The sequence below is a fragment of the Phaseolus vulgaris genome, chromosome 2, assembly GCF_051622355.1.
Source record: "Phaseolus vulgaris cultivar YP4 chromosome 2, ASM5162235v1, whole genome shotgun sequence".
Lineage (NCBI taxonomy): Eukaryota > Viridiplantae > Streptophyta > Magnoliopsida > Fabales > Fabaceae > Phaseolus > Phaseolus vulgaris.
Genome location: NC_143499.1, coordinates 25,476,352 through 25,548,440, shown reverse-complemented (window position 1 = coordinate 25,548,440; position 72,089 = coordinate 25,476,352). Strand labels below are relative to the sequence as shown.

General features: G+C 33.5%; 4 protein-coding genes and 1 pseudogene across 5 annotated transcripts; 3 read left to right on the top strand and 2 right to left on the bottom strand.

Moving 5' to 3' along the window:
- The first annotated feature begins 11,261 nt into the window (after positions 1-11,261).
- On the top strand, positions 11,262-13,125 carry LOC137811069 (2-oxoglutarate-dependent dioxygenase DAO). Its single transcript, XM_068612649.1, has 3 exons — positions 11,262-11,692; positions 12,309-12,624; positions 12,717-13,125. The coding sequence occupies exons 1-3, from the start codon at positions 11,352-11,354 to the stop codon at positions 12,960-12,962; spliced, it is 903 nt and encodes a 300-aa protein (XP_068468750.1). The 5' UTR covers positions 11,262-11,351; the 3' UTR covers positions 12,963-13,125.
- Positions 13,126-15,427: 2,302 nt separating this feature from the next.
- On the bottom strand, positions 15,428-18,790 carry LOC137811067 (putative L-type lectin-domain containing receptor kinase S.5). The gene is made up of 2 exons (XM_068612647.2): positions 17,319-18,790; positions 15,428-16,542 (listed from the first exon to the last, which is right to left on the bottom strand). The coding sequence occupies exons 1-2, from the start codon at positions 18,583-18,585 to the stop codon at positions 15,728-15,730; spliced, it is 2,082 nt and encodes a 693-aa protein (XP_068468748.1). The 5' UTR covers positions 18,586-18,790; the 3' UTR covers positions 15,428-15,727.
- Positions 18,791-30,191: 11,401 nt separating this feature from the next.
- Positions 30,192-31,513, top strand: LOC137811066 (uncharacterized). Its single transcript, XM_090298429.1, has 2 exons — positions 30,192-30,332; positions 30,831-31,513. Exon 2 carries the CDS (start codon positions 30,847-30,849, stop codon positions 31,264-31,266), a length of 420 nt encoding a protein of 139 aa, XP_090154555.1. The 5' UTR covers positions 30,192-30,332; positions 30,831-30,846; the 3' UTR covers positions 31,267-31,513.
- Positions 31,514-32,058: 545 nt separating this feature from the next.
- On the bottom strand, positions 32,059-36,997 carry LOC137811065 (subtilisin-like serine-protease S). Of its 2 annotated transcripts, none has more exons than XR_016518557.1 (11): positions 36,150-36,997; positions 35,977-36,071; positions 35,772-35,869; positions 35,484-35,642; positions 34,890-35,001; positions 34,261-34,789; positions 34,074-34,180; positions 33,748-33,990; positions 33,535-33,649; positions 33,077-33,263; positions 32,059-32,794 (listed from the first exon to the last, which is right to left on the bottom strand). XR_016518557.1 is itself a non-coding variant. In XM_068612646.2 (11 exons), the coding sequence occupies exons 1-11, from the start codon at positions 36,243-36,245 to the stop codon at positions 32,232-32,234; spliced, it is 2,292 nt and encodes a 763-aa protein (XP_068468747.1). In that variant the 5' UTR covers positions 36,246-36,994; the 3' UTR covers positions 32,059-32,231. The 2 variants fall into 2 exon arrangements, 1 of the variants encoding a protein (XP_068468747.1); XM_068612646.2 differs by having other exon boundaries at positions 34,086-34,180; positions 36,150-36,994.
- A 6,426-nt stretch (positions 36,998-43,423) lies between these two features.
- Positions 43,424-65,157, top strand: LOC150029074 (uncharacterized; annotated as a pseudogene).
- Positions 65,158-72,089: the final 6,932 nt, after the last annotated feature.

Below are 72,089 nucleotides of genomic sequence, written 5' to 3'. Positions count from 1 at the left end.
TTCTCCTATGGTCCTCCTCACGGCCAAAGTCATTTGAAGAACCTCTTGATGAAGGTCTATGTGAATGATGCCCACCATTGATAGAGTGAGATGGCCTAGCTTGTTGCACCTCCATCTTTTGCAATTTTTCTTCCAAACGCCGAATGGTGCGTTGAGCTTCATGCAATTCACCAAGGACTGAAGCTTTGGAAGGAGAGTGCTGCTTGTAAGATTCACCACTTTAATAGCCAGCCATTTGCAAATGAAAACAGCAAACACAAAAAACAGCAAACAAGTTAAGAAACAAAGTTAGCAAAAATTAATTTGGCAACCAAATTGCCGAAGTGAAACTGGCCTGAAAAATCACTCTCAAAGAATTAATGTCCCTGCACCAAGCTGATCTTGAGGCCTTAGGAATCCTCAAATGAAAGATGTCAAAGCAAGGCACACCAATCTCAAAGCCAACCACAACAAAACCAATGAAGCAATAAAGACAAACAAGAAAAGGTATAAGCAATAAAAGACTATAACAAAAGGAATACTAGATGTATGACAAACTCAAAGAGTAATGAATAAAAGACAAGCAAGAAAATAAGGAACTCAATGAAAAAGTAGGCACACAAAAGAATACTTAAAGAAAAGCACTAGAGTGGATGAAGAAAACAAAAACAGAACTACTGGAAAATATTTTTATGCAAACTGTGCTTGATGTTCACTGATTTAACTGGAATGATATAGAGCGAACTGGATTATAAAATTTTAACCACAGAAACTTCAAGATCTTAGCTCAAAAATGGCACTGGAATTACGTAAAAACAGTAAGCCAATTAATTGAGATAAATTTTTCAAAATCACTGCTAGATTACCGTATTTTTTTCGGCAGAATTGTACACTTTTTGTATTTTATTTATCATTTTTTGTGTACTTTGAATTTTTGAGTACTTCTTTTTTCTACTCTTTTCTAACACTTTGAAGAACACAAATCCAGAATTTCAGAATTTTCCAGTGAGTAAATCAATTGCAATAAGGAAAAACAGTAAGCACGTTTTCAGAAAACAGAGGAATCCTAACAGGAATGAAAAACAGAATTAAGAACTAGCAAAAACATAATGGAAAATGATGTATAGAAACTTGTATAGGTCTAAAATACAAGTATGAACTCAATCTAAAACAGAAAATGCACAAAGGATCAAATATCAAACTCAGAAAAAAAATTATATGACACCAAAGCAAGAAACAAAAAAATTCAATAAAAGTACTACAAGAAGTGATGACAATTATGGAAAAAATGACTATGACAAAACTTGTATGGATTTAAAAAGGAAAATACACAAACATATGCACAATTAAGAAAACAGCAAGAAAACTCAAAAGTAAGCCTAAAACAGAAATGTAAACGGTAAGAATTAAAGAGCTCTTGAAATAAAGTGCAACACAACTCAAAATTAAACAAGAACACACCTAAACTCTAGATACCACATGATATTATTCCAATAGCACAATATGAATGATTCTTGACATTCTTAGGAATCATTTTGAGTTGGATATGAGATAGGCACTTTATGATAGAATTGGATCAAGGTTCTATGATCAAGAACTCACCAAGACTAGTACCAAAATCCAAACTCATATGGAAGTTCCATGTATTGTCAAATTGAACCGAACAAATTGAATGAAAAGGCAAAAGCACCGAACAAAATGCATAAGAACAGAAATGCACCGAACAATTAAGCTAGAAATGAAGAAGAAACAATGAGGAACAACAAATAGAAAAAGGAACCGAAGCAAAACAACATGAACACTAGAAAACCGAACTGAAAAGCAAAGGAAACAAGCTAAGACATGAACATAAAAAGAGAAGGAAGGAAAGAGAAGAGAAAGCTCATGAAGATGGAGGATTGGTTGGATAATCACGCCACTTAGAGGATGGAGACTCCAAGATGAGTGTGCTATGCCGCCACTTGAGGTAACCAAAGAACTCTCAAGATAAGACTAAGTGAGGAAGGCACAAAGCTCTCCAATTCTCTCTCAAATTGAGTAGAGTTTCACTAATACAAATTTCCAATCTGAAAAATACAAAGGCAGCACCTTAATTTATAGCCTAGAGGTGCTGAAATGCAAAGCTAATTAAATTCAAAATTCCCCCCCAAATTACATGAAAGTGGCGCCAATCCTAGAGCATGAGGAAGGTGTGACTTCCTCTCTTAGTTTGGCACCTCCCTATTACATCTACACCTCCCTACTAAACGCACACCCCCCTAAGACTCCTAATCTAAAAACCTAAAGATGCTTTTACAAAAGAGGTTTCTTATGTTTCCCTCTAAGCACCTTCAAACAGAGAAATTACAAAAAGAGAAAACAAACGTCCATTAGCTCCTAAAGCCTTGAACATGCTCCTTGTAAGCCTTTGAGGTGGGCTTTGAACTCCATGAGCGTCCTCCATTTGAGCCTCAACCTCTTCTTGCTCTTGATGATTGGCCTCCATGTCCACTTGAGCTTGATCTCCATCAAGGACTGTGCAATGTATATTGAACCAATTGCAGTGGATTATTCCAATGTCAAGTTCGGTAACGATGAAGAAAAAAGCTTCAGCGAAATCTAAGCTTCTTCCTCCGCAGTTAATGAAACAAGTAATATGTACACGCGGATGGAGCATGAACCCAGACAACGGCGTAAAGGTCCTGCACTACAAACACCTTGGACTAGTTATTCCCGTAAAAGAAAAAAGCATTCTTAATGGCATATGTCTGCTTAATTACATCATATCAGTGTTGTATGCACAGTGGAATACAAGAAGACCTAACCAATCATAATTAATTTTCATTGTTGTTGTCACTGGACATGGGCAGCAAGGACCTCATCCAACATTGCCATCAATTTAGGATCTGCATAGACATAAAAATATAAGTAAATTGGTGTTATGCTTAGGTCTTCATGTTTGATGACTAGAGAATGATTTATGCACCTATTTCTGGTGTTGACCTTTCCACAACATGTGTCGACCGGATTAAGTCCTCAGTCGGTGGACCAATGTCAGTTTTGAATACCTAAATGTATTTTACATGTACCAAGTTATTTGAAACTGTTGTTAATAATGTTGTCAACTATTTTGATTAGAGCAGTTTACCTTAACTATGTTGTTTATTGTGATGTTCACATAGTGTGCGATGCTGTTTGGACTGAAAACGCCGACCTATTCTTTAGAAATTTGTTCGTGAAATTTTGTTAAGTTAGATAAAAAAAACACGTGCATAAGGAGAACGACATGTTATCCAAAAATACCTTTTTCAAGATTAAGACAAACCCAATTTGAGTTTGAGGCCCAATTTCATTATCTTGCATGACTTTGTAATGAACATTGGCTTTACAAATTCCAGTTGGATCCTGCATTGCCATTTCTCCATTCAGATGCCTAGCATTTGTATAATTTTCGGATTTATATACATGTATACTTGCTAACCTCTAACCTTGATAGTTATTGTCATGTCTCCTAGGCCATTGGGTTCACATGCTTTGACAATACAAGTTATCAATGACAACACACGTGTACTTTTCAATGACCTCAATGTTGAAAGAGCATCCATTTTATGTTTCGCTAACAACCCTATAGAGAGACGCAAAGGTTCAGGGATAATATAAAAATATATGAGTATTTTTGCATTCGAAATGAGATTTTCCTCACTGTGAAATTGAATAAATTGTTCTGCCCAACGCCAGGGATTACTAGTGAAATCACGTTGGTGAGTTGCATCAACAATTTCGTTCATAAATTGTTGTGTGCCTTGTGGTTGTGTTGAATTCTGATTGAGTATAACAACTTGAACATTGCCAACCGGTCCTGAAATTAAGTGGGTGGATGTGTTTGTGTTGCAACGTTGTACAAATGCAGCAAGATCGCTTGTGTCAATATCTAGTCCGTCCCAATTTTCCATTCCTTTCACCTTTCAATTTGTAATAGAAGGAAAAAGACATGTTAAAACCAATGTTAGAAGAAATTCAAAAAATAAATGTTAGAGGAAACATCACCTTCACAGTCCTTTTCTGGACCCTCGGTTGAAGTACATAAATTTCAGTTTGCCCTCAACATTGTCATTACTTTGCATTTTGGTCATTTATATGGACTTCAAAATTCAATAATTTTACATAATTCATGGTTTGTAAATGGTTTAATTTTTAAATGCATTAAATAATGAATAATTTGTTTCAGTAGACATGACATTGCGCCGGGTGTCTGTAACTTGTAATGCACGGCTGCATTAAATTGGAGTTACATTGAGAGACTCTAAAGAACTCATCCATATTCAGTGCAGATGTGATGATATTCTTGGCTAAAGAGTCATATTGGGCATTTTTCTTCTCAGTTTCACTCCATTCAGACCAAGGCTTCTTTATTGTTTCATCTTTGACAACCTGCATAGGTATAAAAGGTCCACTGACCACTGCATCCCAGATTCCCATGTCAATAGATTCCATAAAGATCTTCATCCTGATTTTCCAGAAAGCATAGTTAACACCACCAAACATAGGAGGTCTATTAATAGATGCACCTTCAGCAAAAGGCATTTAAACTCAGACATCATACACACACTTGAGCAAAATACAAGCCCTAGCTCTTGATACCAATTGTTGGGTCTATTAGTGTCTAAGTTCAAAAGGGGAGGGGTGAATTGAGCTTATAAAATTTTCGCAAGAACACACAATTTTTCAGTATTCCAGAGGCAAAAAGAACAGATTGTTTTTACGTGAAACAGATTGATTCTTCATAGCAGTCTTGGCACAATTTGAATTTTGTTCAATGTAAAATTGTGTTCAACAAGAAATATAACAGAACCAGATCAGTTTAATATTGTGAGGATGAAGGATACAGATATGCTTAGAAATCAATCAAAAGCTACACAACACAAGATTTCAAGAAGTATGATCCTTTCTCAGGTTTTAATGAATGATCAGTTTGTTCACAATTCACTTAAACCATTATATGCAGCAACCTTGTTTATGATCAGAAAACTTCAACAAATCAGGAAGAACAGTTTTCACTTAACCCAGAATTAACAGATTCAATTTAAAAAGAACAGATTTAGTTCTTGACAGAATTAAGCAAAAACCAAAAAAGAGTGCAGGTATGAGAATACAAGATACACACGTTTTTATACTGGTTCACTCATACAGAGCTACATCCAGTCTCACCTTACCCCAAGGTGGAATTCACTAAAAACAGTACCAATCACTTACAAAACCAGCAGTTCTTGAACACTACAAGAACAACACACACAATGCTGAAAAACCCTATTTCAGCACACCTTGCACTCCAAGAAACCCTATCAAGGAGTGACTAACACTTACACCTTTACAAAACAGAATAAAGGAAAGATTACACCTGAAAAGAAGATGCAAGAACTCAAAACCAGTAGTTCAATTTGCTGCAGAACTGCACCAACACCTTCACCAAGATTCAAGGTTTCCTAGAACAAGCACACTTGAAAATCTCTTTGGAAAACCTTTCAAAAACTCTTTCAATCCTTCTTCTCACATGGAAATTGTTTGATCTCTGTCAAAAGCGTAATTCCTCAGCACTCTTTCATGTGAGAGAGACATTGTTTATATAGAAAACAGTTTCTAACTTCTTTTCAAAAAACAGTTTCTAACTTCTTTTCAAAAAACAGTTGAAAAGCAGTTAAGAAAACAACAGATTCAGTTTTGAACTTAACAAATTTATTTTGTAAAAACTGCCAACTCAGCTTAACAGAAATAACTGTCTGAGTGGTACCTTTGGTGCCCTAACTAACTTGTGAAAAACCTTTCAGCACACCAAAGAATAAACCTGTTCTTTCACAGTAAAACAGATTAAAGTATAACACACAGGCCAGCTCAGCTTAACTGAAATAACGAACTGAGCTTTCCCTTAGTGCCTTAACAGAAATTTAGAAAAGTCTTTTAACAGAGAAGAAATAAACAGATTCTTTCTCCATAAAACAGATTTATTTGTGTACTGTTTTAAAACTGTTAAAAACATTTTAAAAAGCTTTTCAAAAACTATTTAACGAAAGCCTTTTTAACAGAGAAGAAATAAACAGATTCTTTCTCCATAAAACAGATTTATTTGTGTACTGTTTTAAAACTGTTAAAAACATTTCAAAAAGCTTTTCAAAAACCATTTAACCACATCATGTGCTTGATCTAGACTTGGTTAGGCATCTAGGATAGGTTACACAGCAAAAGGCAATCATACACACTTACAAGCCTAATTACAAATGAATCTAAAAACCTATTACAATCTTCAAAGCACTCAAGCCATTTTCTTCATCAAACACACATCAAGCCTTGGTAGGGAAGAAGCTTCCTCCAGCTTCAACAGTATTATATCTCGCATAAGGAGTTTTTTTGAAGAAGGTGATGTAACTGTGGAAATGATATATTTTGTAATTTTGCAACTTGGGAATGATATTTCCTCAGAGGACTTTTGTAAGTTGTATATCTTGTTAGGTTTGTCGGAGTTTATTCTCCCTACTAGATTGAGTTTAGTTCATGATGGGTTGTTTAACCTTGTTGATGGGGGGGGGGGGGAGGGAAATATGCCGTATATCCATGTGGATGGTTGCGTTTACCTCTTATAGGTAATATGAAACATTTTTCTTATTGGTAAATGTTTGTAATAATTGTGCATGTGTTTGACCTTTTAATAAATGATTTTTTTTGTATTCATTGTTCATATATGGGCGATGGAACATTTGTTCTGTTATAAGCGTCAAGTACCTACGAGTGGGAATAAGTATCCCCAGTTAAAATCAAAGGGGTTTCCACTTACATTAAAACACCAGAATTTCAGGTAGTCTTTCACCAATGAATGGCCTGAACCTCCAATGAGGTCCCTGGGCTCCCATCTCAACCCCTTTTGCATCCAAAAAACCCAAAACTAATCACTCACTTGGAGGACCAAATGATAGTGCAAAAATTTCAATATAGGTCCCCAGTTAAAACCAAAGGGGTCCCCACTTAAATTAAAACACCAGAATTTCAAGTAGTCTTTCACCAATGAATGGCCTGAACCTCCAATGAGGTCCCTGGACTCCCATCTCAACCCCTTTTGCATCCAAAAAACCCAAAAGTAATCACTCACTTGGAGGACCAAATGACTGTGCAAAAAGTTCAACATAGGTCCCCAGTTAAAATCAAAGAGGTCCCCACTTAAATTAAAACACCAGAATTTCAGGTAGTTTTTCACCAATGAATGGCATAAACCTCCAATGAGGTCCCTGGACTCCCATATGAATCCTCTTTGCATCCAAAAAACTCAAAACTAATATGTCACTTGCAGGACCAAATGACTGTGCAAAAAGTTCAACATAGGTCCCCAGTTAAAATCAAAGGGGTCTTCACTTACATTAAAACACCAGAATTTCAGGCACCACCCAAAGTTGTTGAATATAGGAAAGAATATGTCATTGAAATATACGAAATAATATGTCATGCACATGTTAATGATCCTCATTTAACATTATTTGACGTTACATAGAAGTTCGACCTACATAACATTCAATACCGTCTAATTCTTTATTTTTTGATGGCCTTGAATAATAACTCCATCTTTTCTACATCCGAAAATAGATGAGGAAGTCAAATGTTAGACAATAAACATGGGCAACTTCCATTATAGTTTTTAAAGTGTGGTTCATTTCTTGTGTTGTACCTAGAGTCGTGGGTGGAAGTCTTACTACTGGATGACAAGCACGAACTAAGTCGTTAGTTGGTGGACATATATCAAAATTGAAAACCTACATGAATGACAATTTAATTTCAAGCATGTAATGTAATGTAAAGAAGACCATGATTATATGGAGTAGAGTTATATTACACTTATGTTGTTTGACTACATACATTGACAATGTTGTTAAGAGTTATATTAAGGTAGAAGTTCCTTCGATTTGGACTGAAAATATCAACCTAAAAAACACACAAAACTACTTGTATGAATGACATCACATATGGAATTGTAAAAGAAATGTATGTTTTTCGTGCATTTATACATTTTTTAAGACTAAGACACTAAGACAGAGCCAACTTCAATTAGAGAACCAAATTCTACATCCTTTAACACCTTCCCATCAACACTTGCACTTGCAGTCCCCATCGGATCCTGTAAAGCCAAAAATTTAATATACAACTTCTTATACAAAATGTATGAAAGACTACATAATACATATGTTACCTTAATTGTTATTAACATGTCTCCTAGACCAGTGTGCTTGCATGATTTGATAACACAACTTAGGAGTGGGAAAACATCTAACTCTTTCAAACTTCCCAGGAATGATATTTGTTCACAACCACGTCCATCAACTTGTCCTTCAATATAAAATTAAAACATCATTAGACATAAAATTTCGCGGTTCCATTCTAAAAAAATGTGATTGAATATTACCTTGGAATTGAAGGAATTTTTATGCCCATTTCCATGGGTTGGATGTAAAATCACGCTCATAAGTTTGTTGACCTATATGGTTTATAAATTCTTGAGTGTTTACTGGCTGGTCAGAGTTCCGACTAAGAATCATGGCTTGCGCATTACCAGTTGGTCCCGTAATGACATTAGTAGTGGAGTTGAAACGGCGCACATAACTATCAATGTCGTTGTCGTCGATATCAAGCCCTTCCCATGACTCCATTTGGAATGGATGTTTACTTAAAAATATTCAAATATGTCATGCGATATATGTATCAACGGTAGGCACATGTAATGTTTGAAGGAAGAGGGACTATGAGTGCATTGTGTCAAAAAGTAAATGTCATGTCTAATTAATTAAGATAAGATAAATGCAAAGAAAAAATATTTGTAAATCTTTTCTAGGTGAGGTGCAGTACGACTTTCTAAAAAGTAAAGGAAATATGGTTGTTTAAAGCATTTAAGGTGGAAGTATACTTTTGCTGCAAGTACACTTTTTGCAGGCAGTAGGTTGCATTCATAAATGCTGAATTTCCACTTAAATAATATATTGTTGCAATTGACGTAACCAATTTTTATTTCCCTTCACACATTAAAGACAAAAATCGTGCCCTTCATCAAACTACAACAATGTTCAGTTCCATTCAATTTTTTTTCAAACTGAAAAGTAAAGGTGGTTCATTCATTCATAGCAATCCTTCTTCTTCATTGCATTTACTACACACTGAACTTAGCACACAAGCATTGAAGGTATTGTTGCATTGAAGGATTCAAGGTACTCTTGCATTCAATTTATTTGTTCCTTTCTTATTTGTTGCATTCAATTCCACGATGCATTCAATTTATTTCTTCCTTTCTTACCCACATTTTTTGTCTCTTCATGGTGCCCCTATGACGCACGTTGTTGTTGTACATTAGTTATATACATGAATAGGGTTGTTGTTGTACCTTAGTTTCTCTCTTCATGACAATCCAAAACAGGGTTGTTGTTGTTGTACCTTAGTTATATAGATGAATAGGCTATTAGTAACTTTCTGCAAATTGTTAAATAATTTATAAATGACGAAACGAAATTCACCCACACTTCACTAGGGTTGAGCGATTTCACCAAAAGAAACCTTTTCGAACTCTGCCACACTCCGCCACATCATCCTCGCCTTCTTAGGATTCAACGTTTTTGCGCTGCACCTCTCAAGCTTCTTCTCATTTCCCACTGCACCTCTAAATAGGGTTTTTACAAAACAAAATCCCGTGCTATTTCATTTGACAAAAATGCCCCTTATCATGTCAGCTTCACAGCCACCTCAATAAGGTGTAATCTGTAGCAAAGAGGAAACGGGTGTTGAAAAATCATTTTCCTTTTAAAAAAGTGTTTTCCTTTTGAATTCCTTTTTCGCATATGCGAAGGATCCATCGAGAGAACATCGTGGGTTGAATTTGTTTCCTCATCTTAAAGGCATCAAATTTTGGTATTTTTTAATAAAATTACACATTCCAACATTAAAATCTACCACTAGTAAATAATATGTTTAGTATTTGCCTCACTCCATAGTTTTAAAATAATTTTGTTCAATTATATTTATCCAGAAACCCAAAATTATTTACTACACTACAAGAAAACAATCAATTAGCTTCCAAATACTTGCGTGGGCCAACTACGGACGCTAATATCGTTGGACAAATGGCGCAAAACCCACGCAAAATGACATTCGACGCAAAACGAATGCACTTATGAATTTATTATTTTTTTTAAAAATCCAGTTTTTGTTGGTCGCGACCCACGCATATGCGTCAGCTTGCGTCAACCACGACCCACACATGTTTATATTTTAGAATTTTAAAATTATTTATTTAAATTTATTTAATGTATAACATTATAAGAAATATTTTAATATTTAATTCTTCATTGTATTTATTTTAAAATTATTTCTTTAATATTATAATAAAATATTTAATTTATAAATTTGTAATATAAATTATTTAAATTAAATTTATTAAATTAATTAAGTGTTTAATTTAAAATTAATTGAGTAAAAGTAAAGATGTATTTAAATTATTTAAATGTTATATAAAATATTTTATTATTTTAAAGATTATTTATTTTAAATTTATTTGATTTATATATTGTCATATATAAATTAAACAATATAGATTATTATTTGTTATATATTTTAAAAATAACTTTTTGTTATATAAATGAAATGAATTATTTTTGTTGTATAAATTGAATTTAATTGTTTTGTATAAATTAAAGAATTTTTTTTATAAATTATATACAATTGTTTATACATTAAATTTATTTATTTGTTGTATAAATTTAAAATAAAATGAATTAAACTTTTGAAAGTTTTAATATAGTTTTTATTAAATTATATTTAAGCTACATATTTAAGAAAATTTGCATATGTCCCACATTAATAATATTAATAATAAGTATAATAAAAATCATAATATGACAAAAGAATTTGTCTGATATAGTGGTTAAAATTTCTTTGGTCAGTTGAGGACTTGGATCTTGCCCTTTGTGTCTAACATTAATAATAGTTATTATATATAACTGTAGATAATAATAAAAAATAAATAAAAAAGATGAAAATAATAATTATAATAAAATATGTTTCATTATATGTTTAATTCCTGGTTTTCTTGCAAGTAGTGATAGTAGTATGTAGAAAAAAAAGGAAAATTATTTACTATTCTTTAAAATTTGTTTAGAGTTGCTATGTAGAATTTCATTTTCGAAAATAAAAATTATTCTAATTTTTTTAAAATAAAGACAATTTTTGAAATTTAAAAAATATTGGGTCAAAGTTAAAAATGATTAGGTGGAAAAAAAAATCCCAAAATACTTAAAAGAAAAGTGTGAATAAATAGCCCTGTTGTCTCTTCATCCTGGTGACCTCCACTGGAACAGAAGAGCAAGGATAGTAGAATGGAAGAGAGCAATGTTCCAGTGGTTGATATGGAGAAGATTGATTGTGAGAAGGGGGAATGCGAGAAGCTGAGAAAGGCATGTGAAAGATGGGGTTGTTTCAGGATCATCAACCACTCAATTCCACCAACCCTAATGGCTGAGATGAAGAAGGTCAATGAAGCGTTGCATGATCTTCCTTTCGAGATCAAAAAACGCAACACAGAAGTCATTGCAGGTAGTGGTTACATGGCTCCAACTGCAGTTAACCCTTTCTACGAGGCCCTAAGCCTCTATGATTTCACTTCTTCACAATCTCTGCACAATTTCTGCTATCAACTTCATGTCTCTCCCCACCACAGGTTACTCTTTTCTCCATCTTTTCTCCTTCTTTTCTCTCCTTTTTCTCTCTATTATTTACTGCTTTAGCTTTGTTTACATAATATTTTTTACATTTCTTTCTCTATATATCTTTTCCATTATGCCTTATGTTTATCTCATAATTCTCTTTCTTTTTTATTTTTCTATCACTGTAAAAGGAATAAAACATTTTTTTTTGTATAAAATGAATTTTAAATAAAATATAAAAATATATTTAAATCCGGTCTTTACAGCTTCATAAATATATAATATTGAAGATCAAGATTACACGTTTATAAATTATATGAATTAAAAATAATTTAAAAAAAAAAATACAAACGAAGGTTTGTGCCACATTGATTTAGGAGGCAGTTGAATGAATATGTAAAAGTAGTATTTAAATATAAAAATAGTTAATGGTTTTGTAAGTTATCTTAATAAATTTGATAGTTAAAGTTGTCAAGTAATGAAACTTCATTCAACAAATATTTATAAAACTCAGCCACATTGTTTTATATATTTTGTATTGTTTACAATTGTTATTTTGACCCCATTGGCACGTTGGAGAGGACAATTTCTCATTGGCTTTTTTTGAAGTGTGAGTGTTGATTTTGACAGGGAAATTATAGAGAGATATGGGGAAGCAATTCATGGTTTGGCAGTGAAGATAGGACAAAAGATTGCTGAATCTCTAGGAGTTGTTGTTGATGATTTGAAGGACTGGCCATGTCAGTTCAGAATTAACAAATATAACTTCACCCCAGAAGCAGTAGGGTCCGGTGGAGTTCAAATACACACAGATTCAAGCTTCTTAACCATTCTTCAAGATGATGAAAATGTTGGTGGTCTTGAAGTGCTCAACCCTTCTGCCTTATTTCTGCCAGTTCCTCCTTTCCCTGGGAGCCTCCTAGTGAATCTTGGAGACATTGCTCGTGTAAGTAATAGCAACCAACCAGAGATTAATTTCTGAGGCTTGTTATGCTGTTATGGATAAACTTGAGCATGCAATTGTATGCAAATATGCAGGTGTGGAGCAATGGAAGGTTTTGCAATTTGGTACATCGTGTGCAGTGCAAGGAAGCCACCAAACGTTTTTCAATTGCTACATTTATGTTGGCACCAAGAAATAGGAATGTTGAGGCCCCAGAGGAACTGGTGGACCATGATCACCCTCGTCTGTATCGGCCTTTTATTTATAAAGATTATAGGAAGCTGAGAGTTAGCAATAAGATGGTGAGTGGTGAAGCCCTGGAGTTATTACGCTTGGCCTAGTCATAGGAACTAGGATATAGAGGTTGAAGGCAACAGGGTTTAAGAAAGTTGATGCCCCACTTTTTCAGAAATTTATGTATTTGATCGGCAACTGGGGGAAATGCACGTACTGAAACTAAGTTACTGCTAAATAATTTAATGGAACTTGTTGGGAAGTTTGGCATTTGTGCTGAAATTTAATATAGTATTATTAGACTTTATAACTTATTTTAATAATCATTTAATTGAAGAGACATATGTAAAAGGAAATCTTTGAGTGATTAGAAAGTGGTATTATAATTACAAATATATAGTTACATAAATTCTAAATATTCCTGTTATTATATTAAGTAATAATACTTTAAGTTTAATTTAATTTTAAGACTTGTAACGTGATGTTAATAGTAATTTATATATTATGATTTTTTTTATATTAAAGCAGTGTATTTTTTTCAAAAATTATAATTTTGGGTCAATTTTTTTTATGAAAATGTATAAGTTATATCTAATAGATACAATTTTAGAGTAGAAGTCATACTTTATAACATGATTTTAGAGTAGAAATGAGATATGACTTTTACATATATCTCTTAAATTGTATTTAGAAGGTACAACTTATTTATTTTTAATTTTTTTTACTTAAAATTGTAATTTTTGAAAAAAAAACTATTTTAATGTAAAAAATAATTTTAACTTTAATTTATGTGGGATTTTCAAACCATTTTTGTTTTCAATAAATAGTTATTCCACCCGTCTTTAATGTTTCTAGTAAACAGTCATTTTTGTGATATGATAAATAGTTATTTTTGTGATATAGATGTGTTTAGAAAAAGGAAAGTAGATAAAGAGAATAAAAATTTGAATGATAATTACTTATTTTACATTGGGATAATAAGGTTTGGAAAGAGAGTAGGAAGAAGATGAAGATGGTTTTATTTTGACAAACAAGGTTATTTAGGTTGACTTTCCTTGTCCTATTAAAAGAAGAAAGTGATGTGGAAATTGGGTGACAGAAGGGATTCCTTTTTTGAGTTTTCCGTGAACAGTGAAAAAGGTAATAATTTGGCTTTAATCACAGACCGATAGGTTGTGGGTTGGAATTATTTGTTTCATCTTATATATTGATAACCTAGACACATACGCAACAAATAACATTTTCCATCTTTTAGGACATAAGATTCTCTTCATTATATATATTTTTTAAATTTCACACATCAATATTTTTTCAAGCTCAGCCACTGAATGTACACGTACAATTTACACTATTTTGAGCAGATGGCTTCCATGATTTGAAATTAATTTTGCTACTATAATTTTTTATCAAAATGCAACAAATGGGCACAATACATCAAAGTAACTAAGTAAAAATGTCCTTGAATAAAAAAAAGGCGTGGATTAAGATATATTTTGAAATTTCATTTTTAAAATATATTTTAAGATTTTATTTTCTGAATTTTTATTTGGATTTTTTTATTTTATTTTATAACTAATGAGATTTTAATTTTATTCTAAAATTTCATTTTCAGAATATAAAAATCTATTTCGGAATTGTTTTTTCAAAATGTATTTTTTTATTCTAAATTTTTAATTCTAAAATAATGAGAAATTATGGAAATTTAAAACTGCAGGCAGTTCGTGCAGGAAGAATTGGCCTTAGATATATTAGCCAGAAGCCCAAAATAATTGTACATTTTGCTGATTGAGAAGCTCCCCACTTTCACTGTAGATTCTTGGTCAGAGTAATATCAACCACTGAATAGGATATTATATGTGTAAAGAGTTTCAAAATAAGTTATTTAAAGAGAAATTTGATCTACGTGTGGTCTTAAGAGATATTCCAAAGCAGGTTATTTAAAGAAGGCAGACAAGGAATTCCTTGCATGAAATTATAAAACCATATATACTTAATAAAAATAGATCTACTTACACTTCTTTTAAAATGACTAGTCATTGTAGGATATATATATATATTAGTGTCGATATTTATGACACTTTTAATTAAAAAAATATTTGTTAGATTTCTAAACTTTTTTATACAGTTTAAATATAATTTAAAAAGTATAAATATAATAATTTTTTAAAAATTTAAATTTATTGAATAAATATTTTTATATCTATAAGAATAAGATAAATTTTTTTAAACCAGTCAAAAAATTATCTTTCTGTTTCAAAAAATTAAAATATACTTATTTATATAAATATTTATTATCAATTTATATAATTTAAAATTATATAATATATCAATAGCTTATCTATAATACGTAAATATTTATTATCAATTTATATAATTTATAATTATATAATATATCAAATCTATGTTACATCTGAAACTTCGGAAGATTTTGCAATTCGACAAGATTTTGCAATTCGACACACCGTGTGTGCAATAATTATTTGGTGAGTTGTCTTATTTAATTAAATACAAAAGGCAAGTGGAGAAAAAGTTTTGCTTATGTTTAACAATACGTCAATTTTAAGTATAAAAATGAAAAAAATAACATACAGATAATATATATTATTTCATCAAAATTTACAAACCCCGATCTCATTCCTTTCCAATCAAAATTAGAAACTACAAGAGAATCTATACTTTATCACTTAAAAATCAAATCAAATTAAGATTAAAAAAAAGGAAAAGTCTGAAGAAATTTTTCTTCATTTTTTTTTCAGAGGAAGAAAAGTTAACTAAGTGGAAGGGCTGACCAACATACAGATCACGAAAAACCAAAGAGAAAAGGTTGTCTTCAAAGAGGGGATGGAATTGGATTGCATGCATATATGGTGATTTAGACGAGAGAACCACTATCTGAGAAATCAACATGTGTAGAATGTGTGGTACTGTTCATGGGTGTGTACTCTGTTGTTGTGGTTTGTGTGAGCTCACTTGCAAGGCTTGATAGGTCCATGGCTGGCCACACAAAAGCTGGCTTGAAAGGGGGAACATGAGGCACAGGCACTGAACCAGATATGATCTGCACAATTGTTTGCATCTTTGGTCTCTCACTGGCAATGGGGTGAGAACATGCTAGTCCTAATTTCAGAGCCCTCTCTGCCTCTTCAGCCACACAGTCATTCCCAAGTCTTGGATCCACTGCATCAAGTATCCTTTGCTCACGATGCAGGAACCATATCCAATCCACCAAGCACTCATACCCCTCATTCTTGGTCCATGGTCTTTGACCACACACCACCTCAAGGACCACTGCTCCAAACCCATAAACATCCGATTCCCTTGTGGCCCTCCCCGTGTGGAAGCACTCAGGTGCAATGTACCCCATGGTGCCATGCACTCCTTCCAACTCTGCATAAGATGTTTTATCATTCTCCAATGCACGAGCCAGACCGAAGTCACCTAAACGAGCATTGAAGTCTGAGTCCAGCATGATGTTGCTGGCCTTAAGGTCTCTGTGGACCACTTTCTGATCATACTCGTTGTGCAGGTAGTTCAATGCAGAAGCCACCCCTGCTATGATCTTGTACCTTAAAGGCCAACTTAGTGGGCTAGTGCTTCTCCCTTCCTCACAGAAAATGTGGTTGTCCAAACTTCCATTGGGCATGTAATCGTACACTAACAGCAACACCCCATTTCTGTGACACCACCCTGCATTAATTTAGAGTCAGATGCTTGTACAGAACATTATAAAATTATAATTACATTAGTTGGCAATGCTTGTAAGAAAAGGTAAACTATTTGGGTATGTTTATGGTTCTGTTGATGAATATTTATCTTACTATAAAAGGATTTAGGCCGGCTGGGTGGTTCATTTTTTATGACTTCAATTTCCAATTAGAAGATAGTAAATTTCAGTTGACCGCGTAATGAGATTAGGTTTGTTACACAAGAAAGGCACTTTTGGGTAGGGTGAAGGAACTTTCAACGAATCATCATTTTCAATGGGACCAAAGGACAGAGAAAGAACATCACTCAACTCAGCAGTTAATGTTGACCAGAGACAGAAGGTATAAAATTGAGGTCACTTTCGAAATGAAAGGAATCCAGAGGAAGCATGACCAGAACCATATTCCGTACTTTGGATGAAAACTCTACAACAAAAATAGCCTTCAGTGGAGGACACTTTTGAAGTATTGATCTTCGGCTTTGTGCAACCACGTTGAATACGTGAATGCACAAAGATGGAGGAGTTATGTTAGGACACCAGCAACTGTCACCACAGCTGGTCAACGTTGTCAGCGAAGACTCATCCGACAGAATGTTAGCAATAATTGCTTCGCTCCTACCATGATGATCTGGACAGAACCAGTGTCGGATCTAGATCCTAAATCCTAATAACTGGAATTTATGTTCATGGAAGTGATAACTAAATCAAATCTTAAGAAAATGACTATAATAAGGAGAAATGAATTAAAGTAACTGACCGAGTAAGCGAACAAGGTTTTTGTGACGAAGGCGATTGATGATGGTGAGTTCAGCCAAGAAATCATCCGTGCTTTTCATCTTATCTCTGGAGAACATTTTAACGGCTACTTCCAACTTCTCCTTCGGAAGTGTTCCTCTAAAAACGACGCCGTATCCACCTTGTCCGAGCTTATGCTTCTCATCGAAATTATTAGTGGCTTTCTTCAATTCTTGAAACCTGAACTCTCTGGGAGTTCCAGGTAAACTCTTGAGAGTTCCCAAAATCTGAGTCTCACTTTCTCTCTGCTTTCTCTTCAACCAATAAACCCACCCTACAACACCCGCTGCAAGAAGAACCACCAGAGGCACTCCAACACCCAATCCAATCTTCAACGCATTTCCGACACCCTTTTTCTTGGGAAAAACTTCAATGGAAATGTTCCACCTCAGCACGCAGTTTAGTTCAACGTTGTCACCGGTCGAAGCAGAGAACCCAAAATAAGAAACCCTGTTCACCACTTGTTTCAGATCAAGACTTGAACTCAAAACCGGCTTAGCTGGTTTTGCCACTATGGGCGCGTCCTTATCAGCCTGCTCCGCGATGTACACGTCGATCACCTTCCGGTCGCCGTGATACTCCACCCACAGCACGTGGAGGCGCGTGACGTTGGGCGCGATCTCGAACCCCAAGGGAGTGAGAGACACAGTGACGTTGGACCTCACGCCGTTAATGTCCAGGCCGATGTGGTTGTCGTCGGGGTCGAAGTCCTGCTTCACGGTGTCAAGTTCGACGGCGACGATTTGGTTGGTGCGGTTGCCGTCGGTGGAGGCGTTGGTGAGGCCGAGAAACTCGCCGTGGCTGTTGAGAGGAGGGGTGGAGGGAGAAGGCGCGATGAAGAAGGCCATGCCCTCGCCGGGAGTTTCGTTTTTGGGACGGTACACGTTTATCAGAAAGGAAGTGTTGAAGGAGACGAGTTTTCCGTCGAGGCTATCTTGGTCGTCCCAGAGAGTGAAGGGGGTGTTGAAGAAGACTCTGCCGGATCGGTTAGCCAGGGAGACGTTGCCGGTGCTGTCTGGTGTTACTTGGAGCGCTTCCAGGTTGATGGCGGCGCTGGGCAGCACCGCGAACGTGTTGAAGTAGGATTGGTTGAAGGGACCAAAAACGTGGGCTTGTGTCTTGAGAATTTGGGCTTGGGAAGTCGGCGCCGGGAACAGGAAAAGGATGGTGGTGATGACGGCGATGGCGGCGGAGTAAGCTGCCATGTTGTTGCATTGGAGGGGAATCATTAAGGATGTGTTTGTTTGTGGTGATTTTGTTTAAGTTTTGGAATTTTTCTCTGATGGAGGAAAATGAGGCTGCAAGTGTGACGTTGTGTTTAGATTTTGTTTTCCATGAACTTTCTCTCTGCCACTGCGTGTTTTCGTTTCTACGCTCAACATTATTAAATTCATAATCACCTTCCTATATACCTTTTTTATTTTGGAAAATGTTCACAAATCACACTCGTTGTGTTGTAAATATTTAAACAAAATTCATTAGCAAATCAATTAGCTGAGAAATTAATTAAGTATTTAGATATTATATTTGAAAGATTTAATGAACACAATATAAACTAATGCCACCCTGTGCTTCTTTTTCTTTTGAAGAAAAAATGCTTTATTTATAAAAGATGATTTAATATATTATATTTTGCATTGCACGTGGCCTTTCTACTTTCACCATGTGCCCTAACCTAATGCAGTTCGCAATTAGCGATAAGCTTTTACAATTAATTTCATTTTTCTTATTGCTTTTGGTGCAACTTGCCCATAATTTAATATTTAATGGACCCTTCACACTTTAATACGTCTACTTATATGAATCTAATCTTTTACTTTTTCAAAAAAACTACATTTTTTTAACAATATCACTTTGCCTATTCGCGTTTTTATTTTAAAACAAATTCCACCATTTAAGGAATTTTAAACAAAAAATTTAAATATGTGAAATAGTTAAAAAAAAGTATTTGTTGTATATAAGTATAATAAGGTGTTGGATTCTATTTTCAATCTCATACTTTTAACATTATTTTCTTGGATTAATTATCTCATTGTCCAATGTGATGCTACGTCATTAACAAATTTAAAAGCTATATTTAGTGCTAATTAAATTTTACACTATATACATTTTTAAATAAAAATAAACTGTGTACTATAATATAATTCACTTAAAGTGTATTAAGAAAAAAAAATTAAAAAAAAATGTACCTGTTCTTATAATTCGGGTTAAGACGAAGGTGTTTGATATAGCCAACATTATATTCTTTTTTTGTACAATACAACAGTTTTGGAAAATGATTACTAAGTCTCGAAATATTTTATGTGCTAGCTTTTGCCTTTTCCTTGTATAGTTCAGTAGTTACAAGAGAAAATAATTTAAGTACTAGTATAAATATTAGTATTAATTTTAAATACTCATCATATTATAAGTTTACTATAATATTACATTCAATATTGTGTTGACTAGTCTGCGTTGTTGACTACTGATAATGTTGGTGTCACGTAAGCGGGTCCCACGAGCAGCATGAACCAGTGTCTCGCAAAGCACGTGCGCCAAAGAGCCAAGAGTGGTCAGACATCGGTCATCAGGATGAACCGACGTGCCACTAGACAGTGTGGAGAGATCGGACATCGGGAACCCAAACAGTAGAGCTGGGCCACGAGAGGTGGATCCCAGATCACACGTCAGTTATCAGTAAGGGAGAAGCCTAGATCACGAGGGTCCATGCGTGTAGAGTGGATGACGCGTTTAGGCGTAACACAAGTACAGATCCACTGGAAAGATATGACCTATGAAAGTCGCATTCCAAGGACGAGCTGCATGCATGACACGTGAACAGCTAGCGCACTCCCAGAGGCGGGTGACCCCAGAGATCAGGTGCACGAGGAGGCACCCAGGTGGTCACCCTATCAGAGGTTGCACTCTAGTTAGGGACCCCACGTGCTAGGTTATCCTAAGAGTAAGGTAACAACAATGTTGGGCCCGCCCCATCAGAAAGGCCCATTTCGGGTAAAGAGGAAACCCTAGTTTCAGTTTATAAATAGTAAGGCAACAAACTTGACAAGGTACGCTATTCATTTTGCGCCGCTTAAACTCATACAGTGACAGTTACACAGTTTCGGTGTTTCCTAGCCCTAGTACTGACTTGAGCGTCGGAGTGCAAACGGCCGCTAGGGCGCCCCTTGTCTTTGTGTTTTCAGGCATTCATCACAGGAACGGCACGTGCTGACACAAAGATTCGGGACGAAAGAGCGACGTAGGCGCACGAAGGCGTTTCGAGTCAACTGGCAAGAACATTTGGCGCCCACAGTGGGGCACAATACAAAACATTGTCCCACCAGCAAGAACCAAGAAGATCCAGAAGATGAGAGGTACTAGGCAAGGACCTGTTGCATCGAACGGGGGTGAGGGCCTCACCCTGAAACAGGTTATGGAGGCAATGCGAGCCCTTCAGGAAGAGATGGTCGCGTCAAGAGCGAATCAAGAACGCATCCAAGCTGACTTGGTAGCATCGCAAGCTACGAGCGGAGAACTGTGTTGTTCGAACGAGGAACTGCGCAGGGATCTGCAAACCCGCGCAGGTGAGTGTGAGGGTGCAGATCAGGGGCATGTGACCCCACCCAAAGCATTCCCAACACCGTTCTCACAAGAGATCGTAGGGCCCAAGGTGACCTGCACTAGGATGGAAGACCTAGAGGCCCACCTTACGACATTCCATACACAGATGATGCTGGTTGGGGGCTCTGATGTGGTGCGATGCAAGCTGTTCATGAGCACTTTGCCAGGAACAGTGATGAACTGGTTTATCAGCCTCCCTGATGGCCATGTAATTTCGTTCCCGCAACTCACGAAGCTGTTCAGGGCACAATACATCGCGAATCGAGCTCCCCCGTCAGTCTCTTATGACCTCTTTGATGTAAGACAATATCAAGGAGAGTCCTTGAAGGAGTTCCTCCACCGCTTTGGAGCGCAAGTGGTAAGGTTGAACCTTACAGACGAAAAGATAATGGTGCACGCTCTCAGGAAGGGCATCGCACCAAGACCCTTCAGTGAGTCACTCATCCGAAACCATCCTAAGACCTTCGCCGAGATAAAGCGTCGCGCGATGGCTCATATTGTAGCGGAGGAAGAAGTTAGTGAAAAGCGCACATGCGTGGTTCCCACGTGGCCGCGCGCGACAGGTCGTCCTCAAACCCTAAGGGTGCACGAGGCAACAACAAAGATGAAGATCCCTGTGAAGCAGCAATCCTATCAACCAAGAAAGCCTAGTGCCAAGGGTCGCGGGAGAGAGAACGTGCCGCCAAGGCACAACTTCGTGGTAGAATTGAAAGACCTCATCGCTATCCCAAATGTAGCTGAGAGGTTGAAGGTACCTCCCAAGACCGACAAGAGGCTCGGGCCCAACAAGAACGCCTGGTGCGAGTTCCACCAAGCATTCGACCATCCCATACGCAATTGCTTGGCGCTGGGACACCAGCTAGACGAGTTGGTGAAGAACGGTCTCCTAAGGGATTACCTGCAAGAAAAACAGGGGACTGAGGACATGGCAGTAACAGGGGGTGGCCCGGGGCATGAAGTCCCCGTACATGGTGAGGTCCACACCATTGTAGGAGGGTTCTCGGGAGGAGGCTGCACTGCTTCTCAGTGGAGGAGATACGCACGAACGGTGATGTCGGTAGAAGCGCAGAGGACTGACGACGCCTTCGACGTCGACCTGGTCTTTACCAAGGCCGACCTTGAAGACGTTGTCCCCCATGACAATGACCCAATGCGGTAACCGCAGGGAGGAAGGTGCATCGGATGTTAGTAGATCAGGGAAGCTCGGCAGACGTAATGTTTTGGACGACCTTCAACAAACTGCAACTATCCCCCGACATGCTAAGGCCCTATGGCGGCTGTCTCTACGGTTTGGCAGGAGATCAGGTAGAGGTGCGCAGATACTTAGAGTTGAGGACTACCTTCACGGATGGTGCCGCGTCACGTATAAAGAGCATCAGGTACCTTGTCGTCAATGCCTCCTCTACTTATAACATGTTGTTGGGTAGACCAACACTGAATAGGTTAGGGGCAGTGCCATCGACAAGACACATGAAGATGAAGCTACCGGACTTGACAAGAAGGGTGATTACCATCAAGTCAGATCAGAAGGAGGCCAAACGATGCTACGAGAACAACCTCAAAACAAAGAGAGGGGTATCTATGGTCGCCAGCGGACCACCATACACCGAGGAGATTCCTCTGCCCAAGGTCAGTCGCGCCAATCCCAACAGGACCATGGCAGAAATCGCCCACAGAACCAAATCTGACTCGTTTGGCAACCCTGGGGAAAGAGAGATTGGAGAAAAGAACTCCGACCTAAGCAACGTCCTCGGCCAAACGGCACAAAACCCGGTCGAAAGGATAGTAGAATCAAGAACCGGGGTACCCAGTGATGATCGACTAGGCGATTGGTTCAGCCCTCTGACAGAAACGGGGTCAGTTTCAAAGTCTTATACCCAGGGGAAGCAGAGTATGCCAAGGGTCTGGAGAGAAACACTAGGTACCAAGGAAGGCATCCCTGCTAGTTTCATGTTTGGTCTCTCCCGTGTGGACCGATTCTACTATCCTTTCGACCGGGTTTATCATGTTTAGTACTGACTTGAGCATCGGAGTGCAAACGGCCGCTAGGGCGCCCTTGTCTTTGTGTTTTCAGGCATTCATCACAGGAACGACACGTGCTGACTCAAAGATTCGGGACGAAAGAGCGACGTAGGCGCACAAAGGCGTTTCAAGTCAACCGATAGGAACAAATATATAAAAATAATAGTTTTTTTTAAAAAAAAAAAAGTAAACTATAGTTACAGTCATAAATTTTGATAAACCTCCATTTTTCTTTTTACTTTTGTGTCTGTAAATACTTTTATACAACTAAGTTTGATAAAGAAAATTTGAATAAAACATCATTTCACATCTCTAAAGATTAAAAAGAATCTATTTTTTATCTCATTTTTTTAAGTTTTAAATAAAACATTTTCCCATAATTTAAGGGAAAAAAATATTTTTTATTTACTTATGACAGTAGGTGAAACTATAGGGAGTATCAAAATACAAGAAATAAGTTTTTGAAATTGAAGAAGATAGTTATTGATAGAAGAAGGCCAAGTCTAGGCCTCACAACTAGAAGATCAGACCTAAAAATAGGTCTATAGCAAAGAAGATTCAGGAAGATTGAGACTCTGCTACGAATGACAGAGAAATATTTCTCTACATGTTCAAAGATGCCAAGAATCTAGTGTAAATTTGTAGAGTAGAATTTAAATTTTTGTCAAGTAGAGAATAGGAATTTTTCTTGTATTTTTCTAAATGTAATTAGGTTGAATTTAGGCATCTAAAAACAAACCTAGGATAAATTAGGGTTTCTAAAAACTCCCAATTTACCCATGGCCGGACCTTTAGACCTAATTTGAGTCACATGAACCACACCATGTCACACCCCCCTTGTGAGCTCAAAATAAGCGCCTAATTCAAACCTTTTCCATTTGAATTTCCCACCTATTTTGTAATGCATGACCAACCTCTAATCCTATAAATAAAGATGTTTGGCTCATGTTTTTGTAAGGTTAATGAATGAGTGAAATTGTTGCCAAAGTTGCTAGCTTTTCTCACTCATTTGTCTTCCCTCTCTAGGATAGACACTTTAATCTTCTTCTTCACCTAGCTCAAGTGATATGGCCCAACCAATCACTCTCCCTACCTATCATGCGCCTTCAAGGAATCTATAGCTCCATGAGAGCCATCCTTGCACGTTTCCTCCATTGAAGCTTCCACAAATCATCCAAAAATTAAAGAAATCAATTCGGTCAGGAAGGCGCATTTCCATCATTTGGTATCTACAACCAAGGTTCTTCAAGAGATAAGTGTCTTCTCTTATTTTTTATTTTTTTTTTGTTCTTAATTCCGTGTTGTTCATCATATTTCCTTAATTGTCTTGTTATTTCTGTTTTTAATTTTGGTTTATGTTGCTGTTTTAAAATTCTGTTTGATTCAATTTGTTCAATTGTTCTTTAACAATCCGTGTTGCAAATTTTATAGGATTCTATGTGTTGTTCTGTTTTTGCTTTATTTTAGTCTTATTGATGTTTTTAATCGGTTCAATCTGTTTGGTTTGAGTCATTTTAAATTTTTGAATTCATTTTAGTTTTGTCAAGTCATGTTTATCCTACAATGTCATCAATTCCAATTGGTGCTTATTGTTTTTTATTTGGTTGCTTGATTTTAATTTGAGTGCAATTTTATATTTCTGAATTTGAGTTTTGGTGTATTTTTTTTTTCAGATTTGAGTTCTTGCTTGTGTGCTAGTTCCATACAAGTTCATTTACATCAATTACATTGTGTCTTTGAAGTTTTCAATTTTGTTTTTAATTCTAGTGTAGGTTTCCTCTGTTTTAATAATTTTGTGTTGGTTGAAAAACATTTATGAAAATTAATTCCATTGGTGAAAAATTCCGAGATTCTGTATTTGAACAACTTGAGGTGTTAAATTTTTTTGAAAAAAAGAAGTATAGAAAAATTCAAAATACAAAAAAAAAATGATAAATGAAAAACGAACAGAGTGCAAAATTTTGACTCTGAAAAAAAAGTGAAGCGATAGTGATTTGAAAAAAAAAATTACAATTAATTGGTGCATTGTTTTGGTAAATTTCCAACGCCTAATTTGAGCTAAGACATTGAGGTTTCTGTAGTTTAAATTTCACATTCAAATTTGAAGTATTTGGCTCAGCATAAATTTTGAAACTGACGCAAATTTTACCAAAAATTCTAGTAGTGTTGTTTTTGGTTTTTTTCATCCAATTTTAGTACCATTCTCTAGGTTTGAATTTGAGTACTACCTTTTCTTGTGTACCTTAATTTTTTGCTTGTCAATTTTATTGAATACTCTTTCAAGTCTTGTCATATATCAATTCATTTTGTTATGGTCCTATTTTTTAAATTGAGTTTTGTTGCTTTAAACTTGTTTGACCTCTTTTTGGTGGAAGCAACTTAAAAAGTGCCTTGGTGAGTAGTGGAGCTGAAATTTTTGGTGAGAGCTATATCACTAAAAAGGTGCAGATTTGAACATTCAAAGTTGAATATCCTAAGGAGGTATAACAAGGGCCAATAACAAGCTAGCATAAATATATATATACACACACACACAAAGGAGCTACAAAGTAAAGGAGTGCATAAAACAAGTTTTAAAATTATGTGCCTAAAAAATTGTTGACCTAATTTTTCATTGTATTTCTTTGAGTTGTAATTTGCAAGACTTTGTTTCATTAGTGGATTAATTTCGTCTTAGACGGTGAGTGTGTCTTCAAGCTTCCAAGTGCCAAGAAGCCTCACCTTAGGAATTCGCCTAGTTTTAAAGCTTTCTATGAGCTGTGTTATCACCCCCAGCAACTTGATCTTGCTCAACTTGGTTCAACGACTTACCAAGCTTGAACGTTCTGCCCCCGATCTGCCTCTCCACAATATCCCCTGCTGGCTCGGGTCGCCTCTCTCGAGCGCTTTCTGCGCGGGCGTCCCCGTCTCTGCTAGGTGGGCGCTCGATAACCATGAACACCCCACTCTTGGTCTTGAGGTTGTTCTCGTAGCACCTCTTAGCCTCTTGCTGGTCCGACTTGATGGTTATCACCTTCCTGCTCAAGTCCGGCAACTTCATCTTCATGTGGCGTGTTGACGCTACCGCCCTTAGCCTATTCAAAGCTGGTCTCCCCAACAAAATATTATAGGCTAAGGAAGCACTAACCACCAAGTACCTTATGTTCTCCGTGTGGGATGCAAAGCCATCCGTAAAGGTGGTCCTTAGCTCCAAATGCCCCCGCACCTCCACCTGGTCTCCTGCGAAGCCATACAAGCACCCAGTGTAAGGCCTCAACTGATCGAGAGACAAATGCAGCTTATTAAAGGTGGACCAAAACATCACATCCGTCGAGCTGCCCTGGTCTACTAGCACTCGGTGCACCTTCCTTCCCGCGGTTACAGCAGAAATCACCACAGGATCATTGTCATGAGGAACGACGTCTCGAAGATCGGCCTTCGTGAATGTAAGGTCGACATCGAGCACGCCATCCACCGCTTGCGCCTCTACTGACATCACCGATCGTGCATACCTCTTGCGCTGAGAAGCAGTGCACCCTCCACCTGAGAAACCCCCTGAGATGGTGTGGATCTCTCCATGTATGGGCATCTCGTGCCCTTGGTCCTCACGTGACGCTGCTGAGGTCTCAATCCTTTGTTGCTCCACCAGGTAGTCATTTAGGAACCCACTCTTCACCAGTTCGTCCAACTGGTGTCCCAACACCAAGTAGTTGCGTATGGGATGACCAAACGCTTGGTGAAACTCGCACCAAGCCTCCTTGTGGGGCCCAACTTCTTGTTAGTCTTGGGCGGCATCTTCAACCTCTATGCTATGTTGGGCACAACTATCAAATCCTTCAGTTCTACCACAAAATTATGCCTCAAAGGCTTATTCTCCCTTGTGCGCCCCCTAGTCTGAGGCTTCCTAGGCTCGTAGAGTTTCTTCTTCGTGGGGGCCCTCTTCTCTGTTGTGGCCTCATGCACTCTCACGGGCTGTGCACGCACCGACGCTTGTGGGCGCGTGGGAACAATACACGCGCGCTTCTCATTCATATCCCCTTCTGCTGCAATGTGAGCCACCACTCGACACCTTATCTCAGCGAAGGTTTTAGGGCGACTCCTGATGAGTGATTCACTGAAAGGCCCCGAACAAATCCCCTTTCTGAACGCGTGAACCATCATCGTTTCATCCTTGGTGTTAAGCTTCACCACCTTTGCCCCAAAACGGTTAACAAACTCCTTCAACGACTCACCCCGATACTGTCTTACGTCAAAAAGATCGTAAGAGTTGGGTGGGGGAGCGCGATTCGCAATATACTGCTCCCTGAACAACTTCGACAACCGTGCGAACGACGTCACGTGGCCATCAGGGAGGTTGATGAACCAATCCATCGCCGTCTCTACCAGCGTGCTCATGAACAACTTACACCTTACTACATTAGAACCACCAACCAGAATCATCTGCGTGTGGAAAGTTGTGAGATGAGCCTCTGGATCCTCCATCCCTGTGAACGTGGCTTTCGGTCCCACGAACGTAGCTGGTATCACAACATCCATAATCGTCTGTGAGAAAGGCATGGGAAACTCCCTGGGAGAAGTAGCACATTCTTGTTCCTCTGTTTCACGATCCCCTGCCTGGTTTCGCAAATCACGCCTCAACTCTTCACTGGTTCGGTGTAGCTCTTCGTTTCTTGCTTGTGACGCGACCAGATCAATCTAGATGCGTTCTTGATCAGCTCTTAACGCTGCCATCGCTTCTTGAAGGCCCTGCATCATCTCCATAACTTGTTGCAGGGTTAGACCTTCGCCCCCAATTGGCACAACAGATCCTTGCCTCGTATTCCTCATCTTGATCGATTCTTGATGAGTCTTGATGAATCTTTCTCAGTTCTTGCGGTTGGGACAATCGTTTTAGATCGTGCCCCACGGTGGACGCCAAATGTTCCCGCCGGTTAACCCAAACATCTTCGTGCACTCACCACAACCTTCGAGTCCAAAACTCCCTTCGCTCTCACGGTGCTTTCCTCCAAGTGAATTACCTGAAAAACAAGAGACAAAGGACGCCATTGCGGATGTTTGCACTCTGACGCTCAAGTCAAACTCCGAGCAATGAAACACCAAAAAATTCTAAACTCTGAGAGCTTTGTGTAACTGTGTGTGTTTTCACATTAGAATTGCGTACCTCATTATGTTGGTTGTTACCCTTTATATACTCTTTAGTGTTTCTGCTCCCTTCGCTAACTATGACTTGGGCTTACTGTAGGTGCATCTTAACGTCACTATCACCCACTCTTAGGGCCATTTAGTGTTCAAGACCCCCTCACTGGAGTGCAACCTCCACGGGATGACCACTTGGGTGTCAACTCATGCACCCAATCTCTGGGTCATCCGCTCTGGGAGTGCCCTAACTTATTCACGTGCCATGCATGCAGATCACCCCCGGGACGTGGCCCTTACCAGACGTCTCTTTCCCAGGGGCTCTTTGATTGTGGTGCGCCCTACCGCCTCATCCACCTCCCATGCAGGACCCTCTGTGACCTTGACTTCTACCTTGCTGAGTGCTGAAATGTGGCTTGGAAGTCATCTTTTTCGACTCATTGTTTACTGTTTGAGTTACCGAGGTCCGAGGTCTCCACACCCCGCGCTTTGATGTCGCCCCCTCCTCGGCTACCCTCACCCGCAAGCTTCCCGAGACACTGGTCCGTCCTCTCAGCCTCCCAGTGGACCCATCCTTCGGAGTCACACCATGATTTTGATCAACGCCCAAGTCCGATGACTGATTGGTACAATTATATAATTTAAATATTTATCTTCAATTAATATAATAGTCATATAATATTATCTTCAATACTTACTTACGTAATATTAAATTAAATGATACATGATAGTTATTATTTTCAAAAGAGATGATAGTAAAATAATATTAAATGTTATATAATAGTTACATTAAGAGATAATATTTTCAAAATGAAAGTTGTATAATAGTTAGTTTAAAAATATTGAATATATTATTAACTATTTATATTTTTATCTCTCACTTAATTTTCAATTAGTTTAGTGAAAAAGGCTTTGAGGAATTTTAGACCATATTAGGCTGAATAAGATAATGCATTATTATCAAATTATGTCTTTTTATGGTACACATGTGAAGTGAGGAAAGGAAGAAACTCTTCTTTCATTCAGAACACCATTCGCAGATGGTCCCACATAGATAGTTTTTTAAGACAAATTAGAGTCTCTTTCCTATAAAATGATATGGTACTAGCTAATTATGTAACCTAAAGAGAGGTAATTATCAAAATGGTTAAGTGGTTACTAGATTGAATAATTGAATTATATTATATTTTCTTACCATCTAATCTAATGGATTAACTATTGAGCTACTTTCACATGCATAAGTGACTGTTGTGAGAGTAATTATAAATATATAAATTAATAAGATAATTTGTGTAAAAGAAAAAATTAATATAAATAAAATATTTTGAAAGTTTTTATTTTTTACAACTACTTGATAAATAACTATAATACAAATATTTAAATTAAAATGAAAAATGAAAAATATTAAAAAAATTTGAAGTTAAAACATAACTCGGATATCCCTTTGTCATATCTACAATTTTACATAAAATATTTCGTAATATTAAGTAAAATTTAACTCACTTGATTATATAATTTAAGACTGCATTTTCACATCAAAATATTATGTAATCTTAAATAAGCATAATTAAAGGTATATTTTTAAGAAAATATTTGTATTATATTAAATAAACAAGGATGATTTTTTTTAATTATTTATTTTATTATGAAAAATTATTTTAACAATTTTTATCCTTTAAAAATTGTTTTTATCTTTGTTTTGCCAACACATCTTATTGTTTACAAGATATGATAATGTACTTTTAGTTGGATGAAAAGATAACATTAACTCAAACTTTTAATATTTAAGTAATAAAAATAATAACTATTTTTATTCACAAAAAGAGAACATAGATTTTATTGGTTGTAACTTTAAATTTTACGTATTTACTTTATTTTAAAAGAATAACTTGTTTCAAAAGATATAACAAAAAATACTTTTTAACTAACATTGAAGTGACTCTATTATATCTATATCTATCTATTATATCTATATCTATATATCTTGAATATGAAAGAACAAATAATTAGTTTGACAGGCCAAAAAGTTAAAAAAGAATGACCAGTAAAGCATGAGCCATGCCCTTGATTTATTTCCTCTGCATTACCATTTCTAACTTGTCCCCAATATCTCTTCCTCTGCAGTTCAAACCCTAATTTGGTTGTTTGTCTTTGAACTTTGAAGATCCTGGTTCTCGTCTGTCTTCGTTCCGAGGTTGAACATTTACAAGAGAACACCTTGCTCAATCACCTTCCCAAGGTTCGTCTTTCTGCTTCCCTCTATCTCCCTTCGTCTGTAATTGCTCCAATCTTTGTTTTGTTGTAATATTTTGATCAGTATTGGATTTTGAATTTCAGCTTTGGGAAAAGAGATTTTGAATTTGTCTTAATCTAATTTTTTTTTTCACACTGGGTAGTTGTACTTTCAGAAGATTTTGAATAAGGGGCAATTTTTGTTAAAAGCAAAAAGTCAGGTCATGAAGAAACAACGAGTGAACATGCATTTGTGCTTTGTTTCACCCAATTCATTGAACTTAATGCTTGAATTTATCATCTTTTTCATCAATATAGAAGTTCAATTGAGAGACATTTGATTGGAAAAACCAATAATTTTTTTTAGAACTGAGTTTTTGTTTTGATGTAGAATTGATTTTTTAGTATTTACATTGTTGATAATCAATTTCACCTTAAATCATTCTCTTAATTCTTATTATTCTCCATGACTTATAGTTTTTTATTTTTTATTTTTATTCTGCAGTGATTATTAGTGAGAAATGCAAGATCCAAGGATTCCTTTGTCAGAAGAGATCATGAATAATAAACCAAGGAAGAAGAAAAATTTAATCCAGAATACTTTATTTCACTTGAAAGGGAATGGTGTCAAGGAAGATGGACAGACATCTCTAAAATCTACACAGAAGGGTTCCAAGAGACCATTGATGACTGAAGTTTCTCCAACTTTTCAGAGACAAGAAGGTTCTAATTCAGATTCATTGCCTGACTCCTCTGCAGGTGGAAATGAGTATCGCACATTGAGGCGGAAGTATTTACTACTTGAGGATGAGAGCTTTGCATTAGGGGAAGAGTTAAGAGAGGTTGAAGATGAAGTAAAATCTCTTGAAGATGAAAAGATTGCTTTGCTGGATCAGCTTGTTGTGATGGAAGGTCTTGTTGATCCATCTATCCAGTCTTAGATGTATGCTATGTTGCTGTGTGATGCTAAGAAAAAAGTGTTGGCTCCTTTTGTCTAGTTCTAGAGTTTCTATGGATGAATACCATATTATAAAGTTTGTCTAAATCGCATTAGAATACTTTAATAATTTTATCTTTTAATCTTAGTAAATTGTTTATGTATGTCTGGTTCACTGTATATACGGGATTGTTTATATATTTCTGGATCACTCTATATAGTGGCATGAAAATCCTGTGATTTCTTATGAATTATGATATTCTCTTAAATTTTCTTTGAAAAATAAATGTCTAAATAGACTAATAAACAAATATACTGTCAAAAGTAAGGGTGACTTCAACATATCTAACAGGAGAAAGACATGCACTACCATGTCAGTGAATATGTACTTTCTATCACATTATTATTATTATTATTTTATTTTTAATGAGTTAAATTTTAATATTTATTATAATTTTAATTTTATATGTTTTTTAAATAAAATGGTTTATGTTTTTACATCTTTTTGTTTTCCTTCACTTCACATTGGAAGAGTACAACCTTGTAAATGTGTTAACTTGCCTTTAAAATAATAGTTTAATTTTAATTATGTAATAAGTATTTAATTATTCACTTATATCTTCTTATTTAGAAATAAAATATAAAAACAAAGATCATACTTTCTTAACATCCTCTTTCAGTGGGATAAATCAGTGCAATAAAAGAAGAGCACCAAACTTTTGCGTGGTAAGTGCTCTTAATCTCGTAGTAATGAGAAATGATAACTTGACAAATAATGATAATGAATCTGAGAGTATGATCAGGGCATTAAGATATCATCTATTCAATTCTGTGTTTTTATTGTCGGCTGCTTCAAGCATATACCTACAAGAAAAGTTTAGAAGTGATAATTTTGATTGCATTTGCATTTGACTAAGATTGGTAGTGACTGTAAAGCTCCTAAGCTTATATACATAATTACAAGCACTGTTATCTAACCAACCCAAGACTTGCTGGTGCAACCCTGACAACTAAAGGACTCGTGACCTGTGATATTCTGTTTTTCCATGACAAGAACCCAAATGCATAGCCTTTTGAGGGGGCAGCCACTTTAAAAGTTACATTGAACTTGATTTTCTGTCCTACCCTTGTGAAAACTAATCGATTTGGCACAACAGTAACATTAACTCCGGCAGGAGACAACACTACAGATCTATATATACTTCTTGCTTTTCCAACATTAGTCACAACTCGGGTTACTGAAAAAATGTCTTCTAGATTGGGGACTGCAATAGATGGATAATTGAGGTCCGATGGTGTTTTGAATGCCCTATCACATGTGCTGTTGTCTCTTGTGACAAGGCGTAGTGATCTCTCATCATAACCAAGTGAACATAGGAACGCAACGAAATCATTTGGATGTGAATCATAGACAAGACCTGGATCCAAAACTTTGGTAGGATTCACAAAGCCTGAACCATAATCAAATGCATTAGCCCTTCTTTTGTCAGGATCCGCTCTAATGGGTTGGTGGCGCTTATCCAGAACTGTTGCTGCATAATGAACTGAAATATTAGTTTGGAGTGGTTATGCTCAGTATCTATATTTAGCCATTAAGTGAAATAACATTTAATGTAATAAGAAGTTTTCTTTTAATGTTTGTTAAGAAAAATCTCACAAACTGCATTTGGTAATATATTGGTAAGGCATGTGTGGAAATTCTTTGTGAAAAAAGAAGTCACATTTGAATGTGGAAGCTTATAACTACAAGATTTTGTAAAAGTGACAAGAAAACACAAGACAGATGTGAAAACCAGATAATACTCATGTAATACCAGTTGTCATGATCGCAGATTTTATAGCAGAAGGAGACCATGTAGGATGCACAGCTTTGACCAAAGTTGCAATTCCAGTTACATGAGGACAAGACATAGAAGTTCCTGATAAAATATTGAACTTTATTCCAGCTGCGGCTGGAGACCATGCTGCCAGGATGTTTAATCCAGGAGCTGTAACATCCGGCTACAATACAACAAGAAATCATTCAGAGTTAAGTTAAAATTAAAAAGTCATTTAATGAATCAAGTGACAAATATATCGAGCAATAGTAAATTGAATCGAACATCTTTCATAAGTAAATTTATGTTTTCTAAATGATGTCTGATTTAACTTTTCCTAACCTTAAAAGTACTGAACTTGGTTTTAACTCAAGAAAAAGATTGATTCATTTTACGTCTATTTCCTCTGCTATATGTGCTTGTGGAAAAATACGTCCAAATAAAACCAATATCACCTTCAAAATTTCTGGGGTTAATGCATTTGGGCCTTTAGAAGAAAATGCTGCTACACGGGGCGCGGGCTGAATTCCTAGTACTGTCTTTGCTCTGGAAATCCTTGACAAAGGCATGCTGTTCACCATAATATGATGCTGAGTTAGAGAATGGAAGAATAGCAGCAGAACATAAAAATGGTGTATTCTATTTCTATCAAATATAAAACTACAAACCGTGTGTTATTGATATAAGATAGAATCCGTTCTCCAGTTTTCGTTCCAACAACAGCTGAAGGTATTACAAATGAGGTGGCAACACCTTGATTTGCCTCATCAATGAGTATCATCCCAACAGCACCTGCCTCTTTCACAATCCTACTCTTTTCCAACTTTGACTCCGATGAATACTCTGCATGTCGACACACAAGAACCTTCCCTGTGGCCTTGGTCTTGTTTAAAGAACTATCTACACAGTAACTGCAGAAATGCAGAAAAGAGGACAACATTAACTTAAAACCATCCTTTACGTTGACATTAGGCTTCTTCTCACTTTTGAGTACCTTGTGCTTCACCTGGATTGATAAGGAGTAAAGTATCCGGCAAAGGCTTGAGATGCATCCATCAATCTTGTTGAGGCATTCATTCCCAAGAGACTGAGACTCTCACCCTGATTCCATAATAGAGAACTAAATAGAGTCCACCAAGTGAACAAAATATACACCAAAACACAAAGTGATTAAGCTTTACCGTGATGTTAACACTATTTCCTAGTGTGATATCAGAGGTAAAATCCCTATCTGTTGAGCTAGCACCAACTGTGATGATCCATGGTGCAAGGTTCGTTGCAGAACCAGGATTTCCTTCATTCCCGACTGATGCTACGACCAACACTCCATGTCTTGCAGCATGGAATGACCCCACAGATACGGCATCACTGAAATAGTCACCTTGGGGGGATTCAGGACCCAGAGACAAAGATATGATGTGCACACCATCTCGTATGGCATCATCAAAGGCAGCTAACAAGTCCACATCATAGCAACCTGAGTTCCAACACACTTTGTACACTGCAATCCTAGCCATAGGGGCACCTCCCCTTGCTCCTCCTCTTGCTAGCCCCTTGTAACTGATGTTTGTCACGTAGCGACCTGCTGCTGTGGAAGCTGTGTGGCTACCATGACCTGAGCTATCTCTGGCAGATCTGAAAGAGATTTTTCCATCAGACCCTTCTTCTGCTTCATGTCCACTCATATAGTATCTTGCTCCTATCACTTTCCTGTACCATAAATGATTAACCAATGAAGATGACACAGCTGGGAACTAACGCCTATGAAGTCAAACTTAAAAAAGCATGAGGACATGATTCAACCAGAAACCTGTTGCATGATGAAGCATTGAATGCTTCTCCTAATTGACAATGACCCTTCCATCCCTGGGGCACTGGCTGCATGTCGGTGTCTCTAAAGCTCGGGGATTCAGGCCAAATTCCTGTTGAATTGGGGCTAATGATTATGAATAAAATACACTATTAACAAAACAAATTCCAAGAATTATTGAGTAAACAATTTTTCAGTGCAATATTTTCATTTTTAAGTAATTTTAGTTTGCATAAGCAGTGATACAGGAAATGAATAAAGCATGTTCAGGATCAATTTTAACTATTCAGAGATGGTTTATTTAATTAAAGGAGTTTTCATAAGCAAGAATGTGACTACCACAATGATGCCATGTGAAATCCAATATTTTCAATCATACTTTCCAATAGCTGCTATTCCTAAATGTAGTGGGATAAAGATACACAGTTTCTGCAACTAGAGAAATAAAATAAAGTTTGCAAGTCCTTATGAAGCGGCTAATAAATGTCTTCACGGGACTTTGAAGAAAAGGTGCATGTTGTACGTATGGGTGAAGAGATTGCTATGAAAGTTATCATAAAGGCTTCAGCTTACTGTAAGAGTACGGCTGCTCACCCGTATCGATGAAACCAATGATGACATTCTCTTGGTTTTTGGTGGAGTACCCATGAATCTCCATTGATTCGTTGTTCAGAAGTCCCATGAAGTCCCATGAATGAGTTGTGTGCAGCTTTCTTTTAGTGTTGGGAAAAACAGATACCACTCCCGGCATCTCTGATGAAATTTCAACACACAAAAATTACAATATTCTATAAATATTAAAGTTGAAGGAGTGAATGAGCATTGTTTTATTTGTTTATCTGCAAAGAAAAGGAGAAAAAAATTGGGGGGGATTTTACTGACTTGAAATTTGGTGAGCCTGTTCATTAGTCAACTTGGCTGCGAAACCTCTGAAACCATGTCTATAGCTATAAACATGGGAAGCCCTGGCTTGTTCAACACTGTTAAATATATTCCAACAAGGAAAAAAAGAAAAACCGCATATAAGAAATATGGAAAAAGGGTTGAATTTTCCAAAAGAAAGATGACATTAATTCTGAGCTCTGACCTTCCTCTGTGAACAGCTGCAAGCATTTGATGATTCTGCTTCAGAATATCATCTGGGTCTTCTCCAGTTTTGCTTCCCATGTACACCACATAAACCTGACAGTGCCAGCGAATCTAGATTCCATAATTTGTTCTCACCACACTCTAAACCAAAATCCTTGAAATAAGCCATACCTTGGCAGAGAAGCAGAAGCTAGATTTTGCAACAAACACTGCAAGAAACAGATAAAAAAAGGTACTACTGCTTCTAGTATAACTGGAAGAAGACATTGTTAAGTCCCAACCTCTGGCTAAAAGTACTATATGATTACCATATAGTGACAGGCAAAAAGATGAAATGAAAAGGCAAACGGACACAGATAAAATGGATAACTAGTTCAGAGTTATTAAGATTAAAAATATGTATATATCAGAAAAGAAAACCCAGATGGAGTTCGAGGAGAGGTAGAAATAGAATCATTGCTGCAGTTGTATCATTGGTGTCTGTTACGTAATCTAGGTGTGTGTCATGTCATGTAACTAGAATGAGACTATTTAAATATAACAGCAAAATGAAACGAGGAAGGAAATGACAACGTGGAGTGATAGTGGATACAAAGTTCTCAGTAGATGATGATGACAGATAGAGAAAAAGGTACAATGTTGCTTTTGGTACATGCCAAAGCAACCGCAAATCTCCCATATTTCTGTGAGGCTGTTAAAAGCAATGTAATATTACCCTCAACCTTAGTCTATGGAGCCATTCACTCATACACAAATATAATATTAAAACAAAAAACCTTAGTTAATGAAAGCAATGTGTCTTGGTCTGATTGGCTCAACACCAAGCATGTTGTAACCACCCTTATGTTTTCTTTTCACAATTCATTCATGATTTTCAGCAGAAAAGGAGATTTATCCAATATATGGTTGGCTGCTCTTAATTTCTGGGTTGCTGTTGCTGTTGCTGATTGCTGTGACTTCAATCAATAAATTTGGCTAAGGTTAGTGTGTATGCTTAATCCAAGATCATCTGAATTGTTGACTTCTCCATTACATACTGTTAAAATAAAAACGTCTGATAAATGTTAAATTGTATTACAATTTTTTTGTCCATTTTAGATTCATTTTGATATTTCTATTTGTTTTTTCGTGATTTTAATTCTTATATTTAAAAAAAATCACAATTTTGGTTCAATTATTAATTTTTGTATTAAATACTTTGGAAATGTTTTATCATCCTGTCTTGGCAAGTCTGAGTATGACTTTTTTTTCTTTTAAGGGTAGTTTTAGTTTCCATTAAACAAAGTGTCTGTAATATTTAACTATCATGTTCATGTCTATGAAAGAGTATTATTTATTAGGTGGTGTCATCAACTCGTTAATATTTTTGGGTGTTGGGGTTGGTGTTTGACTTTTGATTAGAAGATATTTTAGGTTAAAAATAAAATTACAACAATTTTGGTATAAAAAAAGTTATCAACCTATTAATATTTTAATTGATCATTAAATGGCTGTTATTAATAATGTGAAGTTGCATAATAATATCAAACCTAAATTTTTTTATAGAATTATAAAGTATTATATGTATGTATTAAAAAGTTAATATTAGAAGTTGGCTTGGATTTCACACTTGACACATGGATTAACTTTTTAAAACTTTAATCTAAATTCAATTTATATCTAAATCATTGTATTAAATTTTTTAAATTCATATATCTTTTAGATATTTATACTTTTAAATCTAAATAGTTTGATTTGATTTTAAATTCAAGTTAATAGTTTTAATATAAATGGGCTTCATATTAATTTTAAAATTGGTATTTTTTAAATTGATTTTAGATCTAAAATAATTTAACATTAATATATACTTTTTAAAATAAAAATGTTGATTTTTTTATATTTCGTAAAATGTATCATTTATTAGTAATCTAAAAATAAACTCGTTTTTTTTATGTTTGATACATATTTTAGGTAAAGTATACAGTGTTTAATGTTTGATAGACGTATCCTCCATGTGAGTACACATTACTTCTAATAAAAGAACAAATAGCGTAGTATTTAAAAATTTAGTCTTGAAAATTAAGATATATCAATGATGATATTTTAGGACCAAAATGTATAAATAAATATAAAAATAATATATATATATATATATATATATTTAAAATATCAAGATATTTAGTTAGGTTGACCCAACAACTTTTGCGTAGTTTTTTTAAAATGATATATAAAAACTGAAACTGAAATGGACATAAAATATTTCATTTTTTATTCATTTTCTAATATTTGGATTAAACTAAAGACATAATACATATGAAATTATGTAAAATATACACACACATATTATTAATATTTATTTAGACAAATATATTAATTTATATATGTAAATTTCATATTAAATATTTTTTTTATCATATTATCTATTATTATGTTAAATAGAGTTTAGAGTCCGTTAAATTTTTTTCTTTATTTTTTCACATATTACTGTGTAATATTTTCAATATTTATTTATTATTTAAATTTTAAAAAGTACTAGTTTTAAAAAACGGTATCAACCGATTTATAAACATTAAAACTATTTATTTTAAAAATTAGAAATTTAATTTCTAATTCAATTATTTAGATTTAGATATATAAAAAAGCAAACTGATTTTTTTAAAATGTAATATAAATTTAATTTTAATATAATTATTTGGATTTGTAATAAATTGAATAAGTAGATTAGATATAATGAAGTTTTTGTCCACCTACTCACTATAGATTGATAGATATTAATATGACAAGTTTCAATAGAAACATATCATTAATTACCATCATTCCCAACTTCTGACAAGCTTCCTTACATCATCAGAAAACAAAACAATTGCATTCATTAGAGAAAAATTAGCACAATGATGAATGTTATTTAGTCTTGGTACCAAACATGATATACAAATAATTAAGTTATGGAACCACCTTAATCTACAGCTTTATCTATAAGCTAAATTTCATACAAATTCTCAAATAAAATAGAATGAGAGTCATAAATAGGTTCATTTTTTCAAACACAACTTTTGTTCATCCTTGAAAAAGAAAAACATGGCGTGTTGGTGTTCAATATCTTCCTCACGTAAGAAACTCTTAGAAGGTATTCCATTATTTAGCTTCATAATTAACAAATTAGGGTTTGCCAATAATGTTAGAATAGATTGACCATTACGCAAAGCAAAATAGGTATAAATATACATCAAAATTAATAAAAAAAATTCCAAAAAAAAAACTGATTGTGTGTGTGTGTTTTTTTTTCTCGTTTTTCTTCTACTTAATTTAATCCTTGCATTTTCCTTTTCTTTATCTATCATTCCACGTAATGTAGATTCCCCCTTATCAACTAAATTATCATTAGGCAACAGCAGAAAACATGAATGTCTGTGAGAAAGTGATTGATTGAAAATTAAGGAATTGATTGATCATGCATATATGACATTTGGTAATATTTACTCTTCCCATGCATAATATAAACTAATATTTTTAAGATTGGATTTACCATTGAATTTATAAATTAATAAATTGTTTCACAATTTAATAATAGTTTTTGTTTTCAGACTGAGTTTATTAGTAAAATTTAATTCATTAATACTAATACTAATAATAGTAATAATAATGGTTATTATATGATATTATAACTTTGTATATAACGCTAACAACTAACAATATAACATAATTTTTTTTTTAAATCTACATAAAAAAATTCAAATCAAATATTATATTATAATACCTAAGTCTAACTTTCAGTAGAAGATGATAATTCACTTACAATAACAAGTTTATATTTAGAAAAAGAATAACAGATATTTTAGAATATTTTTTATTTTTAAAGAAAAAAGAATAATAGTATTATATACTTAGTTTGACCTGTTGTAAATTATTTTTTTTTATCAAATTTCCTTTTCTCTAACTATTTTTCATGATTTATTTAAACGAATACTTAACCAGTTTGTTAATGGTTTATTTAAACTGAACACTGAAGACATTAGGTTATGTGAATAAAAAATTTAATGAATTCCTACGAGAAAAAATGTTTTAATGTGGTTTATTTTTACATTATTAAGGATTAAAACCTCTATTAAGTAGGGTTGTAGTTTCTTTACTAAATCATTTATGTGAAACGGTGTTCTCTAAGGTTTTCTTATATCTTAGAATTTTTTTTTTCAAAACTCCGTTAAATATCATGAGTTTAAGAATCTCCGTAAAATTTTATAGGTTTCAAAACCTTTATAAAATATTATGGCTTGTTGGACCTCCATAAAATATCATAGGTTTCAAAACATTCAAAAAATACTATAAGTTTCAAAACCCTCGTAAAATATCATAGGTTTCAAAATTCCCTAAAATATCAAAATCTCCGTAAAATACCATAGGTTTAAGAATTATAAACATTTGTTTTGTTATTCATTTATCATTCAAGCATTCATATGTTTTTTCAACCACAATTATTTACATTTATTGTATTTATTTATCTATGTTTACTAAAGTACAAATAAAACAAATAAATAGATATAATATTCATCAATTGACAAAATATACTAAAATATATCAAGTAAACACATTGAAATTTAAACTCTAATACGTACAAGTTAAAAAAAACTATGAGAAAGCAGTATAAGATAAATAGTACTATGAAATACTACAAATGAAAACATATCATATTGTTCACAAAGCACAAGACAAAAATCATTTTCATATTATACTATATTCTTCAACAATCACATATGCTCCTCTTGATGTCCACAATTTGTTGGCACACTTTCTTGATCAGAAACCTACATTATAAACATGTATCATAATTAGAAATGTAAATCTAAAAAATAAAACAAGTTTTTTTTTTTTTTTTTTAAATATTACCAAAAAAAAATTGAACATAATAAACTCAAAGATAATTGATGTTGATAATTTTTTTAAAAAAAATCATCGTTATCTTAATATATTATTTTAACGTTCTTTCATATTGTTTGTTTTGTTCATTGTTTTTTTAGTTCATACAAAATTATTAGTTTCTTTCGTTATCTTAATATATTGTTTTAACGTTCTTTCATATTGTTTGTTTTGTTCATAGCTTTTTTAGTTCATACAAAATTATTAGTTTCTTTCATCATTTTAATTATATTCTGAAATATATTAATAAACATGTTACGTTGTTGTGATGTGATACACTCAAGGATTCTTATCAAAATTCCTAATATAACGTTTATTCTATTTTTTGACTATTACTATTTTTATTATTAACAATTCAAATGATTAAGTTTTTTTGATAGCTTGTATTATTAAGCTACTGAATTTCTTATAATAATATTTTGAATCAATCCTTGCTATTAATAATTTCAATTCTTCATTATAGATATAATTAATTGTAATTCACGTAAAATAAAAGGTAAATTGTATATTGTACTAAAATATGATTGTTTGGATATAAAAAATCGTAGAGTCCATATTATTATAATTATAGTTAGATGTTGTTTTCTAATTAAATTAAAAAATTGTTTTTAAAAAATAATATATTTAATAAAATGTAAATTTTTAAAAAAAGTAAAACATGTAGAAACGAAATTAAATTAAAAAACTAAGAAATACTTCTTAAAAAAAAGGATAAGTGAAAGACTTGCAAGCCCAATGTAAAAAGATCCAAGCGATCAAGCCTAGAAACGGGGTAGGGATAGAAATGATTTGAAAATAGGTGATGTTTACAAGAGAAAATGATGTAAGTTAATTTTAGAATTGATCATTAGAAGGGTAGAAGGGGAAGAAGCAAAATATGGTGCGGCTAGGGTGTTGACATTGGTCAATGCCGCACCATTCAACATATTCTAGAGGTGGGGTTTCCTTCCTACCCTAATGGACATCTCATATGCCCATTCTTATGTCTTCACCTCCTATTTATGCTATATAAACCTACTCTACGAAAATTACAAAAAGAGAGATCAATTGATACTCAACACTCAGAATCTGTGCTCTGCTCCTAGTAATTCTCTGAGGTATGGTGGGTTGGGCTTGCTCATCATTGTGGGTAGGCGCACTCTCTCCTTGGTCCTCATCATGCTCCCCGGGTGGGAGGTAATTCGTCCACGAATTTGGAAGACCTACCTTCCTTTCAATTTGCTGCTTGATGATGCAGACATCCAAGCCCAAGGGCCATGCACAACAAGATTAGAATATTAAAATAAAATAATATTATTATTTTATTTGGAGTTAGGATTTGAACTCAAAAAGGACCAAGTATAGAGTATCAACCTAACCACTGGGACAAATGATCATTCTTGAAATATAAGGATTGTAGTATTGTCTTATTTTCTTACAAACAAGAAAAGACCTTTGTAATTTATACACTGTTGAAACTCAGATTAGAGGGACGAATATTTTGATAATTTTAGAGAGTGTTTCTCTACTACGGTTTTTCCCTGTATCTTGCGATCTTATCAAGAATCCACAAATTCTTGTGACGATCATCCTTAGCCTTATCAAACTTTGTTTGTGGCGCTTTCCTTTATCTAGGTTTCTACTGTTACTGTTTTGAGTTTATTCCTTTCCGTAACCCTAAATTCCCAATTTTATTGTCATTTCTATTTGGATTCATATCAGTTGGTATTCAGAGCAAAGGTTTGAGTCATAATATAATTGTGCATCCTGTATTTTTTTTCCCTCATTACCGTTCATGGTACTGTTCACGACACTGTTCACGGTACTGTTCACAGTACTGTTCATTTTTTGTTTTTAAAAAAAGAAAAAGAAAACAGAAACAGAAAAAAAAAGATAAAAAAAGAAGAAGAAATAGAAAAAAGAAAAGAAAAGAAAAGAAAAGAAAAGGAAGAAGAAGAGGAAAACAGTAATAGAAAAAAAAAAAGAACAAGAGGAAAACAGAAACAAAAAAAATAGTTCTTATTCAGTGCATACTTGGTGTTTGTTAAAAGTTCTAAAAGTGTCCTGTCTACATATTTTATTTTATCTATATATTGTTTTTGCTTGCTGTTTTTTAATTGTCTTGCTTGTTTGTTGATAGTGAAATTGTTCTTCACTATTTTGTTTTTTACTATTATTTTTAATTGATTCTGATTGCTACTTTTGAAAGATTTTGGATTATTGATTGCTTGATTCTTGTAAGAACCTTAAGTAGAGAAAGAGTGGTAAAAGGCAGTGTAATCACTAGAAAAAAAAGCCTTATTGTGTGAAACACGAGTGTTGAGTGTAAACACGTGAGAAAGTGGTGTGAGGCCCAAACTTATTGTTATTTGTAATCTGTTTACTTGAGCATGGCAGGGGAACCGTCAGATAGTGGACTGTCTCAACTACAGATGCAAGCCTTAACACAACACTTAGAAAGGATAATGAAACAACAAAGTGATGGACTCCATGAAAGGTTGGATCAAATGGAGCAAGCACAACAAGTAAATCCAGAAAATAGAGGGGGAGATAGGAGAAGGAGAAGAGAAAATGATGGAGAACAAAGAACTCTGAGAATTGATGGAATAAAATTAAATATTCCCACATTCAATGGGAAAAGTGATCCTGATGCTTACTTGGAGTGGGAAATTAAAGTAGAGCATGTGTTTGCTTGCAATGAGTACAATGAAGAGCAGAAGATGAAGTTGGCAGCAGCTGAATTTTCAGCTTATGCTTTAACTTGGTGGAATAAATACCAAAGGGACAGAACTAGATATGAAGAACCCATGGTAGAATCTTGGACAGAAATGAAAAGGATTATGAGGAAGAGATATATTCCAGCAAGCTACAATAGGGATTTGCAACTCAAGCTCCAAAGAATGACTCAAGGAAATAAAAGTGTGGAAGAGTATTTTAAAGAGATGGGGGTGACCATGATTAGAGATGGAAAGAATGAAGAAAATGAAGCAATCATGGCAAGATTTTTGAATGGATTGAATCATGATATTAGGGATGTTGTGGAGCTGCAAGAGTATGTTGACATGAAAGAGTTGTTGCACAAGGCTAACCAAGTAGAACAACAACTCAAGAGGAAGAGAATCATGAGGAGTTCTAACAATAATAAAAATTTCTATTGGAAGGATAAGGCGATGAAGGATAAAGGAGTTCCCTCAAGTTCAGTCACTTCTTCAAGTGGGAAGTCACCTCATAGATATAGTAACTCACCACCTAAAAGGAAAATAACTGAGATAAATGTTTCAAATGCTTGGGAAGAGGACATTATGCTTCAGAATGTCCAACAAAAAAGAATATGATCAGTTTATCAAAAACACAAATAGTCAGTGAACCTTCAAGTGAAGAAGAGAAGGAAGAGGTAGAGGTGGAGTTGGATACATTGGAGGGTGATTTGTTGTTGATTCGAAGGCTTTTAGGAAGCAAAATGCAAGCTTTGGACCAAACCCAAAGGGAAAATATTTTCCATACTAGATGTTCCATTCAAGGGAAAATATGTTCACTCATAGTTGATGGAGGAAGTTGCACCAATGTAGCTAGCTCAAGACTAGTTACCAAATTGAATTTGGAGACAAAACCGCACCCAAGGCCATACAAGCTTCAATGGCTTAGTGAAGATGGAGAGATGACAGTGAGTAAACAAGTGAAGGTGAACCTATCCATAGGACAATATAATGACAATGTCTTGTGTGATGTGGTTCCAATGGAGGCAACTCACATTTTGTTAGGGAGGCCGTGGCAGTTTGACACCAAGGCTATTCATGATGGTTTCACCAATAAAAATCTCTTTCATGCAGAATAATAAGAAGATCATTCTCAAACCCTTATCTCCTAGAGAGGTGTGTGAGGATCAAATCAAATTGAGAGAAAAGAGAGTCCAAGAGAAAAGAGAGATGAGTGAACACCTAAACAGAGCAAGAGTGAAACACTTAAAAAGAGAGAAACACATGAGAAAAAAATGAGTGGATTACTGAAAGTGAATGAAGTGAAGAAGTTGCTACTTTCTAGCAAACATCTTTATTTACCTTATTGCAAAAACAACACTTTGGTTGCTGACCATTCTAACCAAATTAATTTTCTTCCTAGTGTTGATTCTGTTTTGCAGGAAATCCAAACTCAAGTTGAAGAATTGATGAACAAAGGATGGGTACAAGAGACCATGAGCCCATGTGCTCTTCCAGTAATTTTGGTGCCTAAAAATGATGGTTATTGGAAGATGTGCACAGATTGCAGAGCACTCAATAACATTACCATTAAGTATAAACACCATATTCCCAGGTTAGATGATTTAATGGATGAATTGTATGGTGGTTGTATATTTTCAAAAATTGACTTAAGAAGTGGTTGCCATCAAATTAGGATTAGGAATGAGAATGAATGGAAAACTGTCTTTACAACAAAATATGGATTGTATGACTGACATGTGTTGCTATTTGGGCTAACAAATGCCTCAAGCACTTTTATGAGATTAATGAACCATGTTTTGAGAGAATATTTGGGCAAATTTGTTGTGGTGTATTTTGATGACATCTTGATCTATAGCACTAGTTTGGAATTACATGAGGAACATTTGTGTGCTGTTTTAAATGTTCTTAGACCATAAAAGTTGTATGCTAATCTTGAGAAATGCACATTTTGTACTGAACAAATTGCATTCTTGTGTTTTGTGGTAAGTGCCAAAGGAGTTCATGTAGATTATGAAAAGGTGACAGCTATCCAAGAATTATGTTTACATCATGTTGAGTTTGCTTACAATATGGTCGTTGACAACACATCGAATTGTGATCCATTTGAAATTTTGTATGGATTAAATCCTTTAACTCCAATAGATTTGTTAACTATGCCTAACATTTCTGTTTTAAAGCATAAAGATACACAGACTAAGGTTGACTATGTGAGGAAGCAACATAAAAAGGTTGAAGCACAAGTTGAAGAAAAAGGTGAAGGTTATTCTAAACAAGTTAACAAAGGAAGAAAGAAAGTAATCTTTGATCCTGGAGATGGGGTCTGGGTACACATGAGGAAAGAAATGTTAACTAGACAAAGAAAATCCAAGCTCCAATCTAGATGGGATGGACCTTTTCAAGTGTTAGAAATGATTAATGACAATGCCTACAAGATTGATCTTTCAAGTAAGTACAATATGAGTGATGAAGCTTTGGATTTAACTTCAAGTATTTTTCAAGAGGGAGGGAATGATGCGAACATCCTCCAGGGTCTTTCTCAAGAGGGAGGGAATGATGCGGACATCCAAGCCCAAGGGCCACACACAACAAGATTAGAATATTAAAATTGGAGTTAGGATTTGAACTCAGGACCAAGTACAAACTATCAACCTAACCACTGGGACAAATGATCATTCTTGAAATATAAGGATTGTAGTATCGTCTTATTTTCTTAGAAACAAGAAAAGACCTTTGTAATTTATACACTGTTGAAACTCAGATTAGAGGGACGAATATTTTGATAATTTTATAGAGTGTTTCTCTGCTAGGGTTTTTCCCTGTATCTTGCGATCTTATCAAGAATCCACCAATTCTTGTGGCGATCATCCTTGGGCTTATCAAACTTTGTTTGTGGCGCCTTCCTTTATCTAGGTTTCTATTGTTACTGTTTTGAATTTATTTCTTTCTGTAACCCTAAATTCCTTTGAATTTATTCCTTTCCGTAACCCTAAATTCCCAATTTTATTGTCATTTCTATTTGGATTCATATCACTTGATGTGGTGGTGCAAGTTTTTAATAAAAGAAGCTTTCTCAAAACCATCTTTGCACAACACCTCATCAAGTACTGGAATAGGAAGGAGGTGTGAGGGGATTGAACCCATAGAGAACCTCAAAAGGGGTGTGGGAGGTAGTAGAATTTACTACTCTATTATAAGCAAACTCAATATGAGGTAGTAAATTTTCCCACACCCTTGGGTTCTCGGAAATAAGGCACCTTAACATTTGACCCAAAGTTCTATTAACCACTTCTGTTTGACCATCAATTTGGGGATGGCAAGTAGTAGAAAACAAGAGTTTAGTTCCAAGTTTTCCCCACAAAGTCCTCCAAAAGTGACTTAAGAACTTTGAATCTTTGTTGGATACAATACTCCTAGGAAGCCCATGCAAACGAATTACTTCCTTAAAGAAGAGATTTGCAACAAAACAAGCATCATGTACTTTGTGGCATGGATAAAGTGAGCCATTTCAGAAAAGCGGTTCACTACCACAAAGATAGAATCCATACCCTTTGCTGTCTTGGGAAGACCTAAGATAAAATCCATGGAGATGTCTACCCAATGCATAGTTGGGATGGCAAGAGGGGTATATAAACCATGGGATTGCACTTTAGATTTAGTCTTCCTACATTTTATGCATTTTTCACTGAAGTTATGTACGGATTTGCACATGTGGGGCCAAAAGAAATGCTCATGCAATGTGTCTAAAGTTTTAGCTACCCCAAAATGTCCCAAAAGACCACCCTCATGTGCCTCTCTAACAAGAGATTGTCGTAAAAGGCCCTTGGGGAACACAAAGTCTTTTTCCTTTGAAAAGAAAACCATTATGGATGAAAAAGTCTTTGTGCCTCCTTTTAAGCACTCTTGATAGATGAGAGAGAAATCAAGGTCATCTTTATAGATTTTCTTTATGTGATCAAAACCTAAGTATTGAACTTCCAAAACATTTAGCAAGGAATACCTTCTTGAAAGAGCATTCACAACCACATTTATTTTTCCTTTCTTAAGTTTGATCACATAAGGAAATTGCTCAACGACCTCCACCCACTTAGCATGTCTCTTATTAAGCTTTCTTCGGCCTTTCAAATATTTAAGGGATTCATGATCACTATGTATCACAAACTCCTTTGGAAAAAGGTAGTGTTACCAATTTTGCAAGGCTCTAACAAGAACATAAAGTTCTTTATCATAGGTGGAGTAGTTAAGATGACTCCCCTTGAGTTTCTCACTAAAATAAGCTTTGGGGTGGCTCTCTTGAAGGAGGACAACCCCAATGCCTATGTTGGAGGCATCACATTCTATTTTAAACGTCTTAGCAAAGTTAGGAAGGGATAAAATGGGGGCCTTAGTCAATTTTTCTTTCATACTTTCAAAAGCTTCAAGGTCTTGTCCCCATTTAAAAACCACATCTAATTTAGAAATGCTCCTAGTACCTTCATGCGACTCATGCACCATGTCCTAATGCCTTTCATTGGCAAGTTTGTAGTGGTTTATTTTGATGACATTCTTATCTATAACTTGTCTTTAGAGGATCATGAGATGCATGTTAGGCAAGTGTTAGAAACCCTAGGAGGGAGAGTTTGTATGCTAATCATGCTAAGTGTATGTTTGCACTAGATTATATAAACTTCCTAGGGTTAGTTGTGAGTTTTAAAGGGTGCATGTAGATAAAGAAAAGGTTGCAACAATTCAACATTGGCCAACATCCACCAATGTTAGTGAGGTACGAAGTTTGAAAGTTTGAAAGAAAAATTGACTAAGACCCCCATTTTAGCCCTTCCTAATTTTACTAAGACATTTGAAATAGAATGTGATGACTCTAACATAGGCATTGGGGTTGTCCTCCTTCAAGAGGGCCACCCCATAGCTTATTTTAGTGAGATCAAGGGGATTCATCTCAACTACTCCACCTATGATAAGGAACTTTATGCTCTAGTTAAAGTCTTGCAAAATTGGCAACACTACCTTTTTTCAAAGGAGTTTGTGATACATAGTGATCATGAATACCTTAAATATTTGAAAGGCCAAAGCAAGCTTAACAAGAGACATGCTAAGTGGGTGGAGTTCCTTGAGCAATTTCCTTATGTGATCAAACATAAGCAAGGTAAAATAAATGTGGTTGTGGATGCTCTTTCAAGAAAATATACCTTGTTAAATGTTTTGGATGTTCAATTCTTAGGATTTGATCACATAAAGAAAATCTATAAAGATGACCTTGATTTCTCTGTCATCTATCAAGAGTGTTCAAGAGGAGGACACAAAGACTTTTTTCATCCATGATGGTTTTCTTTTTAAAGGAAAAATACTTTGTGTTCCCCAAGGGTCTTTACGACAATCTCTTGTTAGAGAGGCACATGAGAGAGGTCTTATGAGACACTTTAGGGTAGCTAAAACTTTAGATACATTGCATGAGCATTTCTTTTGGCCCCACATGTGCAAATTCGTACATAACTTCAGTGAAAAATGCATAGAATGTAGGAAGACTAAATCTAAAGTGCAATCCCATGGTTTATATACCCCTCTTCCCATCCCAACTATGCATTGGGTAGACATCTCCATGGATTTTATCTTAGATCTTCCCAAGACAGCAAAGAGTATGGATTCTATCTTTGTGGTAGTGAACCGCTTTTCTGAAATGGCTCACTTTATCCATGCCACAAAGTACATGATGCTTGTTTTGTTGCAAATCTCTTCTTTAAGGAAGTAATTCGTTTGCATGGGCTTCCTAGGAGTATTGTATCCAACAAAGATTCAAAGTTCTTAAGTCACTTTTAGAGGACTTTGTGGGGGAAACTTGGAACTAAACTCTTGTTTTCTACTACTTGTCATCCCCAAATTGATGGTCAAACAGAAGTGGTTAATAGAACTTTGGGTCAAATGTTAAGGTGCCTTATTTCCGAGAACCCAAGGGTGTGGGAGAGTTTACTACCTCATATTGAGTTTGCTTATAATAGAGTAGTAAATTCTACTACTGCCCACACCCCTTTTGAGGTTGTCTATGGGTTCAATCCCCTCACACCTCTTGACCTTCTTCCTATTCCTGTACTTGATCAGGTGTTGTGCAAAGATGGTTTTGAGAAAGCTTCTTTTGTTAAAGACTGGCATCACCACATCAAGCAGCAAATTGAAAGGAAGGTAGGTAAGTATGTTGAGCATGCCAACAAAGGGCGCATGACATTGATCTTTGAACCCAGGGAGTAGGTTTGGCTACAATTGAGGAAGGATAGATTCCCTACTCATAGGAAGTTCAAACTTATGCCACGTGGTGATGGTCATTTTTAGGTCATCAAGAGGATTAATGACAATGCCTATGAGTTGGATCTGCCTGATACATATTTAGGAAGTCATTCTTTTAATATCAGTGATCTGACTCCCTTCTCTGCAGGTCTTCCAAATTCGAGGACGAATTCCCTCCCACCCGGGGAGCATGATGAGACCCAAGGAGAGAGGGCGCCTACCAATGATGAAGACCAAGCCCAAACCATGACCTCAACAACCATACCTCAGAGGGTTATAAGGAGCATAGCACAAACTCTGGGAATTGAGCATCAATTGGTCTTTCTATTTGTAATTTCCATAGAGTAGGTTTAAATAACATAATTAGGAGGTGAGAACATAAGATTGGGCCTTTGAGATGTCCATTAGGGTAGGAAGGGAACCCTACCTTCTAGAACATGTGGAATGGTGCGACATTGACCAATGTCAACACCTAGCCACACCATATTTTGTGCCTTCCCATTTTACCCTTTTTTCTTCTTTTCCAAGGCTCCTAAATCTATAAATAGGGAGACCTACCTCATTTATTCACAAGTTGAAATTAGAGTAAAGAAATTCTGCACAATTTTTGTGTGATTTGTGAGTGAGTGAATCTCCTCCTAAAATTGGTCTTATCTTCTGAGTGTTGTGAGCTCTCAAGTGGAGGCATCTTTCACTTATCTTGGATTCAATTTACCATCCAAGTGGCATGCATCATTCACAATTCCACCTCTCATAAGTTTCCTTATCTTTTCATTTTTTCCTTCCATTATCATTTCATGTTATTCATAAACATGTTCTTATTTGACTTCCTTCTAATTCCATTCGGTCATTTCTTTGATCTTCTGTTCCTTGTTTAAATTCTACCCTATATTGTCATCATCTATCACCATATAATTGTTTTTCTCTTTGCCTTTGTGAAATGAACTGTCACATCTATTTAACCACTTGGTTAAGTTAATGTCCAGTGGAGATTTTCCTTAGGTTTTCACTCTTTAATTGTTTTAAAATCTTAATCATAAATATCAAAGTGTCACCTAATGATCAATCCTAAAATGAACTCACATCAAGATGTTAGGAAGAAGGTAATCTTGTGGCAATTTAAAGAAAAAAAAAACACTCAACCACTCAAAGAAAATTTTCTTCCCTTAACCAAGGTCTTTCTTGTGGTTTGAAAAACTCTCAAGTGAATAATGTCAAATCCTCAACACTTGCTCAAGAAAAGGCTAAACCAAATTTGAATTAAGAGATATGACAAAAATTTGGATAAAAGATGTCAAGCAAACAAAAAGACCCTAAGAAACATACTAAACACTTAACTATAAATTTTTTCTTTAGAACTTTGTTTAAGCAAAAGGATAAAAAATTCCACAAGGTTGAAAACAATTTGCCAATCAATTTGAATCCACTTTTGAAAAATGATTTGCTTGCAAAGTGAGAACCAAAGGTGCTTTTGAAATCTTCTTTGTTGTTTTCTTTTTTTGCATCACTTTGGCTTTGAAACACCGTTGTTGTTTTTAAGTATTTTTAATACTAATGTGACTTATGGAAAAGAATGAACACCACTTGCATCATCAAGAACTTTCAATTTTCACAAAAAAAAAATTGGTTGGATTCAATATAATTGAACACTTGAAATCATGTGTTTGGAACTTTAAATCTACTTCTACTAAAAACAAGTTTCTAATTACTTTGCAAACTTCACAATTAAAAGCATGTAAGTATAATCAAAACAAGGACACCTAGAACACTAATGAACATAAGACTCAAAGTAAAAGACAAGATCAATAAAAGACATAACAAGAAACATATTCAAAACAAAAAATGCTATGAATATAAAGAAAGGCCGAAAAAAAATCAGCAAGAATTAAAGTGCTGGAAAATAAAAAGCAAGAAAATAATGACAAGAATTTAAAGGTACTTGAATTTAAAGACAAGAAAGTAAAGGTACTTGAATTTAAAGACAAAAATTAAAGGTGCTAGAATGTAAAGAAATGTAAAGTGTCAATCAACTCAAGCAAATTAAGCATAAGAACCTAAGCTCTGATACCACATGATGTGAGTTGATTTTAGGATTGATCATTAGGTGACAATTTGATATTTATGATTGAGGTTTTTAAGACAATTAAAGAGTGAAAACCTAAAATCCCCACTGGACATTAACTTAACCAAGTGGTTAAGTATGTTGACTATATGTTTATATTTAGTAGTATTCATATTTTATTTGTTCATGCATTTCTTGCAATGTGAATACATAATACATAAACTATTACAATTTTGTTTCATTATCTGGTATATTTATAATATGTTGGCATTATTACATATGCTTAACGCTATAACAATTATCAGTATATTAAAGTCATACAAATATTTGATCGTATTTTTTATTTTATATATTTTGTGTTAATATTATAAAATGCTTATATTCATTTTATTCTTTATATATTGTTTATTATTAATTAGTCATTGAAGTTTTAAGTTGGTTGTTGTTTTTTTCTAGAAACCTGATGATGCATATAAGTTTATTATTGGTGTATGGTTTTTAAGATCTTTAGTTATTTTTTTATAAAAAGTTTTCACGTTAGACATCACTATGCTACTTGACATCTGAGCTAGGCTGACACCTCAAGTAACAACAATCATTTGTCATCACATGAAAAAAGTATTATTAAAAAAAATACAAAAATATGGGGGGACCAAACCAAAACCCATATGTTAACAAAAACGATACATAGGTAGACTATACCTATTAATAAAGAATTCTAAGAACATACTAGATGGAAGCCTATTATACCAATGAAATGATTCTCTATGAATAAATCCTAAATTAACCAACTTATCAACACACGCATTCCCTTCATGAAAAATATGAGTAACCCTAAACCTGATTTTTCCACAGTAATTAAGACAAGTATTCCATCGATTACAAAGCATCCGAGGAACATTTTTCCTAGCCGTAAACGCTGCACAAACCAAGGCATAGTCACATTCCAGCCAGACATTAGTAAGTCCCAAGTTTTGAGCTTCCTCCAAAGCATATATAACTCCATAAAATTCAGCAACCAAAGCAGTTTGAATGTCAAGAAACGCAGAGAAAGCTCCAATAAACTCCCCCATACTCTCACGGAAAATACCTCCACAAGTGGCAAGACCTGGAAAACCCCTAGCAGCCCCATCAGTGTTAATTTTAACCCATCCTGGTGAAGGAAACTCCCATCTAATAGGAAGAGGACGAAGAACTTTACTAGTACGAGTATTAATACCAAAATACTTAATCACACTGAAATCCATCATATCATTCTTCATTGAAGCTTTAGAAGACTTTCCCACTAGACAAGTTAAATCTTTAATAACTTAAATAGCCCTAAAAACCTCAATCTTATCCTGAAAACGAGAATAATTCATCATACGCCATAGCATCCAAGTAGAAAAAGTGATCACAGCAAGCTTAATCAATTTAACCAAAGGGCTATCATCACTCTTAATAAAAGAAAGAAGATCATCCTTATTAGAGAAATGAGAAGTAGGAAAAATTTGTCGAACCCAACTCCAAATATACAAAGCATTAGGGCATTCAAAAAATAAATGATGAATAGATTCCTCATGCTTTTCACAAAGCGTACACATAGAACAAATATGGAGATCTTTATTTTGAATATGTTGATCTGTAGGAAGCCGCTCATGAAAAACTTTCCAAAGGAAAAGAGTTTCGGAAGGTGAGATCTTTAGTTATTTAAATAAATAGTATTGCATTGTATTTATATTTCATCATGTTTTATTTGTATTATATTACATTACATTTTAATTTATATGACAAAATGTGACTTCATAATTTAATATAATTTTTGCTTACAATATGTTTATGGAAGAAACACACATTTACATTTAAGATAATTGTACTTGGTATAATATAATGAATTATTTTTTTAATTGTAATAATTTTTCTGAGAGATTTTTGCAGATTAACTTACAGCATGAAGATAACATGAAGTTGGTGAAGAAGACTTCATTTTCACCGTAAATATGTTATGGGAACATAATATTAGATAATTATTTATATAATGTATTTGTTCAAATTATTGTATTGTAATGTATTTGTTATGACAAAAATTTATTCATTCATTTTTACTTATATTACTTATAATTAATTTGTGAACTATTAACATTCCAAATTTATGTTAAGTTAAGTTAAATTCTTTAATATGCACAATGTTTAGTGTACTATATTTAATTTCATTTGCTCAATTTTATAATTTTTATATATAAAAAAATATTTATTAATTCTAATATTAATATTTATATTTATATATTTATATATAAAATATTCTAAAATTTCCTGTGGTGGGTTGCACGAGTCAACTTACTAATTTATATATATATATATATATATATATATATATAAAAAAAAGAAGGTGAGTTGTCATTAAAGAAAGCTCCATTATTTAGTCCATCATGTCTCATAACTTGTGTTGTAAGTTTTTCATCAAAATCTAATTCAGAAAACCATGGAAATATTTGACTTAAGTTCAAAAGTTTAATATTTTTTATCTAACTTTTTTTAAAAGAAATTGCAAATATAGTATGAAGTGACATATTACAATTAATGTAAAAATTAGGTAGATAATTATGCAATAATTTCTTTTTTTAGTATAAATTTTATAGTTAAAAATATATATTGTCTACAATATTATTATTTTTTCATTACTAAATTAAATTTTTATTATTATTATTATTATTTTATTTATAATATTTTTTAGCATAAGTACATTGAGATAATTAACATAGTTAAAGTTAATTATTATGTCCTAAATATTGTTTGTTTTGGAATTTAAAATTTATCACAATTTTATTATCAAAAGAAGTTTTAAAGGGTTATGAGAGGAAGATGTATTGCCTTTAAACTTTACTCATAATCTATTTGGGACTATCACCACACAAAAATTTCATTTACCTATAGAAAAGTTTGTAGTTAATAAAAAATTTCTTATGAATTATAAACGACCAAAATTTCATAAATAAATATAGTTCATGGTAATACATATAGACTGACATCCATGAATAATTTTTCCACATGTTGCATCTATAAATAAATTATTTGCAAGTAAGCATCTATACATTGTCGAGAACTAAAGAGAACGAGAGTTCATCTTGTCGAGAGTTAAGGGAACGAAGGTATTATTCGTTTTGGTACTTGGAACTTCATCACAATTTTGTCCTTTAAAGATATATCATTAGGGTTAAGAAATAAATATATATTTAACTTATCTTAATATAAAATTATTAAACATATCATAACATTAATATAATTTAAAATTAAATAAATATTACTCAATTGGATATAACATAAATTTGTAATATTCTATCCATGGGATATAACATAAATTTTTAATATTCTCACGTAATTTGACTAATCGATTTAATATAACCAATTTAATATTTTGATGATATTTATCCGAAAATGTCATTCAAACTTATTTGATATTCTATTTTCAGTTATTTCTTTCTTTATTCTTGTTGTCAAGTTTCAATTAAGAAACTTTACAATTTTTTTAAATGTAATTAGTATAATTAAAATATATTAATTAAATTTTTAATTAGTTAATTTTATTTATATTCACAAAATTACAATAATCATTATTATATATAAAAAAAGTAATTCTTATAATTAAATTTAACTTTTACAATAAATAGATAAAGGTCTTATTTTCTTTCTCTTGTATTCATAATTTTAATATATTTAGGCTAGAATCATTTGAGTTTGATTATTTTAGCACTCATTTGAGTAATATTAACTACACGCCAGAGAGAGAAAATTTGTTTGACATCTTTCACTCAATTATCCTCTTCTCACCTAAGCAACCAACTTTAAAGAAAGTTAATACTAACTCACTAGTTAACAACTTTTCCGCTCAAATATTAAGTGATAGCTTGATTGAGAAATATTGTTGATTGAGCGATGATGACTTTTTACGGCAAGTGCACCGCGTTTGTCAGAAGTAATAATTGTCCCTAAGGACGGATATCGATCCCACAAAGAACAGTGAATCATCGAGTACAATATTCGCTAAATATAACAACAGAACAATAAAAAAGAGTGTGAAGTGATTATATTGGCACTGATCAATAAGAAAACAAACAAAGAATTAGTTGCTTCAATTGGAAAAATTGGGATTAAGTTTCATCTCTCTCACTCTCATGTATTTTGATTAGCATGTTAATATTAAGTTCTTTAATTGAAATTGATGCCCGTATAAAAATCATTTATATCGATTCCTCGCATATAAAATCCTTAAGAATGTTCCCTAACTATCGATCCCTTGCATACTTATAAGAACAACTTAGAACGAAGCTCAGACGTTTAATAGCAATTAACATTTCAAGTCTATTCCTAGCACTCAAATATGTTAAGTATTGTTGTTTAGGTCCGAACCCTAAAAATACCTCCCGGTCAGATTTAAGATTCTCAATTTGTCACGGAGAATTAAAAGTAAAACAACAATACCAATAATCAATCAAGAACTGAATATTAATATATAAAATATCACCTCAATACATAAGAGTTTGAGCAGATTACTCCCAATCCCAAAGGGTAGAATTAGCCACGCATACTTCTATCACCTTCCATTCTCCCAATTGGGTTACAATTCACTCTATGGTGTTTTCCTCTCAATCTGGCACACTAAGGTTGAGCCTCTAGCCCTCTATTTATCCTAGTTTTCTAGGGTTAGGTTGTTTCCTATGTTGCGCTAATGGGCTAAATGATAAAACATAAAAAAGGCCCAATCTTTCTTTGCATCTTTTTCCATTCTGGGACCTTCTATCTTTATCTTTTTGGCTCAAGTCATTCATCTTTAATCCAAATCTCCAATCTTCCTTAGAAATCTGCAATTAACACCAAATTTGGGAATAAAATACTCTTATTCAAATAAAGATCATGAAAAATGTAAAAAGGTATAAATTCATAAATTAGGGATTATTTTATATGTAAATTAGCAATAAATCCTCATAAGTGCCTATATTTTAATATGAAATATTACTGAAATTAGACACTTATCAAGCGATCACGGTGATGCTTAAGTGATGATGTTCAATGCACACAGTAATGACTCATAACTATTGGGTTGAATAATGTCAAAGTTCAAGTGGAGGGGTGAATTGAGCTTTTAAAAATTTCAATCAGATTCAGTTTTATCACAGGACAAAGAAAAAGAATCTATTTATTTTGATATGAACAAATTTATTTTTCTCCTTACATTAAGGAAACAGTAGTTCAAAGATGTGAGTTCCTGGTATTAAGTGAATTGATTAGCCAGCAATGTTCACATTAATTCCAGCATAAGAAAATTAGAGAGTTGAATTATTATACAATTCTTGAATATAAAATCACCCACTTAAGTGAAACTTGTCAAGTGATTGAGTTGATTTTCACATAACCCAATACTTCAATAAATTCCAACAATACACTCAGATCTCCCCAATTCAGATTGGTTTTCCAGAAAACAAGAACAGTATGAACAAACCCAGAATCAACAGATTCAATTTCAATTGAATAGATTTATTTCTTGACAGATCAGCTTATGCAACAGTTATTGAGTGCATGAATTAAGAAAGATTGAACACACCACAATTATATTGGTTCACTCAAATGAGCTACATCCAGTCTCACCTTATCCAAGGTGAAATCCACTAAAAATAGTACACAACAATTACAAAACCTAATGCTCTTGAACCCTACAAGAACAAGGCACACCTAACTGAAAAACTCTATTTCAGCACACACAACACTTCAAGAAACCCTATCAAGAAGAGCCTTACAAATACACTTTACAAAGAAATGAATGATGAAAGGAATACACCTGGAAAAAGAATGCAAAAATCTGACTTAGCACAGTAGAACAGATTGCCCAAACTGTGATAGACCTTCAACCAAGCTTAGAACAATGAACAAGAACAAGCACACTTTCTTGTTTTAAAATTCTTTTTAAGATCGCGTGCTAAAGCTCTGGAAAACTCTTAATCTCAGTGGAAAACTCATTTTTTCAACACACTTTGTAGTGAGTTATAACACACTTTGTAGTGAGTTATAACTCACTTTTTATAAGAAAAGATTTATAACAGAATTTCAAAAAACAGTTTAAAAAGTTGTTATAAAAAGAACAGATTGAAGTTATAATGAATAGATTTATTTTCAAAAAGATAAAGAGTGATTTTTAAACAAATGAAACTCATTCGTTTTGAAAGCATAAAAGGTTGAGGCAAGATACTTGATGCACAAAACAAAGTTAGCAAAAACTTTTAAAGAACAAGGCATTAGTTCAAAAAAGAATTTATTCATTTAAGAAAAAACATTCATTTTCTATGCAGTCAAGCATATTTTGCCAAAATATGATAAACACATTTTAGAAATCGTTGTGCCTTATCACTTGGATACGGGTTAAGTGATGGGTCACATGGCAAAAAACTCACTTTAAACATACTTAAACTTATACACAAGACTAGCTAAAACTCATACAATCTTCAAAGGAGAGCACACACAATTCTTCATCAAACACATTGATTTGAATGGACAGCATCTATCTTCAACAATAACTTCATTATCGCTTAAAGGATAGTTTGACATTTAAATAAGCTAAAAAAATTAAAAAAAATATATACTATTATTATTATTACAATTATTTCATAATTTATTTTTTTATTCTAAACCCTAAACCCTAAATATAATACCTCAATTTTAAACTCCTAAATATAACCTCTTTTACATTAAACTGGTTAATAAACCAATTCAAACTAAAAGTGACTATTCCAATTACATCAAAATAGGTATTCACCAATTAAATCATCATGACTCCATATAATTTCAAATTTATAGAAACTCAACTCTCATCCACGATAATCATCACATTTTAACACATAAATCAAATTAATTGAATATGAATATTTACAAGCTTCCAAATAAGTTGAAAAAACTTACAAAACTTTAACCTATACATCCAACATCTTTACTTATTTATATTATCACTACAATTCTCTTTTCTAATTGATGATGGCAACTTTTGAAATATAACTTCTCCAAACTCAAAGAAAAATAAAAGAGATATACTCTATTTTAGAGAAATGAAAATTTGATCAGTCTATTATAATCTTCCTTAAAATATTTTATTAAATTCATCAATTATATTTTACTAAAATAATTTTCACAAATTAACCGTTTACCATTTATATTACAAGAAAATCATTAAATAAATAAATTTTAGAGACAAAAAATAATTAGTTGTTATATTGACTAAATTAGAGACCATTTTAGAGACTAAAAAATTGATTTCTAAATTAGTTTATATTATTGTTGAATAATTTCTAAATTGGTATTTAATTAGCTACAAAGATTTTTCTACTAAATTTAGAATCTAAATAATTGGTAGTTAAAATCTTGATAACTAATTAGATATCAATTTAAAAACTATTTATTAATAATAAAAATTAATTTAACAATTAATTATTTTTAATTTTTAAAATTAGTTTTTATTTCATTTCGATACATTAATGTATATATATTAAAGACATAAGGTAAAATACTAAACTTCAGATATCAAAACACCATATTCAAATATTAAAAAAATATCGTTGACTGTTGTAGCTGAAACATATAATGGATGCTAATAAAGTAGGTGACAACTTTCAACAAGAAGACACACTATATTCGATCATAATCTTGCTTTTTTGAGGGAACCTTTGGCTTTATTAATATTAGTGTCAATTAGGTTATCACGGTTCAAAATTGTTTAGGTTTCCAATGTAAATTTCATCTTATTAATTGATTTTATAAAATTAAATTATATTTAAAAATTTATTTTTTAATATTATATTATAATTATTTAAAATCTATTATACTAATAAATTTATTAGATTTATCAACTCATCCATCATATCATTAATCGAATCACTCATAAATATATAATTTCACGTATCAATTAATATATAATATATATATAAAAAAAATAGGTGTAAATTTAATTATTTTTATAATACTTTTAAACTTAAAGTTTATTTTTTTAATACTGACTAAATAAGGATAGCATATTTCGTCATGTCTAAAATTTCGTGATGTCTAAAAGTAGAGCTGATGATTTATAAACGCTTATTATTTGAATGTTTGAAAATATTAGTTAATTACTTTTTTGTTATAAAAAACAAAATTAGCTTATATCTTATTAAAAAAATTATTAATAGATTAAGGGATGTATGATTTCAAAATATTTTAAAAGGTTTTTTAATAAAATTCTTCTGTACTTAATTGAAAATTTTAAATATTAAAAATGTTATCATAAAATTATGTTTGACGTGAATATAATTTATACAAAATATAGCTGATAATTTAAATCTCTATTACTTAAGAAAATAAAAAAATTATAAAAAAATACCATAATTATACAAAATATAGTTGATAATTACATTTGATTTTTATACGAGGTGTTAGTTTTGTAATTTACTGATTTTTAAATATTTTTTTATTATAACATTGTTATTATGGAATTTCAACATTAGATCCAAATTTGTTTATGGTCATGGAACAACTACAAATAAGTAAAATCTAAAAAGTAATGTCACTACTCAGTTACATTTAATGCTAAAAATAATTATTTTTCTGATTTCTTGCTCATTTTAGATTGCCAAGATACTGCAAGCTGGAATTCTCTATAGCTTCTAGAACTTTAGAGATGTAAAGTATTTTTTGTTTTTAAAAGTATCAATGATATTTTTATAATTATGATATTTTTATAATTTTTTTTTATTTTCACAATGTGCAATACTTACTACTTTTAAAAAAATATATAGTTTCCATCTTTAAAGTTCTAGAAGCTAAGAGAATTTCAGCTTCCACTAGAGCAATTAAAAAAAAAGGCAAGAAATCATAAAAATTCCCTTTTTCAAATTTGTTTCCTAAACACTTTTTTTTTTAATTTTAAAAATAAGGAAATAAATTTAATTGTTTCATCTTTCTTAGCATGTACTTAAGTTTTCACTAAGAACCTATAAGATTGGGACACTTCTCTTGAATGGTGTATCCGTGTCAGACACACGTATCGGTGTCAACACTCATAGAACACTTATCGGTAAAGTGTTCAATTTAAAAAATATTTGTTGAATTTCTAAAAATTCTTGTATGATTTTAACACAATTTTAAAAAAGATAAATACAATAATTTTCTAAAAACTCAAATTTGTTGTATAAATTTTTATTATGATTATAGAAATAAGAAACAAATTCTTTTGAAACAGACATGAAAAACATCTTCCTGCTCCCAAAGAAATCTGAAGCATACTTATGCATATAAATATTTATTATCAATTTATATAATTTATAATTATAATATTTATATTCATATCCTCATATACTATATTTTAGAGATTTTATGTATCTCCATATCTATATTCTACATAGCTAAAAACACAATATTTATAAGATACGTAGTAACAAACATTTAATATATGATATAAAAATATTTCTAGCTTCAGCAAACTTTTAACATGTAAAGTTAAAAATATTTCAAAACAAGTATTTCTGATTTAAAAAAATATAAAAGGAAATAATTGAATATAAACATTTAAGATTTAGGATAAAAATATAACAATGAATCGTTTTTATAAAAGGCTGATGTAAAGTTCAAAGAAAAATTTATTTGAGAATTTTAAAATATAAAATATATTAACATAAATTAAAGGTGTCACTTAAAATATTGTATTGGACCTATTTAATCTGTTTTTTAAATTAACTGCAATTTTTTTAATCATGTTTTATTTTCTGTCGAGTCAATATATTATTTTAAAATAGTTTTACAAAAAGAAAATTTATATATATATATATATATATATATATATTAAATAGGTTGGAATCATAATGAGTGACCTAAATTGGGTTGGGGAAGTAAAAGGAATATGAAAAGAGAATATGAAGAAATAAATTTTGTATCTTATTTTATTAATATATATTTATAAATGTAAAAGTGGATATTTCTTATATAGAAAAAAGATAAGAAACTTTGGTGCTTATTAAAAGTAAATACTAATCATATTTTATTTGAAGGAATCATACCAAAATTAACAAATATTTGACTATCTAAAAAATAATTATATTTACAACACGCTCTTCTTCTCGAATGTCCATTCCTTAAGTAATCTCATTAAACCTTATTATAGAAACTATATTACAAAAATACTAATTCTTCGAAATCTTCATTCATCATACATTATTAAATATTTTCCTATTAAAAAACATTATATATCAAGAAAATTCCAATTAAACTGTTCAGCACGTCTAACAATTTAGATCAATGTTTTATTTACAGTGAAATATAATACTTTGGAACAATAACTTTTCATCCTATTTTCTTGTTGATCGTGTTTATAATCCTATATATGTTCAAAATAAAAAATCATTCTTCTTAAATATTTTATTTTAAAATAGTGAAAAAACATACACAAACGCACATAATTTGAATGAGTTAGAATTTAATATTTATGTTAATTATAAGTAAATATTGTTATAAATTATCCTTTTAAGTTTTGTCAAAATATTAAATTTTCAATTTTTTTGTTTTTCTAATGAGACATGTACTCGTAAAAAAATTCAGTTTACTGATCGTATTGGTTATAAAATAGTGAAAAAAATCATATATCTACAAGAATTATGATTTAATGACTCGCATCTAATAAAAAAATAATCCTTTTTATTAAGAATTTATGGTTTTCTGTTTTTTTTCTTGGTTAAAAGAAAAAAAAAAGAACATGGGAATATGAGAAAGTTTAATTTATAAAAACAATTGCATGTTAGCAACCCTTAATTATGAAAACCAAAATAAAGACAAATAATGATCGAAAGAATAATTATTAATCATTACATTAATAGAGACATAATCCTTGATAACCTAATCACCCTGAATGAGTCTTTTAACTTAATCACTTAAGTTCCTTTATCATAACACCATGTAAAAGAGTCTCCCTTTTTTGTGAAATTTTAGAGAAAACTTATTTAAGATTAGAAAGAAAATCTTAAACTAAAAAAAAAAACTACAAATTAAAAATTTAAAACTTTTGCATTAAAAAAAAGTAAAACCACATCTTAAACACCAACTTTTTAAATTTAATTTACCATGTAAAGCACTGTGTTAATTATCTAAATGTAAGAACCTTGTTAGAACAATTTAAACTATGGGACTAATTAAATTTCTCCAAAAGAAAAAAAAAAAGACGTTATAAAATTTTATGAAGAAAAAGGAAATAATAAGCATTATATATTATATTGTATCTTCTTTTGTGAACATAATATTACATGTTTATCTTCTTCCACCACATACGAAAATTCACACTAAATAATAATAGGTGATTGCTATCACATATGGAAAGCTTTAGATAGTATTTTAACACTACATCATAAAACTTGAAAGAGCCATGATTTTGGATATATAACATTGAAGAATCTACAGAAGAAGTTGAGAGGAGATAGTGGTGATGCATATGTAAATGAAGTTGATGAGTATTAATGAGTCATTTGGTAGTGTTTTTGGAGAAGATTTGTTGTATAGTGGGTGGAGGTTTAGTAAGAGCAGAGCTTGAACCATTTTCTCCCATTGAAGGTGGAGGATTTTTGGGAGAAAGAGCACTTTGGACTGTAACCTTTTTAGGTGGTGCCACGAATGCTACACTTGCAATACCTGCAAATTAAAGGCTTTCACAAACTTGTCCTTTGTTAAGGTAGATTTATAGGGATGTATATCATCTGAGTTTGTATTAAAATAGTCCAACATGTTGCTGTTTTGCCCACCATATATTCTCATGCATGCAACCCTAGATCACACCAGATTCTCCTTTATTTTATATTTCTTTCATACTATTATGATAATGTACCATGCCAATGAACATATTCAATCGGTAATGTTTGTTTCATCTCTAAAATCAAAATATAAGTAAAAATATTTAATTTTACACTAATTAATCTTTTGATTTGTTTGACTAGCAGTTAAATACTTTGTGTTCTTGCAAAAGGAGTTGAGGTCTCTTATTCAAGCTGATGACACAAACTTCACGGGTTGATTTCTCGGCTTCTCCTTTCACAATGCTACTGTCCAGGTTGGGCTTTCGGCTTCTCCTCTCACAGTGTTGCTCTCCAGGTTGGGCTTTCGGCTTCTCTTCTCACAGTTGGGCTTTCGGCTTCTTTTCTCATAGTTGGGTTTTCGGCTTCTCCTCTCATAATTGGGTGTGTGTACCTGAAAGGCGCTCCGATGTCAAAGTCAAAAATAGTTTATATATTCATCAGATAAAATTCACTCTTACTTACCTCTTGAATTGAACCTCTATTTATAAGGTTCTCTTATTAGACTTATAACTTATTTGGACATTTCTTTTTGCACCACTTATTATTTTAAACACACCCTTGAATTTGGACTTTATTAAATTGGACCTTGTTACAGTGATTATATAAATATATATATATATATATATATATATATATATTATCATTTATATGTATATAGTTTTCGGCATAACCTCTCTCGGTATATTCTTTCGGTCACACCTCTCGGTCCTAGCAGTACACTAGTCCTTTGGCATAAGGATTTTTGTTTATTTAGAAAAACTTTATGTCTAAAATTAAAAATGTGTCAGAGAAAATCTTTCTTTAAAAATCATTTTTGATTTTGCATTAAATACCTCGTTTTGCGTATTTTAGGTAAAGGATTCACCTTACCGTTAGATGAGAAGTATTTTAATGGTTTAAGATGTTGTGACGTTTCAAACTTAGGGTTTTACTACCATTATAAATACCTTACTTCATTTGTTGTTTTTGGTGCTATCTTGTCTTCTTATTTTCTGAAAGTTCCAACGAATTGTTTCAAAGGTATAATGTCTATCTCGAGCTCTGTTTCCATTTCTGATAAATTTACAGGTTTTTTTAGCGCGGGTGGTGAATCTACTAGACGAGTGATACGAGTCGATCGAGATGCCGATTCCATCTCATCATCTGCCACTCTTTCATGTATGAAAGATTCAAATGAAGCCACTACAGCTGTCGTAGCCAACAGGGCCAAAAGGATTGTACCAAAAATAAAATTTTGCCCTGGTTATAACTGGGTTAATCCTAAAGTCCGAGAATTTTTCTCTCGGTACCGTTCCTCAAAAGATCTCCGTGATTTTCTTTCTAATACCCATATCTATTCTTCTAATATTATTGAGGATATAATTTCTTTTCGGCGTGCTGGGAATGTTGATAAGGTTTGTCATGGTCGTGAAAATGGACAGCAGTGAATTTTTTAATTTTTATGCATGTTTTTTTTACTGATCTTCACATTCGATTTCCATTTAGTGATTTTCAAATGGGTGTACTTAATTTTCTTAACATTGCTCCTACCCAACTTCATCGTAACGGTTGGGCTTCTATGCAAGCTTTTAGTTTCTTGTGTAAATTATTATTGTTTTCTCCTAGTCCGAAATCTTTTTTGTATTACTATAGTTCTCGGCCTGGTAAACGACCAGGCTGGTTGTCTTTAATTAGTAAGTCTAGAATTTGTTTTCTCAAGCCCTTTATGATGGAAGAGGCCCCGGCACCAACTTTATTGAAAGGCCACTAACATATCAAATAGAGTCAACCACTAGAGTTATGGTCAAGATGAACCAAGAGGACGCATTTTACATGCCATAAACTCTAGTATAGAGTTGCATTTTATTTCTTGTCAAAAATTAGCATAGGAACTTTATTTGTAATTTTCTTAGAATTAATTTTGGCACCTAAAACACCAACCTAGGTAAACTTAGAGTTTCTAAAAACCTCTAAATTTACCTAGGCCAGTCTAGAAAGCCCATGGAGGGGGTGAACATACAAACTAGACACACCCCTCCCCATGTGCTCATTTAGGCTCCACTTTTGGGAGGGAATTCATTTGAATTTCCCTCCACTTTCTTTTGAATTTCCAGCCCTCTAAACACTATAAATAAGAGGGCTTGGCTCATGTATTTTTAAGATTAATATACTTAGTGAATTACTGCCAAATTGTGCCAATTTCACTTCTTGTCCAAAAACCTTAGGTTAGGCTATTGATCTTCAAATCTCCCCCTTTCCAAAGAGAGTTGGTCTCACCACTCTCAATCCCTACCTTTCATGCACCTTCAAGGTCACCATCACTCCTAGGAGGACCTTGCACGCTTCCAATCCATAGAGCTTCCGCCGAACATCAATCAAATTTCCAATTCACGAAGGCATTTCTCCATCATTTGGTATCTAGAGCCATGGTCTTTAAGAGATAAGTGCCTTATTTCGTTTTTAATTTTTGTGTTCATTCAAATCCGTGTTGTTCTTCATGAATCCTTGATTGTCTTGCTGTTTTTTAGTTTAATTTTGTGTTAGATGTTGTTTTGGTTCAATCCAATCGGTGCATTCATGTTCAATTTGTTCTTGAGCTTCTATTTTGCAAATTTTGTGTAGGATCCATATAGATTTGAGTTGTTATTCTGTTTTTGGTTTATTTGAGTCTTTATTGCAATTCTAATCGGTTCATATTGTGTGTTTTGAATCATTTTGATTATTGAATCCAATTGTGTTTTTTCTAGTCATGTTTCTCCTAAATTGTCATCAATTCCATGTAGTGTTGTTTTTCATAATTTTGGTTTCTTGATTTGATTTGAGTCCAGTTTTAATCTGAGTTTGTTTGATCCTTTGGTGCATTTTTCTTTTTAGATTTCAGTTCATATTTTTGTGTTAAATCCATACAAATTCATATACATCAATTTCATTGTGTTCTTGAAGTTTCTTCAAACTGTTTTTAATTCCAGAATTAGGATCATTCTATTTTCAATTCTGTGTTGGCTGATTTTTCTTATCAAATTAAAATACGTTGAAGAAAAATTATGAAACTCTGGATTTATACAGATTGATGTATTAGAAAAATAAGAAAAAAAGAATCAAATCAAAAGATAAAATATAAAAAAATGATAAATCAAACAAAAAAAGTGTACATCCTAGCGCCAACAGTAATTTGACAATATATTTGAAAACTTTATCGCAATTATTTGGTGCATTATTTTGGTATGATTCCAGCGCCAAAAGTTTTCTAAGATCTTGAATTGTTTGTGGTTCAAATTTCAGATTCAAATCTCAAATAGCCAGCTCGACATAAATTTTCTAAGTCACGCTTTTTGTGCCAAAAATTTCCAGTAGTACTGTTTTGTTTTGTTTTTAGTCAATTCTAGTGTCAATCTTTAGGTTCAATTTGTGTGCCATCTTTTATTGAGTGCTTATTTGATTGCTTGTCAAATTTATTCAACATTCCTTCTAGTTGTGTCATACAAATTATTCCATTTGTTGTTGTCCTATTCTAAATTTGAATTGTTCTTTGCTTTAATTTGTTGACCTCTAATTGTGGCTGAAAGAATTTCAAATTGGTGCTTGTTAAGTTGGAATTAACCATTGTGGTGAGTCCATCCCTACTTAGTAGGTACTGTTTTGAAGATTTTAATTGACTAACCATATAAGGTTAAGACAAGGAGCTGCAACAAATAGAAATACAAATACATACGCATTGTAGAGCACATCAAAAAAGATCAACCGCAAGCCAAGGAGTGCATAGTTTAGGAAATCTGAATTTTATTTTGTGTAATTCAATTTCTATTGTATTTCTTTTTGAATTGTAATTGCATCAACTTTGATTAATTAGTGGAATAATTACGTTTTAGACGATGAGTGTGTCTTCAATGGCTCTAAGTGTCTAGAAGCCTCACCTTAGGATTTGTCTAGTTTAAAGCTTTTTAGTTAGTAATCTTTAATTGTGCTTAGTTAATTGCTTTGCTTTAATTACTTGTTTGTATTGTTTAATTGCTTTGCATTTTCTTTCTTGCATACACAAGTGTTTTCATTCTTAATTGTGATATAAGTAAATTACTTAGAAAAAGATTTGTGAAAAGTCTTGAGGGATAGATTTTGGCAAGAAAAGACTTGGTACTTAAGAGATCCTAGTGATCCACCTCTATTTCCTAGAAAGCTACCTTCATTACTCTCCTTGTCTTTTTTTGGGGTAAATTACTTTTAACACAAAACCTTAACCATGTCTTCTCATTCTCGTCATTCTAATGAAAGTGAGGGAACATTTATCAAATCTCTTTTGGAAAAATAGCACAAGATGTTCAAGCACTTTCATATAGACAATTGCAACATGAGACCCAACTCAAAGAAGGGTATGCTCAATTTTCTTTGATACAAGATGAGTGGAAAATGGTTAAATAAAGATATGAATACAACAAATAAAAAGTAAGTTCTCATGCATCTAGCTCTAGGGTAGATAATTCTTTTGGGAAACAAAGCTTTAGAATTAATGAATATTATCAACCATCCCCTAGGAGAGCTAGAAAAGAAAGACAAGAAAACCCAAAGGAGGTTAGGGTAGAGCTACCTCATTTCTATGGAAAAGAAAATGTTGAAACATATCTAGATTGGGAAATGAAGGTAGAACAATTGTTTGCTTGCCATAGAGTAAGCGAGGAAAGAAAGGTACCCTTAGCCACCTTAAGTTTTCAAGGAAATGCTATTAATTGGTGGACTGCCCTAAAAAGAGAGAGACATCTCCACAAGGAACCTCCCATTACATATTGGAATGACCTTAGGGGAGCCTTGAGATGTCGCCATATTCCCTCACATTACAATAGGAAGTTGATGGACAAGCTCCAAAGACTTCATCAAAGAAATATGAATGTAGAAGAATATTGGCAAAAGATGGTGTTATATATAAAAAGGGCAGGGATTAATGAAGAAAATCATACCATCATATCTAGGTTTTTAAGTGGTCTCAAACTTTAGATAAGAAACAAAGTTGAATTTTTACCTTTTAAAGATTTAAATGACTTTATTCAACTTAGCATTAAAGTTGAAAAACAAATTTTGAGAAAACAATCAAGTCAAAAACAAAGTTCATACTCTGTATCTTATGACAAGGAAGAGGTCCAAAGAGGGGAAGAGCATATAAAAGAAACATCTCTAGAACTTTCCCAAAACCTATCCGAGCATATCTCACACACTCAAGCTAGAGAAATTCAATGTTTAGAATTTCTTGGTAAGGGTCATCTAGCATCTCATTGTTCCAATGAAAGATCTATGATCTTAAGGAACAAAGATGAATATAGTAGCCAAGAAAAAGAAACTAGTGAGAGTGAAGAAAATGAGAAAGAAATAGAAAAGTCAAGTGAGGGGTTGTGTGAATCTAGAAAGGATGAGGAATATCATACAATACCCCTTACAAGCATAGTAAAAAAAGAATCTTTAAAGAGGGATTGCATAGGTAAATATATAGTAGTTTATTTTGATGACTACCTAAGACACCTTAGGCAAGTTTTCTTAGTGCTTAGAGTTAATAGTTTGTTTGCTAATAGTGATAAATGTACTTTTTGTGTTGATAGTGTAGTAGTGTCTTTGGGTTTTATAGCTAACAAAAATGGGGTACATGTTGACCCCGAGAAAATCAAAGCCATCCAAGAATGGCCAACACAACAAAATATAGGAGATGTTAGGAGTTTTCATGGTGTAACAAGTTATGATAGGAGATTTGATCCTAACTTCTCAAGTCTAGCTTCACCACTCAATGAGTTAGTGAAGAAAGATACTCCATTTTGTTGGATGGAGAAGCATGAGCAAGCCTTTCAAAGGTTGAAAGCTCAACTCACCAATGCACCTATTCAAGCTTTACCAAACTTTGTAAAAACTTTTGAGCTAGCGTATGATGCATCAGGAGTAGGAATAAGTGTTATGTTGTTGCAAGGTGGGCACCCAATCGCATAATTTAGTGAAAAACTTCATGGTGCAACCTTCAACTACCCCATCTATAACAAAGAACTTTATGCACTTGTGAAGGCCCTGCATGAGTCTTTAAAATATTTCAAGAGTCAACACAAGTTAAAAAACATGCAAAGTGGATGAGATTTCTTGAGCAAATTCCATATGTTATCAAATACAAGAAGGGCAATACAAATATTGTGGGGGATGCTCTATCAAGGAGACATGCACTCTTTTTAAAACTTGGAGCCCAAATTCTTGGATTTGAAAACATACCTAAACTTTATAAAGAAGATCAAGATTTTGCACCCACTTTTGCTAAGTACCAACATAGAGCACATGGAGGGTTTTATGTTTATGAGGGGTACTTATTTAAAAAAGAAAAACTTTGTATAACCAAAATAACACATAGAAAACTCCTTGTAAATGAGTCACATGAATGAGGATTCATAAGTCATTTTGGAGTTGATAAAACTTTTGAGCTTTTGAAAGAAAATAAAATTATGAACTCCTCCCTAAAGAAATCTTGTAAAAAGTTTCCAAAAACAATAGGAAAAAAAAAAAGAATGGCAACTTCATAAAACTGATTTTTATACTGTGGAAACTAACACATTTGCTTTGTTTGATGATTCCCAAGATGGACATTTGATCCGGGAGGATGAGCATAGTTGTCAAACCAAGAGGCTGCTATTCGAGATCGACCCTGTAGATCTGAGGATAGATTTTCTCAAGAAGGAGGAGATGATGGACACCATCCAACCACATACATTCCCCTACTAATGCGGAGGACGAAGCCTTGGATTTGAGGACAAATCCTTTTCGAGAGGGAGAGGATGATGGAAGAGGCCCTAGCACCAACTTTATTGAAAGGCCACCAACATGTCAAATGGAGTCAACCACTAGAGTTATGGTCAAGATGAACCAAGAGGACGCATTTTACATGCCATAAACTCTAGTATAGAGTTGCATTTTATTTCTTGTCAAAAATTAGCATAGGAACTTTATTTGTAATTTTCTTAGAATTAATTTTGGCACCTAAAACACCAACCTAGGTAAACTTAGAGTTTCTAAAAACCTCTAAATTTACCTAGGCCAGTCTAGAAAGCCCATGGAGGGGGTGAACATACAAACTAGACACACACCTCCCCATGTGCTCATTTAGGCTCCACTTTTGGGAGGGAATTCATTTGAATTTCCCTCCACTTTCTTTTGAATTTCCAGCCCTCTAAACACTATAAATAAGAGGGCTTGGCTCATGTATTTTTAAGATTAATATACTTAGTGAATTACTGCCAAATTGTGCCAATTTCACTTATTGTCCAAAAACCTTAGGTTAGGCTATTGATCTTCAAATCTCCCCCTTTCCAAAGAGAGTTGGTCTCACCACTCTCAATCCCTACCTTTCATGCACCTTCAAGGTCACCATCACTCCTAAGAGGACCTTGCACGCTTCCAATCCATAGAGCTTCCGCTGAACATCAATCAAATTTCCAATTCATGAAGACACTTCTCCTTCACTTTACTTCCTCATATAAGAACTTTAAAGGGGGTTTTTTCAAGATTCTGATAGAGGAAGATGGAAGGAAATATTCCTTCAATGGTGATACCCCAAAATTTCCTTTCTATTGGACTAACCAGCCTTTGAAGTTCAACTCTTGGTCATATCACTCAATGGATGTCGAAGATCGTCGCGTTATCGAAGTTCTCAGTCACTTCTCTTACCAGATTCCTACTCGCGCTCTGTTACGATTAAACACTTCAAAAACGCCACGGAAAGATTTCATTTGTATGTATTTGTTCTAACTTTTGTTACGCAGCAAGAGATTTTTAACTTTGCTAAATGTTTTATTGATTTTCATATTTAATGACGGCCAATAATCCAAAAGCTCGGTCTTACTTCTCCAAAATCATGAGCAAAGCAGGTGATTTAACTCCTCGTCTTGAACCAGTTGTCGATCATGCAGTGGAGATAGAAGTTGTTGAACCTATCTCTCGGATCGAAGCAGTTGAGCCATTAAATGATGATCATATTGTTAGTCCTTCAAAGAAAAACAAGAAAAGAGATCGAAGTTGTAGGAGATCTCATTCGTCTTCTCGGCGTCATTGCCATGCCCAAGGAAGCCCGTCACAACCACTTCCAGATTCAATCTTTGTTGCTACTACTAGGTTTTCAAAATTTATTCAGACTACTGTTGATGAACCTTCGTATATTATGCTCAAGGCATCCGATGCTCCATCTTTGACTGATTCTATTACCGAGCTTTCAAGTCGGACTTTGCTGATTGGAAAAATGATGAAAGAAAAAAGTGCAAGCAATATTTCTTATGCTGAATTTGAAAAAATGAAGAATGAACTTGTTGAAGCGAATGAAAAGATTAAGTCTTTAACCTTTAAGGTGAAAGAAATAAATGTTTTGAATATTCAG

Coding starts and splice junctions, on each gene's coding strand:
- LOC137811069 (XM_068612649.1), top strand. CDS start 11,352: ATGGAAGAGAGCAATGTTCCAGTGGTTGATATGGAGAAGATTGATTGT. Junction 11,693..12,308: donor CATGTCTCTCCCCACCACAG/GTTACTCTTTTC, acceptor TGATTTTGACAG/GGAAATTATAGAGAGATATG. Junction 12,625..12,716: donor ATCTTGGAGACATTGCTCGT/GTAAGTAATAGC, acceptor GCAAATATGCAG/GTGTGGAGCAATGGAAGGTT.
- LOC137811067 (XM_068612647.2), bottom strand. CDS start 18,585: ATGATTCCCCTCCAATGCAACAACATGGCAGCTTACTCCGCCGCCATC. Junction 16,543..17,318: donor AAACCTTGTTCGCTTACTCG/GTCAGTTACTTT, acceptor AAATTAATGCAG/GGTGGTGTCACAGAAATGGG.
- LOC137811066 (XM_090298429.1), top strand. CDS start 30,847: ATGCAAGATCCAAGGATTCCTTTGTCAGAAGAGATCATGAATAATAAA.
- LOC137811065 (XM_068612646.2), bottom strand. CDS start 36,245: ATGTCTTCTTCCAGTTATACTAGAAGCAGTAGTACCTTTTTTTATCTG. Junction 33,650..33,747: donor TCTTATATCAATAACACACG/GTTTGTAGTTTT, acceptor TATGGTGAACAG/CATGCCTTTGTCAAGGATTT. Junction 32,795..33,076: donor ATCTGCGATCATGACAACTG/GTATTACATGAG, acceptor TTCATTATGCAG/CAACAGTTCTGGATAAGCGC.